The sequence below is a fragment of the Dreissena polymorpha genome, chromosome 9, assembly GCF_020536995.1.
Source record: "Dreissena polymorpha isolate Duluth1 chromosome 9, UMN_Dpol_1.0, whole genome shotgun sequence".
NCBI lineage: Eukaryota > Metazoa > Mollusca > Bivalvia > Myida > Dreissenidae > Dreissena > Dreissena polymorpha.
In genome coordinates, this window is record NC_068363.1 from 27,995,041 (window position 1) to 28,061,811 (window position 66,771).

Sequence of the window (66,771 nt, forward strand, 5' to 3'; positions counted from 1 at the left end):
CGTGGGGAAAACATGAAATAGGAAAAAGGAACGAACAATAACAGGTGCTGCTATTGTTTTACAGGCCTTTATTACCCACATTAAATAACCATACATAACAGTTTTAATGAAAAGCTGTCATGAGATAACATGGTTTGGTGGAGAGTTTGGTTAACATGGCCCCATTTTGTACTGCAGAATACATAATTATGATTGCTATTCTTTTACATTATGATTTCATTCTAATTGGAACAGATAAAGCTAGTAAAATTATAAATAATTTATCCTAGACATGAAGTAGATTTTGGTTGTTATCCTTCCTAAAAAACCTGACTGTAGGGCTCTGAACCTATATTTTTGTAGCTATTTCAGAGCAAGATTTATTTTAATTATATACTACTATTTTTAATAATAACTACATATTTCTACCCAATAACCAATTGTTTCACCTCCCCAACACATGTAATAATTACATTTATTGTATAAATTTCTGTCCAATAAGTACTTCAATGAAAATGCCAACTTACTGTTTTTAAAGGGAGACGAGATGGAGAAATGCAGTTTGCCACTGGATGGTTTCCTGCCGACGTCCTACATTTTTGCTGCTCTCCATCAGACGGTTGATGATTCAGTCACATTTTCAGGCACACTGACTAAGATCATGACAGAGGCCAGCCTCTCATTTTTTGACCCTGGTAAAAAAAATATGAAACAAATAAAAAATAAATGTTAATTATTTGATGGAATTGGTAATATGATTAATAAAACTGTCCAGAGTTGTTTTAATATTTTTTCCCTGTAATAATGCGATGAAAGATGTCCTTGCTTGTCTTTTTTCTCTTGTGTGTTAGAACTGATTTATCCTCCATTCAGAATATAATAGACACATTTTTTTTTAAATAACAGCATCTACACCAGCCAGGCATCAGCTGAAATACAAGTGTTCCTTCAAGTTTCCAGACAGAGTGCGAGTAAGTTATTGTCTTGTATTAACAAAACTTAATCAGCACAAAATCTTCAAAAAAAGAATTAAAGCTGTTTTCATCTGTCTTCTACATGAAGAAGAAGAAATGGTATAGTTTATTAAAAAAAACATGCCTTACTTTAACTGTTTAGAATACTGCAAACAGGGTTTATTAGTACTTAAATAAATAGTTAGAAATAAACTTGTTTTAAAATATGTTCAAATTTACATAAATTTTAAAAATCTGCAAATAGAATGATAAATTTTGTTAGGTTATGAGGAACCTTCACCCCCATGTTTCATCGGCCAGTGATGTTGAAATGTTGGACACATCTAACCGTCCATGGAGGCGCAAGTGTGAAGAGGTCATGGGGTTTACAGTAAGTTTATTCTGAACACTGGCATGATATGTATATTTTTCTAATCTTAATAGCACATTACTTCCTTTAGATGTTGCAGTTTGCTGGAATTGTACAAATATGATGTAAACATTACATTAGAAATATAAATTATGTAAATTTGAATTTTAAATGTAGCAATATTACAGCAAGATTTAAACATATAAAGTTTTAAAGTAGTGGTTTTAATATCATGGTAAGTTAACCACTCAGATGAATATTAACCAAGTGTGATCATAAAGACTATGTGGCTAAGCTAACCGGTGAGCTTTTTTCAGGGTTATGGTTCGCATTCGCAATTTGGAGGAGTCTTCAAAGAGGCACTGGCATGTGCATCTTTGTCCCGCAGATGTAACAGATTATTCTCATCGATTATTGTGAAACATCAGTAAGAACCTGCTTTTTATAAACCAGTGAAATGTTGCTGTTAATTTTAGTTCAACTTTAAAAAAAGTTTTGGTTTTTGTATTAAAGAAATGCAACATTTTTTTTCAAATTTCAATTATGTGTTTTATTTTTATTCTTACAATTCTTAGTATATTAAAAAAAAAAAAATGTCCATATGTTTGTACATAAATATTGATATCATTTACCTCCAATACTTAGCAGTGACCCCAGCTTTAGTCAACGTCATTTGTTATGTGTGTTATGCTGTGCTGTTCAGCCATTGGTCACCTTCGTAAATAAAGGACCAGGCACAGTTGATGACCTTTGTTTACTTTGATCTGAACATTTTTATAGGGACCTGCATGTCAGTGTCACAGCAAACATGTTTCGCGGTGTTGCTGGTGCTAGAGATGAGCAATTCATTTTTAACTGCCTTCGGAGAGTTGATGACTGTGAAATGAGCCTTGCTGACATGAATTCAGCATTGAAGAAAGACAAGGTATACAATATTTATATCAATAAATGAATAATACCATGCTGTTTATTTTAGGAAATATTTTTCATTCATTAAATACTAAATAATCCCATCCAAACATTGACTGAATCAGAATATAAGCATCAGTTATTAACAAGAGATGTGTTTGTCAGAAACACAATGCCCCTTATTGCTCCGCTCTGAAATAATATTTCAATATATTATTTGGTTTAGAAATTATCTCCTGTTTAAAGCTTAGTACTTCCCTTGGATTTAATTTATTTACTTTTGACCTTGAAGAATGACCTTGACCCTTAACCACTCAAAATGTGCAGCTTCATGAGATACACGTGCATGCCAAATATCAAGATGCTATCTTCAATATTGCAAAAGCTATCGCAAAACTTTAACCAAGGTTAAAGTATTGGGACAGAATGACAGACAGGCCAAAAACAGTATGCCCCTGATCTTTCGATCCGGGGGCATAAAAAAGCAATACATGTAAATCAATTGATTAAATCATTTTTAACAGCAGTCCACGAGAGGTGCGTCAGAAGACATAGGCTGTCTGAGGACTGAAATCAGCTCACTGAAACGGCAGCTGGTAAGAAAGATAACCAGTGCCAAATTAAAAACATTATTGTTATTTGATATTAACATTAACTTAACCCTTCAAATAAATAGTTTAGGCTATGGCAGACACCCTGTTATTATGAAGTTGGCATTCAATAGAACTAATTATGAAGTAATTATGTTAATCTAACATAAAGTAAAAAATGATTTAATTTTTGTTATATAAGAAAATAATTATTTTGATAGGCAACATCAGGATTGTTATAATGTTTTTCAGAGAGAGAAGGATGAGGCACTCAAAGAGGCCAGGGAGCAACTTTGGAGGCTGCAAGAGTTGCGTCAGGACCAGCAGCAGGTTAATTAAAAAAAGAATGGCCCAATCATGAATCATGAATAATATGACACTGCTAAGACACAAATTAACAATAGATTGCCAAGCAATATGGTCCCCTATGGTCGGTGAAACGCCACTATTGTCAGTATTTTTTAAATTATTTTTTTATATATTTGTTGCCATAGCAACTAACATGTTGACGAAGGAACAAAATGAAATGACGTGCATAATCTCCATATTGCCATCTATCCATTTTTCAGGTTTCATGAAACGGGTAGGGGACAATAAGTGCATAAATTACAATAAATGCATCTAGTAAATTTCATATAAGGAATGACAAATGTTGTTACTGCCACATAAATTATGTATGTCATTTTTACAGACTTTTAAAGTAACTGTTTTTCAACATAAATGCTAATTTAACTAAACACATGTTTCAGCCGGACGTTTACTCATTCATTGCAACACCCCTGCAAAGAAGATGCAATTACAGTAGGCCAGTGTATGCAGTAAGTAAAACATAGAAGAGAGACAGTATTAACCAATTGTTTTGTTCTCCATTCTGTTAAATATAATGATACATGTAAAATTAGCATTTTTTCACCCAAATCTATTTTATCTAATGTTTAATGACTGCGACTATGTGATGATTAATTGCATTAATGATTGAAAAATACATGTATATTGTACAATCAAGTAAAACTTATTTATTAATAACTGAAAATAAATATTTTGTTTCATTAAGTAATTTTGTCTTGAAATCACACGAAGGTCTTTCATGTATAACCAGTGTTTGTTGTATAGCTAATACAGGCTTATTCCAACCTAAAAAATTTATACAATTATGCAGTTTCCACTTATCCCTAAAAATCTCATTCCCTTATGAGAAAATGGGTGTGACATCCCAAAATTTTGTTTTCACATTTAATTTTTCTCCAGAATAGGGTCCTTTTCCCTGGCCCTAAATAAAAAATAAAACCTGCAAAAAGCTTGTGTATGGGAAAATTGAACAACAGTTTCCTGGTCTGCAGAAATACACAATTAATAACAATACCAATGACATCATACAGCCTATAATAAGTTGTTTCATATAATTTCAGCCATCGGAGAGTGAGGATGAAGAGACGACCACTACTGACAGACCACCAACAAAAAACTTCTTACCCTCGGAGAGCGAGGATGAAGAGTCGACAACCTCTGCAGGCGAGCAACCACCAACTGATTACATTTTAAAGCTGTCAGACAGCGAGGATGAGGAGACGACCAACACGGACGAGCAACCACCAACAAAGAAGAGCAACAATCAACCAAAGGAGCTGTCCAGCAACAACAAAACAGAAACACAAAGATCAAGAAGAAACAGACATCAGGTATGTATTTAAAAATCTGTTGTTGTAATAGATTTAATTTTTCTATTATCATAATGCAAATTTCCATTACGTCATATTAAGTATATGACATACACAAAAGCTATGTAATGAGGCTTTTCATCTCACATTTTGTCTGGAATGCACAATGACCTGGTGTTCACACTAAATGAACCCATATACTGAATCCGTGATGAAGGGACTTCATTTCATTGATCCTAGAGTGATCACAATTTGCATTGTGCTGTTTTGGCAATTGGTCACTTGCCTAAAATTAATGACTTTGATTTACCTTCTGGGGTTTCCATAGTTTCTTATTTTTTTATAATTTGATAGACTGATGACATCTTGTGTTAATATAACTTTAAATGCTTTTTGTCATGTTTTTTATATATGAAATTTATGATCAGCAAAATAATTTCAGGTCAAGAAATTGATTGTTGGGCAGGCTGTATCTGCCAAATATAGGGCAGTCAGGAATGGAGAGTTGTTCGAGGAATGGTTTGAGGGAACCATTGTATCAGTCATGCTATCAGGTAAAAAAGTTGTTTTAACATAATTTCCTTACATTGTTTCTATCCTTTTTGTCCATCATTGGGAATGGGACGACATTGGAATTTAATTTTTTTCATGTAACAGAGTTCTTTCATAGTAAGAATTCAAGCATGATTTCTGATGATTTATTAAAAGCTTCTTGGTAATAACACTACAATTTAATTTTCAAATAAATCAAAACAATTTATGGTGGGTTTTCTAAGAAAGTTTTCTATTAAAGCCTTCTTGTTAAAAAAACTTTGTAATAGGAATTTGGCATATTTTGAAAATATGAAGGAAAACAACACATTCTAAACTTAATCCAGATTCATCATTACATAATAATAAATTATTTTATCAAATTTTGCTGAGAATAGTCAATAATCATTTTTCATTTAAAATATAAAGAATTCAATATGGTACAATATGGTACAATATGGTACATACATAACAAAGGAAGTACCAAAAATTTATAAATAACACCAAGTATTATGTTCAAAATAATTACAAGTGATCATAGAAAATGACGTATTTTGGCAAGTACGAAATACTAATCTAAATCGAAGCCAATAAAATTAATGTTCTCTTTTTGTTTCAGGAGAGAAGGTGAAGGTCAAGTTTGAAGATGGCTGTGAGAGAGTGTTGGGGCCACAAGATATTAAATTATTATAAATGTTTAAATGTGGCAATGATGTTTTTATAGTTTGTTTTAAATTGTCATACAAATATAGGTTCTTGCATGAGTGGTCGTTTTGTATTGAATTTATTAAACAAGTCATCTAAATGGAGATAAAAACGCAGCTTGCCGAGATTTTATCTTTATTTAGATGATGAGTTTAATAAATTTAATACAAAATGACCACAATTCTAAGATTCTATTTATAACATGACCAACAAATTTTCTTTTTATGTTATGCTCTTTTCACCGTTTATTCACACTGTAAAAGAGTTTAAAACTGAAGAAATTCGCTGGAATAACGACGTCATTTCACAGTTATATAACTAATGTTATAACACCCGCGTAATTAACAAAATTGAGAATTACGTTATTACACTCCTGGAGCGTAGGTCATGTTATAATGGAACAACTTCAGTAAACTATTTAAAAGATCAAAACAAATCAAATAAAAATTAAGACAACATATTCCCTTTCTATAAACATTTTGTGAATTTTTTTAAATACTAACTTTGATATAAACACATCTGAGTACTTTTTTTAAGTATTTATAACAGTTTAAACTTTTATTTGTATTTCTTACATCATGGTAGGCATTTTCAGCACATTTGATAAAATTTGATTTGTTTCCATTGCTTTGTACACAGTGTAAAATATATAGCCATCATGATATTTGAAGTCAAAAGCTCACCAGAGCTTTGTGCCTTGTTTTTGCTGTTTGAAAATAAAAATTATCTAATCAGACCTTATTTTTTTTATAATCTTAGTTGCATAAATGAACATGGGGAAAATCAACACACTATTAAATCCTTGACATTACCGAATGGACAAATTCCAGGAGAATTTTTGTGAAGCAGTTTAAAATTAATAATTCATTTTACAGAAGCTTTACTTTTAGTTGAATTATAGGACTATAACTCATAAGAAAAATAAAGAATACCAGCCAGGGCTTACTTTGCCATTCGCCAAATTAGCCAATGGCTAAAAATTGACCTATTTGGCTAAAGAAAATTCTACTTGGCTACAACTTTTTCTTCATTAAAACTTAAAAAATAGCCCAAAATAGACGAATTTTGCCAAAACAAGGCGAATTTGGCTAAAGAAAGGGGAAGCCCTGCCAGCAGTAATGTTTCGGTTCTTTATGTACTACCCGTAAAAGGTACCTATCTGTATTGAAAAAGTAAAACAAGTAATGTATATGCATAATAAGTAGACTGTCACAAAGTACGAACATTATGCAATTACAGAGAAGTCTCCGTGATGATTTGCAATGAAGAAACGGGCTCTAGTGGCTGTTAATGTTTTTTGTTCTTTTGCTATTTGTTTAGGATTTAGTAATTACAAATATCTGTTTTCTAACTTAAGGATAGTTATTTGTATTCTTTTTTTTATTTTTATGAAGTTCTAATAAAAGCATATTAAGATGTTCTCAGAATTTCTTTTTTTTATTTTTTTCATAAAATAACTTGCAATTGAAAAATAACTGTGCTTTTTATCTATTGATGTTTGTTTTTATTATTAACAATATCTTATAATTAACAATATCTTATTATTGTTTTTATGTCATTAAATAATTAATTATGTGTTTTTGTTTTATTTAAGATTGTTTTTATTCATTAAAACAGTTTATATTTGTAAAAAGTGTATAAATAAATAATAATGGTATTGGAAACATTATTTGGAAATAATCTAATGTTTTTTATTTGATAAGTTAAAGTTATGCAAGATTTCGAAATTTTCATAAAATTACTATATTTATTTTTAAATGGGAAATATAATAATAAAATATTTGTCACATAATCAGTCAACAAAGTAACAACACCTAAAAACAACCTTTTTCACACCCATAAAGGTATCAATAAACAGATAATCTGGCAGGCATTTAGAGCTGATGAGGGTACTGATTATCTAGTGGTAGATAAGGCTATTACTGATTGGGGTTGCTTAGAGATAAGGCTGTAGTATGGGATGAGTTAACATACTGTATGATTGAAGTGGACTTGAATTGAGTACAATTTTTGTTAAAAGTACATTACATTTCAAAACATTTTTAAGAGGAGCATACTAGCGGTATTATAGTAGATTTAATAAATCATGAGGTATTCGTGTATAAGTAGCATTTTAAAAATTATAACATAAAATGGTGTGAATTACTGGATTTGAAATGAATACTGATAATTGCAGACTAAAATATGTTTCAATACACAACATTACAAAGCACAACTTCTATTACTAATCCTTCAATGAGAGAAAATCCAACAACTTAATGGATAATAAGAATAAAAATAATTATTTTTTAATGAAACACTTATGTTTATAGGCAGTTAAATAAAAATAATAATCAAAATATCAGGTGAACAAAAATGGAATTTTTTAATACAATACCAGGTCTTAAACTGCCCAGCCCAACATAAATATTTGTCAACGTGAGTAACTGAAGTCATTGTGTATCTGTTTTGACACTTTGATAAAGCCTTGTCAGGGGTGTGAATGCTTGATTGTAATACCCATTAATAGCATGCTTCCAACCAGATTAAATTTCCTTTCTTTAATTAAGGTTTTCTTATCAATTAAACCATAATATTTTATTAAATTAATTATCCCATCTAACATAAATAAATAAGTAAATGTCATAATGTGAAATTCTAAGAACTAAATGAAACTAATTAATCAACTTCAATATTTGACAAAGTACTTAAATAATAAAATAGTAGTTAACCTAATAATATTATTTAAATCAAATGCACAACTATTATAAATACAAAATACTTAATTTGTTTCAATTTTATATGTTGTTACACAGTTTATAGAAAAAAAACATTGGTTGGATTGCATTTGACAAAAAACACTATGTCATCTTTCATTTACATACTACATTTATTATCTTCACATCAAAATTGTGCTCCAAAGTCAAAATTATAACCCCAAACATCTGTTCACAACTCATGTTAAAATATGACAAAAGCAAATGACAATACAATCTCATATCAAAATATGGGCGTGAATTGTCTTGGGTGTGAATTGTCCAAGGAAATCAAAATTCTGGAGTAAATTGTCCAGGCCCTGGGGATGAATTGTCTTGGGGGTGAATTGTCTGACACCCTTTCCCCCACCCACCTAATTTTTAATGAAAAATTGAGAAATTTTACCCATTTCATGGCATGCAAAGTACAATCAAACAGAATGCAATTCTAGTTTTTGCTACATTACTCATTAATTTCAATCATGTGCTGTGTTTATTTACCTAGAAGTCTTTAGATTTTTCACAATTTACCTTCAAAGTTCTGTTCTGTTTCTGAAGCGTGAAATATTGACCTTCGCCAAAAGTGAAAACCTCCTTTTTGAAGATCAAAAATATCCTTGGTCATAATACACTAAATAGTTTCCCTATATCATTCAATGTAAAAGCGACAACTTTGAGCGAAAATAAATGCAACATTTTGCACATAGACCCCCATAACCATACCTTTTCTTAAAGGCCATTCTAAGCGGAAAGATATGTCATGTACAAAGCAAGGAAGAACTTGACACAAATCAAAATCGACTGTTTTTGCAACTTTTTTTTTCGGCCGTTTCTTAGTGGAATGTAACCTTTTCTAGTGCAATGGTTTACTATAGTCTTCAAGTGTATCATATATCAGGGATTCAGTAGTGAACACCTATTCATGCCCTACCATTATCTCCGCAAGATAACACCCGAATAATGGTAAAAAGTGTAAAACATGCCTTCCTGTCAACTATGATATTTTTTTAGAGAGTACATGAAGCGATCATTTAGTGTATTGTAACCTTGCAAGGGAGCTGTCGCTAGTTTCATTGTTTTTTTACAATATTTTGATACATTCTTTCTTAAACCTAACACAAGAAATACCTTTTATAAATATCTAATCGATTTTTAATGACCAAAGGTTACCCATACCCTAAAGATATGTAATTTTTCCCCCTTTCACTGGTATGTGCCCGGTACGACTAAAGTGCGTATATTACTCATATTCGCGAAAGGGGCGAATATCAACAGATATCGGCTGTTTTTAAATGGTTTTCTAACATTTTTGATATGGAAATTCTTTTATGAATATAATTCTTCCTGATGTTATTATTCTGTTAAGATCGAGTGAACATTTAAGTTGTTTTCGTGACATTTGTGAAATGTCTATGTAGTCTTTGTAGAGCTTTTTTTCAGCGTTCATGTTTCGTGTTTGTTAATTAGTTGTATTCTTATTTCTAATTTCTATTTAATTGTTATACATTTTATATAATCTTATATTTTTTACTTTTTTAATAAGCTATGAAAGATTTTGAAATGTTCATACGTTAGTATGTTAAAGTGATATTATAGGAATATTACAGTTTATAGGTGTCTATCACAACCGTTGTTTATTTTTGGTGTTTTCACTTCATATACACTTATATTTGTTAATGCAGCATCAACACACTAAAACAATATCCCGGAAAGAGAAAAATAATGCATTTAAATATCAACCGTAGTTTCGTTTTGACAACTGACGACACACAAGATTCGATTTACGATGTGAATCTAAATCTAGTTTTAGTGCAGATTAGTTCATACGACACAAATACACTATTTTGTTTTACGGATCATTTCGGCTTAGAGGACTGGGTGAGTCATGTTAAATATCGATTATAATATATACTTTTTATAAACAACTGGTAGCAAAATGAGTTGCAGATAATTGGTCAGTAACCATATTTAAACTAACTCTTTTGACCTGTTAGTTATGTTCAGCTCAATTCAACAGTGAAACATGCCCATAATATCACTTTAATTGTTAATTAGGAATTGTAATAATAAACCATATGCCACCTAATCAGTCAACAAAGTAACAATACCTGAAAACACCATATCCTATTTCCCACCCCTAAAATTACAATAAACAGCTAATCTGTCAGTCATTCAGAGCTGATGAGGGTACTGATTATCGAGGGGTAGATAAGGCTATTACTGATAGGGGTTGTCTAGAAATAAGGCTGTAGTATGGAATACTTAAATAAATATTTTAATTTGTCATGCTTTACAATTTAATATTTAATTAATTAATGTAGAACCGTAACTCATGTTCAAATTTTAATAATGTTGGGCAATTTTATTAAATTATTAATTAAATACACATTTGATTCTGTAAAATTGTATTATGACTGATTATTATTGTAAAATTAATAATCTTTTCGTACAAAAATGTTTAAATACATGTAGGTATGATAATCATAAATACACGGTTTATATGATACTAAGCTATACGTATTTGTACTCACGTTAACATTATTGTTAAACGTTTTTTACTTATAATTGTGTGCGCAATAAGTTTTCCATAGGTAACGGGATCTTCATTAATAGTTTTATGACAAATTATTAAATTCTTAATAATTCATAGTTCTATCAGTCTTAATGTCCTATTCATTAAATTACAATATTAGTGTACATATTGTAAAGCTTTGATGATGTGTGTAAATATTGAAATAAATATTAAAATAAAAGTATATAGATGTATGTCTACTTGTGTACATATTGTAAAGCTTTGATACTGTATGTAAATATTGAAATAAATATTAAAATAAAAGTATATAGATGAATGTCTACTTGTCTACTTGATAAGTGTTAATATTTTAATTAAAATTAAAATAATAGTTTAAAAAAATATATTTTCAAAAGTACTTTTACTGTCTGTTATAATGTGCCGATAATGTAATCTGGTGTAAACACTATTTGTTAAAAGAGTGCTATTTTTTGAAAATATTGCAATAAAAAGTATTGAACTAAACTCTGAAAGTATTTCTCACTTGTGTTTATGCATAAATAACTCATTTAGAACCCATTAACACATCAATAGTTTCACTACCGTGCGAGTTTACTTAGGTACGAGTTGACTTCCGTGCGAGTTGACAAAACAACGTGCGAGTTGACTTAGGTACGAGTTGACTGTAAACCTTGTATTGTGGAGTCGTCGTGGTTATTGTTGGTTGTGTGTAGCCTAAAAACAATGTTCATATTCGCGAACATGTAAGACTTTAGAGTTCGAAACATGATAATGGCTAGAGAATTTGTCTATTTATGTTTACAGTCTTAATTATATTTTACATTAAACTGTAATTTGTTGATAAACACATTGCAGAAAAAGCATCAATATTGCAAATATTCGATCATATTCGCTCGTTTCGTTCATATTCGCGAATATGAGTCATATACGCATGATAGACGGACCCAAAATTTCGAGCAAAAAACTTCAAAAACTGTTAAACGGGAATAAACAACACAATAATACAATTCCGAATGACAATAAGTATGTTTCCAATGTTATTGTCTTTCTGGATTGTATTTATCATCACAGAAATGGATAAAAGCAACGTTTGGATTATCAAAAGGTAAATTTAATATATTTTCGAGATAAGTCACTATATTATTAATACAGTCTTTCAAAATTATGGAACGTTTTAAATTCATCTTTCCAGAAATAGCAATATGTGGGTCTAATCTCTTTCAAAAAGACATTTTATTCAACGTAACGTACCGAATTAAGAAAATTCAATAATTATAAATTGATTTTGACACCTTAAAAAGAAAACATCAATTATTTAATAAAGTTTGGTGTCTTTTACTCTTTATACAATGGAATATATTGCAATGGGTATAAACTGTTTATTGAAGTCTGATCCCCCCCCCTCCCTTCTCTGGTCAAACTCCCATTGGAGTTCTTTATAAATTGGAGTTAGACGGGGATCCCCCGTCAAACTCCCATTGGAGTTTAATTTAAATGGGGGATTGACGGGGTCCCCCGTCAAACCTCCAACGGGTGTTTAATGGAAATGGGAGTTTCACGGGAGCTCCCGTAAAACTCCAACGGGGGAAGAAAATCTACAAACACTTTATTTTCTTACTAAAGTACATATTTCTTACAATTATAACTTAAACATGTGTATTTGTAAACATTGAAACAGAAAACAAAGCATAATATTTAAATTACATTTTTTGTAAAATATAGGTAAAATTCTCCCGTCTGGAAAAAACACCCGTTGGAGAATTGCAATTCTTAACGGGGGAGCCAAAACCCCGTTGGGATCCAACGGGGGATGGCAACTTTATCATCAAATAACTCTACTTTCCAAAAACATTTTAACTCTTTTTTTTCAATTATATGTATGTACTCAATGCCCCCTACATATATGCAAAATTTCATAACAATTGTTCAATAAATAAAAAAAATAAGTTTGCAAATAATCTGGATTTGCAAACTTAATCTGGATACTGTTCAATAATAAAAGAGAAATGTAGATGGGTAAGTGGTAGTGTACAATCGGAATAGAAAAAAGCTCACCTTGTTCAATTTTTCAGGGATACAAAAAAAAAAAAAATCCATCGAAGGATATTTGAGCTACAGTAGGACATTCAATGAAATCACGAAATTTTGACGAACAAAGTCCCATAACTCTGGAACGACAATTCAGAATTCCGTCAAAAACGAAAGGGGATCAGGGCTTATCAATATTAAGATTGTGTTAAAATTTGAAGAAAATCTGTCAAAGGATATTTGACGTAGCGTACGACATTAACAGACGGACGGACGGACGGCTACGGTAGGACATTCAATGAAATCACGAAATTTTGACAAACAAAGTCCCATAACTCTGGAACGACAATTCAGAATTCCGTCAAAAACGAAAGGGGATCAGGGTTTATCAATATTAAGATTGTGTTGAAATTTGAAAAAAAATCCATCGAAGGATATTTGAGCTACAGTAGGACATTCAATGAAATCACGAAATTTTGACGAACAAAGTCCCATAACTCTGGAACGACAATTCAGAATTCCGTCAAAAACGAAAGGGGATCAGGGTTTATCAATATTAAGATTGTGTTAAAATTTGAAGAAAATCTGTCAAAGGATATTTGACGTAGCGTACGACATTAACAGACGGACGGACGGACGGACAGACAGACGGACGGACGGACAGACGGACGGACGGACAGACGGACGGATGGACGGACAGACGCGGGGTATACCATAATACGTCCCGTCATAGACGGGCGTATAAAAACTCTGTAAACGACCACCTTGTCATTACGACCAACTTGCTATGTCAACTACCATTTTTCAGTCTCTTATTTTTCCTCTTATATTTCAATGGTGGTTACACTCAATGATCCGACCAAACTGTTAAAAGCTATTAAAATCACTTTAAACAGAATCAATCAACCTAATTGCTCTAAATTGCCACCTGCCAAACGACCAATAACTTTCACAACTTACTTGATTTGGGGTTGTGGTTCAATCACCCAATTTGACAAGGGTAATTGCATCCACTGCAAGGTGTTAGATTTTCAGCCATTGTTCTTCTTTTAAATCCTTCAGAACAGAACAGAACAAAACGTTCATTTCATTCTTGATTGATATTTATCTAATATGTTCGAGTATTTGATGGGTAAATTGGTTATTGTTTAGAACACACTTTAAAGATTAAAGACGGCGAATAATTTAACAGTTAGGATAGTTGAGTAAGATGCGTAAAAAAACAAGTGGGCTCTAACTTTGCTATAATCTTACATGCTTGGTCAGTGAAGTGAAACTGTCATCTTGGTCTGTACTTGGCAATAAAATGTGATCACCAAAGTCTGTTTTAGTGAAGCTTGCATCTTTAACCAGCTTATACTTGGGTAGACAGTTCTGAAAGAATAGAGAAACAAGTCTGGATTTGTCAAGAATATATACAGGTATTTAATTGTAAATAATTCAGTTTTTAGCAATAATTAGCAATAAGCGAAGTTGAGTTAAGTCTCATTATTGCGAACACAATCATTGCAAAATAAGCATTACTCAGATGATTAAAATATCAAATCATCTTATATGCCTTTTTATCAAACCCACAACGCATGAAATGCCTTTATTTAAGCCATACCCATCTGAGCTACTGGATTCAACAATATCAATAGTACAGGCTTGGCAAAATTGCCAGGAAGCCGGTCCTTACTGGCAGATTTCCATTTGGTCCGGCAGGTTTAACAAGAATGTCGTTCTGGCGACCAGCAAAATGTGAAATGAATGCAAAGAAATCATATTTTTTTCAAAGTTGAAAATTTGAAGAGCAAACCCCATACTACTTCATGAAAATGAAATCGCCCATTGTTTTGATGTTAGCAATAAGTTTGTTACGTACAATAAGCAAATCAAACTATTTACAAAACACCTACTTCAAACTCAGTCGCAAAATCGGAAACTGCGTTCTAACAATAAAGATCTAGATAGCTTTGACATATTTTTTTAGTAGATAAGGGCATTAAAATATGAATTTATTTATGAAGCATGGCTTTAAAAAGGTTGTTTATTAAATATAAACAATGTTCTTATGATATCTTTATAACATGCACTCGTCATAGGCATTCAAAAATGTTATCATTTTACATTGTACAAGTTAGTGTCCATTAACCGCAATTTTATTTTCGATATTTCTTCTTACTTTAGTTTACCTTGTTATAATGCCTACATGGATATCATTGGACAGTTAAATATAGTTTGACCAATTAGATGCCCTGTTATTATGCAAATTATGCAGCATGTACAATGTCGCGTCATGTGCATAGCAAGCGTTGGTGTATCGAGCGTTGTATAAACAAGCACACACTACATCAAGCGGTTTACACATGTTTAGTGGCAATATTTCATCAAATCTATTAAAAAAGTCACTTAGTGGGGAATCGTTTGAGTTGGGATTTTACTATGTTTGCGGGAAAGTTTTAAAACAATTATTCAAAAATGTCTTTATAAATGACATTTATAGCTAGAGTTTTTTTCTTGTAGAGTCATAGTGCACCAAATGACGTCTTTTGACGCTTTTTTCTTAGAGTTATAACACACCACAGAACGTCAATTGACTAGTGGATAGAATCGGTTCCCCAAAACCGAGTCGATTAATCGGAGGCCATAATCAGTGATTAATTGATTAATCAGCATTTTTAACAAAAAAAAAGTTTTTAATATTTTAACCATTTGTTTGTTGATATTAACATAATATTGCTATATTTTATCAAAAAGAACTTTATCATGATGATTCTTAATGTGTTTTGTGATTTAATAATGAATAAATGCAAAAACAATCTTGCTTCGTGTTTGAATAAGTGAAAAATCTTGTGTCTGCAATGTTACTGTGTTGAAAACGGCGTTAAACCCCAATAACAACAACAAATCTTGTACAGAGTGAATAATATAACAGATATTTAAAAAGTAATTTTATTTTAAAAGAACAACTTTTAAGATTATTTTAAGAAGAATATGAAAATATCTTCTTAAATATGGACCTTATGATAATAATTTATTGACTACTAAATTTATTAAATAACAAAAAAAATACAATCACAATGTTTTATAACATTATCAAAATTCAATTGAATAAAAATATAAATGACTAGTATTCACCATTATTAAGAAGTTTCTTGAGATAATGTAACAATAGAAATAACCACAACATAATGAGTGCAGATTTTTATAGGTAAGAAATGAATTAAGACATATATGAGGTTATAATATACACCCCTCCCGAACCACCCCTAGCAGCCCCGGGGCGCCTGACAAAAATCCTGTGGAAAGCACTGGTATATATGATCCAGGATTTCTTCTATATGAACTTGGAAAATTGAACAAATAAACCATGTAACATCAAATGTTTGCATGGTTATATGTTTTGAGTAAACATACCATGGTTTAATCGATCAGTTTGACACTAAAATTTTTCCAAACTTCAGATTTTTTTTAGAAAAGTGAACAAATTCTTCGCTGACTGATATCTTGAATGAATTGCCTATACACATCCGGATTACGATCGCTGATTGGTTTAAAAGGGGTTGTTTTATCCAATAAAACAGCTTGTTTCAGTTGAGGGGTAAACAGAAATGGTCTAGTCAAAAAATAAATGAATGATCGGTACAGTAAAAAATTCATCAACTTTTCGTCGACTCAAAATTGTCATCCTCATCGTCACGCCAGCAGCAATTCGTCGATGACACGTCAACGATCTGATTGTTTACCGTACCGATCAACTCACCACTACAATTGACACGTTAAATCTAAAAAAAAATCAACATCAGGAGGGAATATCCCTCCCAAAGCCACCACTATAAGCCCTGGGGCGCCTGAAAAAATTCCTGTGGAAAGCACTGCTGTTACATATTTTGAATCGATTAACACCAAAAAACTGTTATCTTATAAGGATAAAGCACTGGCAGTGGCTTGTTGAGCTAAAATAAAGGGTTTATGTTAATGTTAATAGTTGTGTAGTTTTTTTCGGTCCGGCTAAATTTTCTCTGGACAGGCACATTTTCTGAAATGCCTGTCCGGATGACCAGCAGATTTTTCCAATTTTGCCAAGCCTGTTATAAGCACAACATTTATTTTTCTGGCCTTATACTTACAATCAAGTGACTGCTTGAAGCCTGATCAAGAAGCAGATGATAGTTCTTCTCGAGGGCTGTGTAGAAAGGATTGTCATACAAGTCTTCATCATAACGTGACATTGTCATTTGGTTATGGCCGTATGTCCCATTCTGAAAGGTGTGGATAACAGGTAAACATTTTCCGGGGAAGTGTTTGCTGGGGTCTATAAAACTGGGAACTTAACAAAATCAACAGATGTTTCTGTTCTTCTTGTATGGCTTTTACATTTTCTTTTTGTTCTGGAACATCAACATGAATTGTTTTACAGCAAATACAGTCAGTCAACCAGTTTAGAATAACCCGGCAAAAAGTTAATTCTTTTGACCAAAATATTTTTTTTCTGGATATAGTGTCAATGTGAGAAGATGTAAAAATAAATGGTAAAATTAATTTTGTATGATAACAGGTTTGGCCAGACGGCATATGCAGTTTTTTCTCAAAAATAGCCAATTAAAGTTCAATACTGTTCATTCTCCGGAGAATTATTCAAAATCATTCAACTTACAAAATTTGTTTTTTAAAACATTCTCATGGCATTTGTTTTCAATTAGCAAAAATATTATTTGAAAATAATAAAGCCTTCTATATCCATATGCACATTTCAAAACATACCTCATTCAATCAGTTCCGGTTAACTTTTTGCTGCATTTATCACCCCTGTCAGCATAATACAAAAGCTTTTTTGCTAAAACTGTGTTAATTTAGTTTTAACCTTATGGATACATTAGACACTTATCATTTTGTTTTTATTGGGGCATTATGGAAAATTAAATACAAATTAATCAGAACTGCTGATTAACCGCAAGTGATTGACTAACTGTAATTATGCTGTTAACTTAAAATGACAACACTTATGCAGATGGTAAACATTTTGAAAAACATCAAAGAACTTACACTGTATCATCATAATAATCTTTATATTATCTCGATATTTTAATTTATTTTGATTTTTATCACATGATAATGTAACCTCCTGTCACGCGGGGTATTTGAATTAACTTTTACTCGTAACAAGCAAGTTACCGTTTATTTTATTATCAATATTCTTATAGTTTTTGTATAGGAAGTCAGTAGTAGAAGATGACGTCCTGAAAATATACAACACAACAGACATTTATTAAAACATGTGTGGTTCCCCTCAAGAGTATATAACAATACGCATACACACAAGAATCAAAGCACTCTAATTAATATTAAAACAAGTTAAAACAATAAATCATCTTGCACAGATATAAATTCCTACACATACAAAATGTACTGCATCATACAATGATACTAGTCTTATTTATAAGACGCGCAAAGAATTTAGAGATACTTTTTATATGGGCTAAATTCTTTGGAACGTCTTATCGGGGAAAAGTAAAAAATGTGCTGAAAACCAGAAAGTTTAAATTTTCATCGATTTGCGTAAAATTGCAAAATAACATTACCAACTCATTCAATTTTAGTTCAGAAGTCCATTTTTACCTAAAATATCGTCGAATTTAAGTTGGAAAGGCATAAATTCTGCAGTTAAACTTCTGCTTAAATCGCAAACCAATCACTGACCGGTAGCCATGTCATGAAACCGATTTGAATATGAACCAATCAGAAGAATGCATTACGGCGTAACGTGTACGCGTAATTTTATTTAACATGAGCTTTTAACACCGACTTTTACCTAACTAGATCTAGTATGCTAATATTTGTCGATTTAATAAGCATTATGTTCAAAACAGATATGGTCAGTGATTTTTTTGCCCAAAATTACCGCCGATATTCGGCTGCTTGCCAATTGCAAAATATGACGTTTTTTTCCCCAAAATCTGACCAAAATTTCCCAAAAAATAACAAAATTTTCCCAATTAAGCCAATAAGATTACAATGTCATTTAGCGTTCATTTCGTAGAACAAGTGCCGATCGAGCTTGTCGAGTCTTAGCCGAATGACAACTGACTTACGAATGTTCGCGAATGTGGCCGAATACGATTTTACGTTGCTATCCACAAATCTCTCTCTATATTGCGGTGGATACCGACGATAGTCGATGTATCCTGATTGTTAACGCCTGTTTTTACACACGTACAAGATGGCGGCAAGCAGACGAGAAGTTTGCGATGAGCAGCGAAAATGATAAATAACACTGAAATTAACAGGGGATATCACATGGTTATTAGGAGATAATTTAATGTGTTTGTCAATTAACGCAAAACACTATGTTTGAGATGAAGAACAACTAATATTTATTAGAACTGTTCACAGTGAATGTGCGTCACGGAAATCTGTGTTGGGATATTGGAGTTCACAAATTTAAGACGAAAACTGTTTGAATATGGAAAGAGACAAACATGATTTGATTTATATGTTAGTGAATCTGTGTATATTCAGTTTCATATGCATATTCTGCTTTATTATGTTTGTCACGCTGTATAGTTTGGTGAAATAGCATTGAAATGAGGATGTCAATTGTGCAAGATATTAAAAGGTAAACAATTGAAATGTATTATTTTAGCTCCATTTAATACAACATTAACACAGCAAAAACACAAAAGCGTGTTTGTTAAAATTTGTTAATGTTTTCACCATTTCATATTTTACTTTAAAAAAACATCCTGAATTAAATTCATACTCTTAAAGAGATTATGATTAAATCATAATGATACATGTATATTGAAGAATCTATAAATTATTGCAAGTTTAATATGCATGTGAAAGGATATTAACTAAACCTTGTAAGAAAACATGAAAGCAACACTTTATAATATAAAACTGCTGTCAAACATGAACTTGGCAATTTTTATTCTGTTCTTATAATCATATTTATAATGTTTCCCAATTTCATGGTTTATCGCGCTATTTTTCCCAATTTCATGGTTTATCGCGCTAATTTTCCCAATCCAAATGCCACAGGCTGTAACAAAAAAAAGCAAAAAAAAATACTGATGGTGCAGTTTCTATTCACTGTTCTAAGTTTCAGCAAGTTTTTATGCATGTCTTTTTCGCACCTCTGCTTTGTTGTTTTATTAATTTGTTTTATGCAACCTCAATGATATCAAGGATGAATATCACTTTGTTATTAAATGTCCTTATTATGCCGATATTAGGAATACATTAATTCCAAAGTATTACAGATCACAACCTAGTGTGTTCAAGTTTATCGAACTACTTAAATGTTCAAACAAAATAGTGTTAAGAAAACTTGCCATTTTTTGTTTAAAATGCTTTAAGTTAAGAGAAGATGTGCGATATGTGTAGTATAAATGATATATCTTCCACAAAGACAATAAGCTTAGAATAATGTTATATTTGTAACAATTATTAAATTTCGTGTTAACATTACATGATCACTTTGTATTAACCCCATCCATGTGACATTCTCACTAAAACATGTTGTATATCATTATTTTTTAAATTGATCTTTCCTCAAAAGGATGTATGTTTTGTATATAATTGTCACGCATGCTGTTATTGCATATGTATGTTTATGGCGATGAGCTGTATGCTTAAGCTAGAATAAAATATTCTGTTCTGCTCTGTTTTATTAACTTACATCCTACGTTACTTAGGAGGACGGTATACTGACGATCTGTATCAAAATTATTTGTGTACAGTATAAAAATAAAAGATGTAATTTATTTCAGAACTTTTTAATTGTCAATTTAGAAAAAAAATAATGCTAAATTAATCCAGAGAAGTTTAACATCGGTTTACTATGTAACACTCTGCACCACAACAGACGAACGCAAACTGTATTTTACGCTGTTTATTCTCCCACTTTAAACCAGATGCTTTACATCGAGGTCGTGTTATCGATTTATATCTACACAGCGAGCGAATCGAGAGATATTGAAAAATTGAATATTGGTTGGATTTAAATTGATCAGGCGTGCAAAATTCAAAGTGTCGTTACATAATTTCTACGGAACATTATCGAGAAATGAATGATCTACACAGGTATGTAAATATTATTGCAATCCGTTGATATTAAGTGTCTCAGGGTCTTCCCCAGGCCATTTAAGCGCCCCTTCCCGAGGCGCTTGAATTTCGAAATCAGAGTCCCCGGGGCGCTTGAAATTTTCCGATCAGTGTATTCTTCAGAAAAAGAAAGTGGAGATTTTCCAAAAAAATCAAGGTTTCCCTATCAGTGTATCAATATTCTCTGTTTTAAAAGAGCACTCGGTACCTACTTTCACAAGTAATCGCCATAAACACCACATGGCGTAATGGATAATCCACTGATAAGAGAATAGCATGACGCGCGTATCGATTATTCTAGCCACATAACACGGTCATTTAAATGCTGACAAGGATGTATCTGGTAACTTTCCAGTTGTCGAACTGTGAAGTTCACCGTCCAATCGGTTACGCGAATGCTTATGAGGGCAGGGTTAACTATCGACCATTATTTTTGATTGACGTCGGGCATGAAAAAAGAGTTTATCGCAGCTTGATATGCAAGTAGTTGTACCATTTGAGTAATATAAAACCGGTAATTAGTACAGTACAGAACATTAAAGACGGTTTCGGGCATCATCATCACACCTTTTTACTGTAAACAAGTGTTACCTATGACTCATAATTAATACGAGAAATTAATTGCAAGTGGTAAACAATTAATTATTATAGCGGTTACATTATGTGATAACAATTTATTTAATTCCAGTACATGTATATTTAAACATGTCCATTTATAGAACTGATTCACCTCGTTTTTCTGACATTTATTCGACACGTACTGCGCTTTAACAAATTTTCGTTGAATTAATTACGCACACTTGTAAATGTTTCGTCCGATAATTGATAGTTAGAAGACTGATGATGGCAACCGGCCGTGATCCTCGTGGACAACGTGAATTTCATGCATAATTCCGTCAAAACATTTATTCGACTCGTAAAGTGTGTAAACAAATTATCGTTGAATTTATAACGCAACGGTTAATATTTGTTGGAATCTCAAATGGGAATAATTAAATTTGTAATCCGAAACCCATTACCGTAAGTAGATGTTAACGCGTTTTTAATCCGAAACAAACTTCCGAATGTAAATGTTACCGCAACGTTAAATATTTTTGCTTCAAATTAGCAGTGCAAATTTATTTTGTGTCGAATCTTTTTCTCAATTAAAAAGAGCGCGAAAATTAGGCAGCATGTACAACGTCGCGTCTATTGCATACAAATGGCGTGTATTGAGCGTTTTAACAATAAATTTATTGCAAAACGGGTTTATTGCAAAACGGGTTGTTACATAGCTTGAAACAAATGCGCCGAAAACAGGTTAAAGGAATGCATTTATTGTTATTTACACCGTTTTGTGTGTTTTTCGCTATTACTTTTTGAATGCATTTATCAAAACGTGCATTTACACACCAAAAAGCATATTTCCGTTTGCAATTTTGATTGCAGCAGACGCAGATTTTTTCGCTGAGTCCAGGTCACGTGATAGTCATGTTACTTTGTATACACTGGAGTAGTATTTATGAGGTATAGTACCAGAAAGGCCGTTTACCAAAAAGGCCTCATAAGTGAACCAAACACGCCTCATGGTATACCAGAAAGGCCATACAATATTTTGTATTATCATTGAATAGTTATGTTGAATACAATTATCATATCTATTAAATAGTCATAACTTGTTTATTAGTCTATTTAAAAACCTACTTAAAAACCGTAAATTTTAAATAATCAAAGTCTGCAATAATATCGCAAATTATCGCATACAGTATGAAGTGTTCGTTAGTCACAATATTTTTCGTTGAGTAATACTAATAGATGTTTCTGTTGTTTTTTTAAAGCCGTTAATTTTGTAATCAAAGTCAGCATACTTATCGCCAATAAGCATAATCCGTTTACGAAAATTTTATTTTTCTCTGAACTCTCTGTTTGCGTCTAAAAGTGTAACCAATGAGTAATGGAGGTGTTTTAAACTTACGTGGCGGCCAAATATATATAAGATCCAGAATTATTGAGAAATATATAACCCATATATTTCATTATATTAGTAAGTATACCGGACTTTATTTGGCGTTTGAAATATAGTGTTTTTAAATCGTGTACATTATACAAATTTCTTCACGAGTGTTAATATGTTGTGTGTTGATATTGTGTGAGTGTTGTGGTATGAGCATTGTTATAATCGTATAACATAGTCAATGTCGTCAAAAAGTAGCATACACAATATATAGTGTACAACGTTATTCTTGATTACTATGTTAAACAATAAAATAAATAAATTAAATATACGTATATGGATAAGTGACTGCAAAAAGACAAATATTTAATATATTTAACATATATAATTAAGTACATAATATATCATTGTATATTATTAATTTCCTCTTAAACTATTTTTTGCAATTTTTAAAATATAAGAACTTGAAAGAATTTGCATGAACAAAGAAAACACTCTAATCAGACCGGGTATCCAAGTGTCAAGGGTCATTCACAGTTTGCGGCATCTGTTTTGATAAAGGATTAGTAGAACGCCCACATATGGTGTAAAATGACACTTATTGGCACCTATTGATAATTACTTACTTAAAATAGTTTCTGAACTTTTAACGATATAAAACTACATGTAGCTACATTAAATTCGGAAGACTTAAACCGAAAGAAATAAAAATGCTTTATTCTATGCGATATTATTAAAAATTATAACAGATTGTCTATATTATTACGCAATTCATTAGCATAAAAAACATATTAAGCAAAGTTTATAATGTCTTTTTTATTAGCCGACTTCATTAGAATGTCAAATTTATTTAACGTTGGCCACCTTTAAAAATATAGTTTTAAATATTAAATAATTTCATTCTAATTTCTCTATATAGAGGACAAACAAGTACAAAGTGTCACTCGTTTTCTATAGCGTGTCCGTTGCAAAACTTACATTTTCTATTTTCGCGTAGTATCTTACTATAACGACCGCGTTCGATCTCTAATTTATGTGACAAGTATGAGGCGAAACAATACACAACCTCCGAGTTCCCGGCCAAGGTCGGTCAAGTGTACGTTCGGTGTTGTGCTGGAGAAATGCACGTGTATATTGTTAAAATTGTTTTGTATTTTGTCAAGTTCACTGTATATTCTATGTATTTTTTTGTAAGTGTATTTTTATGTAATAAAGAAAATAAAAAAGTTCATACATGTTTTATGTCGTACTCCATTTTGATTAAATAGAAAATAGAATTCACATGTTAAACAATATTATAATGTAATTGAAATTAATTGAAATAATGTATATTTTGTAATAAAGAAAATAACAAAACTTCATACATGTTTTATGTCGTACGCCATTTGATTTAATAAAAAATAGAATTCACATGTTTAACAATAGTGTTATGTAATTATGTTGTTTTTGTCAGTGTGACTGTATAACGTCTGTAAATGTTTCCTTGTAACTGTATATTATGTTATATAATTTGTGTGATTGTGCTTGTACATTGACTGTATATATCGTAAATGTATATTTAAACATACACAACAGATAAAGAAAAAAATTAGCTTCATACCTGTTTTATGACTTATTCTACTTTGTGTATTTGTTTGTAAACAAAATTTGAAACCTATAGACCAGTTGAATGTTATTGTTTACATTCCGGATTTTCCGCGCATGCGCAATGACTGGTTGGCAAAAAGCACTGGTTACAGTAACGTAAAACATGTATATATGTCTTTTGTTAAGTCAATAAAACGATACAAAAAATAAAAATAGACATTAAAACTCTTAAATAATAGTGCAAAAATATAATATTTAGTACCAATAAATGTATTTTCATAAATATAATTTCCTCTGTATAAAAATACCAATTAGTTATTAACATCAGAGTAAAAAAAATTCGGAAGACTAAAAACTGGCAATCCCACAAAACAAAACAATAAATATTATTTCGTATTCTTTGTGACAGTAAGATTTTGATAAATTGTATTTCAAAGATAATAACACATACATTTATTTGATTATAATTATAAGTGGTGTAGATATTGTTATTGTTCATAAGCGAACAAAAGTGTAAGAGGGGCATTTAATCAATTATATAAAACGAAGCCCTTAAAGCGGAATATATTACAATTTTTAAACATTGTAGTAATTGTATTTTGCATTGAATGAATTATCGTTTCGTTTCAATCGAATGACAATATCATAAAGTTTAGCATACATATGAAAAACAAGAACTGCATATTATGCAAATTGAACTGTCTTTGCGTGCACCCTCTTTACTGGTGATACGGAGTGATAACAATCTAGCATTTTATGATAAATGGAGGGAATGGGGCTGAATTTCGGACCCGTAGCATAGGGCGGAAAAAGCCTGAAATTGCACAATATTTTCAATTTATAGTTATTAAACACTGTATTATTGTGATTAAACTGGCGAATATATGTATACAATAGTTCCTGTTAATCCATTTCGGACAAATATCTTCATTTTTTAATATGTTAAAATATTTAATTAAAGCAACTGTTTCGTATTTTGGCTTTACAATTTTGCTTAGACGATCGCTCAATATGTCAAGAGATGACATGGAGGTATCATAAATTGTGTTTAATGACCAGACACTTGTATGCCACATGTGGTTTATGCAGTGACCCAAGAATAGGTCCCTGGGATTTATGACACCATCTGTTCTTTGTAATTGTTTGGACAGTATCCGATCATAACGAGACAGGGGTTTTTTTTACTAAGAAAGTGACGCCGATATTCGGCGTCTTCCCCTACCAGAATGTTTCCCCTTAAAATACAATTTCTCCACCAAAAATATCATTTTTCACCAAAATATAATATTTTCTCTTAAAGAAATGTTTATTTTTCCTTGGGGCATTCGACAATTATCCAATTTGCACCATGTTCAACGAATTCGCTCTCTCTCTCTCCAGACGAACACACAACATCTGGGAATCCCAGTTATTCTAAATATAGCTCTTAAATAACGTCATGTAAACTGGGCAACTAATCGTAATAATCATGTGACTATTTTACTGGATACCGGTCTTGCGCGAGAAGGGTGTTTCGTCAATTAATTACCGGAAACCAGTCGAATTTTCATCCGGGCTATGTGTAAGCCGAGGTATAAACGTGAAAACAGAAAAAATGTCTCACAATTAGGGTTCTTACACAAACAAAATAAAACATTCGAACTCGGAAGATACTGAACGCATCGAGGCATTTTTTAAGAAAGAATCATCGAAAACCGTTATAACCCAGCAGGATTCCGAGGTAATCAACATCGAACATTGTGAAAGTGAAAGTAAACAATCGGCAGCTGCCGCTCCTATCCCTTCCAATACTGTAGCAAATCAAGATCGTCAACCCATTCATCATGAAATTGAAATCACAAAATTGACATCGTCCCCCGGCCCCAGTACACAAATATAGTTGAAAACATTTCCCATTATTAGATCTACACCTGCAACTTTATTAAGGACTTTGACTTTAATACCTGTTAAATGTGTTTAAGAACAAAAAGGACAGAGACAAGTCTCTTTTGATGAGTTATAGACATTGAAATGAACAGTTTTTATTTTTTCCTCTAATATCTCTCTTTCGCACTCTTTTTTCCCCTTTCACCCAGCGTCCAGCGTCTTCCCCTTTCTCTAAAAAAAACCCCTGCGAGATAATCGGTTTAAAACACCGGGTTAAAAACCCAGAAACAAAGAGTGTAAAAATTGGTGTGAATAATTAAATAAAAACAATTACATTTATCAAGAGAATTTATTTAATGTGTAACAAGGTAGGTTTTTAAAGGCATAAATGTTCATATCAGTTACTATATCTTGAGTACATAACGTCCATCAATTTGCTGTTTGTTTACATCCTTATTTGTGTTTGTACATTAAATTTGATTTATTCTGAAAGAATTTCAATATCTTAGATTTTTTTATCTATAAATTGGTTGCGAAGATGTGCCAAGTAGAGATTTTTATGGTAACCACATACCGAGCTCGTAAATTGTCTTCCACTCCCGAGTTCGTTTATAGTAAAAACTAAAAATAACGACAATATAATCGTGCCAAAAATGCATTTCCTTGCACGCTTATGTTTTATTCAGACAAAGTTAGTAAAATTATATTTGATATAGCACATGATTATCAATAAAAACGATGATTATTCAACCTTCTCTATATGCGCTTATATGAATTTCACCTCTTTTTGCCAACCAGTGGGTGGAGTCTAATATGCGCATGACGTCACTCGTCAACTGGTCTATAGTAACAATAATTGCTTTAAGGCCTTTTTGGTTCATTTCTTGGCCTTTTTGGTACGCTTTGGGGCCTTTTTGGTAAGGCCTTTTAGGTTTTCGGCCTTTCTGGACCTAAACCATTTATGAAGTGTCGGGTAATAGGTCATGTTTACATTGGCCGCCATTTTATTTTGTCTGCTAGAGGTGACAATAATCAGGGAATCATTGTTATGAATTCTTGAAGGTAGTTTGCTGGAAAACTCTATAAATAAATCATTCAATGATTGAACAATAGTCATTTGTTGAAACAAATTGTTTTTGTCATTCAAGTGTTTCAAGTTTTAGGTAATTTAACGTAATTTCTTAGATGTTCGATAACTGGTTCGTCCACCATACCGATAGCCCGATAGTTTGAGTACAGAAATAAAAGAATAGAAGACAGGATCGGGGATGATAAACACAAAAACAAAAGCAGTAATACCTCTTAATGTTATGACTTTCCTAGCATTTACTGATTCCTATTGAAATATATAAAACTAACTGGATTTCTGTTTCTTTCTCCAAATACGTTCTATGAAAATTTGACAAGCGAATGACTTCCGCTTTGGACAAACCAAAACATAATTAAACGCAACCTTAATGTGCAGGTTACACTATACTTAGTTTTACGCCTAGTAACAATAAGAGAACGTTCCTGTCACTCTAATCAAAGAGCGTCTGCAGAAGTCGGATGATATTCATTCATTATTTGCGAGATTTGTGCGACAAAATCAATATATTTTTCAACAATACACGTTTAGATAAAGATGAAACAGAAAAAAGATTTGAAATGTTCACTATTCAACTATTATATTAACAGGAATAAAACATTTTTAATTCGATATCAGTTAGGACTGCCACGTCACCATAGTAAATCATTTAATCTTCTTATCTTTAAAAAAACCTTCAGTAAGTCAGTGCAAATGTAATTGCATCTGGTCCGATCTTTAGGTCTCCAATGTCAAGGTCACGACCCGTGTATAACTGGGACCAATTTGGACACTCACAACCCCGCCCCACGTCCAGCCCTTGGGAATCCAGGAGCTGGAGAGTCCCTCGCTCAACACGCCACACTGACCCTGGAGGGAAATAATATACAAAAAGAATATGTTTTGGGTCTATTGCATGTGCGTAAAGTGTAACACCAGATTATCCTGAGACGATACTTTCTGCTTTACGCAATTCATTAAGCCCAGTTTTCCCAGAACGCGGCTCATATAGTCCAATATAACAACTAAAACTTACATTGTTAAACACATGCACATTTCATACCTACAGGTTATCTCATGAGGCGAAACACACTCTACAATAAAGCAAAATTATCAAATTGAAAGAAGCAGTGACCTCAACATAACAAGACGTACTGAGCACCAAGTTGTAGACACACACAATGAATAGATATCAGCAGACACACTACAGAAATATGCTGAACGAAGAACATAAAGTTGTATGAAAGATGAACTGTGTTTGTGAAAGACAATCTGCCATATATTGAAGTGTTTAGGAAAAAGTCGGGAAACTGTTAATTAACAGACAAATCCGAGGCTTGTTACTTTGCAAAATATCAATGGACCAGAACAACCAGCCTTGCTCTGAAAGCCATTTAAGGTAGACTCACATATCAATATCCAGATAAGTATCTGAAATCGTTTCGGAAACAATCCGGAAGTGCTATTTTAGAGAAATTATAAATTTGAAGGCCCGTAACTTAGTTACAAAAATGAATCGGGCCGAAACAATAACCTGATCTGTAAGTCATGTGTGTAGAATCGCACACCACAAATAAGGTTAGTATCTAAAAGCACTTAGGACAAAAAGTCCGGAAAAGGTTAATTTAAAAAACAAGCTTAGTCCAAGACACGCAACTTCATCAAAATCAATTGATTAATTTGAACTATTAGTTATGAAGGAAGACTCACATATCTAAAACAAGGCAAATACCTGAAAATCATGTAAATTTCTGTAAGCGTTTAGTCAAGTAACTCCGGAAACGGAATGTCGGACGTACAGACAGACGGACGTACGAAAAGTAAGACTGCTATATATTATCCTACCGGGGGCATAAACAACAGCTAATAAGAGGAGAGAACAAAATAACGTCAAGCAAAATATAACAGCGGACAAGTGGAACCCTATCACATTTATACGGTACACACTAACTTATACTTTAGGCTATTTTAAACAACACATGAAAGACATGGCACTATTGCCTAAAAAATCATCAATAAATGATCACAATGACCGTCTTCAGGCCGATTGCAAATTCCTTGAATGTGTATTGTTTATTTTGAGTTTTTTTAACTCTTTCAGTGCTGGAACCGAATTTTGAAGGCCTTTGCAAACAGTTTGCATCCAGATGAGACGCCATAGAACGTGGCGTCTCATCAGGATCCAAACTGTTTGCTATTCTGAGAGTATTCTTTGAAAAAAAATAGAAGAAAATGATAATTTTAGAAATTCAGCAGACGACATTTTAGCAGACGACAAATTTCCCAGCATGCAAAGGGTTACAAGGCAGAGATATGATTAACTAAATATCGTTTATCTGCATGAAGCAAGAAATTACAGCTTCATGAAAGCATCAGTTCTCTCAGAATGGTCGTCAATGTTAACATATTTCTTCTTGAAAAAAATAGACTTAAGCAGGAAATATACTACGATTGCTGCTATGTTTGACTAATGGAGAAACAACAATGTGCACTGAGTTTAAAGTGAGTTTAAAGTGAGATTTCGTAAAGCTGTATACGTCTCAATCCTGATCATGAAAATTGCACTTCGTTAAGCTAAATTTACATTTATATAAACATATGCTTTTCAAAATTTGCTAAAGATCACTTTTTATAGTATGTGTAATTTGAAGTTCAACCCTAGTTAGATTCAGCCAGCGTCACGCATCAATGATAAATTAATACATACAAATCAAATCAAAAACACACAATCTAATATCAAAACCTGCAAAATAACAATTTAAAATGAACGTATTTCAAAAGTGAAGATAATGTGAAAATAAAAAGTGATTCTTAGCAAATTGTGAGTCATTTTGTAGTCTTTTGACAAATAAAAGGAATATGATGATCATTAAAAACCTCGCCTCGCACGCTATCCAAAGTTATGTTATTCCGTTGCTTCAAAGTGTCGCATTATTTGCGATATTTTTGACAGCTTCGTGATTTGAAATGCATATTAACTTATTTAAACATTACATCAAAAGACTTTTCTTCTACCACCTGTCTTTGTTGTGTATGTGTTATTTGTGTAACAGTCTATACGATTATTATTTGTTTCGTATAAATCAAGTAACATGTATTTATACATATATGTACGAGGTCCCATAATAATGTTGAATGAATTAAATTAATTTCTACTACTACTATTGTTTGATTGCTTGCGAATTAGGATGGAAACTGACCAATTGGAGGCCATGTCTCAAAACGACAAGCAGCAAAAAGTGATGATCCTGGATAATCAAGCTGTGGAACAAATCCAAAAAGGTGTGTCTAATTGTTGATTTTATGGGTTTTTATGCCCCCGGTATGGTGGCATATAGCAGTTGAACTGTCCATCAGTGTGTCAGTATGTGTGTATGTGTGTCAGTCTGTCTATCCGTCCGGAAACTTTAATGGCCATAACTTTTTCAATATTGAAGAAAGCAACTTGATATTTGGCATGTATGTGCATCTCACGGAGCTGCACATTTTTAGTGGTAAAAGGTGAAGGTCAAGGTCATTCTTCAAGGTCAAATGTCTAATATATGGCGTCTGTCCGTCCGTCCAAAGACTTTAACATTGGCCATAACTTCTTCACTATTGAAGATAGCAACTTGATATTTGGCATGCATGTGCATCTCACGGAGCTGCACATTTTGAGTGGTGAAAGGTGAAGGTGCATGTCATCCTTCAAGGTCAAATGTCTAATATATGGCATCTGTCCGTCCGTCCAACAACTTTAACATTGGCCATAACTTTTTCACTATTGAAGATAGCAACTTGATATTTGGCATGCATGTGTATCTCATGGAGCTGAACATTTTGGGTGGTGAAAGGTGAAGGTCAATGTCATCCTTCAAGGTCAAATGTCAAATATATGGCGTCTGTCCATCCGAAAACTTTAACATTGGCCATAACTTTTTCAATATTGAAGATAGCAATAGCAACTTGATATTTGGCATGCATGTGTATCTCATGAAGCTGCACATTTTGAGTGGTGGAAGTTCAAGGTCAAGGTCATCCATCAAGGTCAAAGGTTTAACAAAAAACAAAAACAAAATAATAAATTTAAAGCGGCGTTCTCATGAAGCTGCACATTTAGAGTGGTGGAAGTTCAAGGTCAAGGTCATCCTTCAAGGTCAAAAAAAAATCAAAGCGGCTTTCTCATGAAGCTGCACATTTTGAGTGGTGGAAGTTCAAGGTCAAGGTCATCCTTCAAGGTCAAAGTTAATTTTTTTATTTTTTTTTCAAAGCGGCGCAATAGGGGGCATTGTGTTTCCGACGAACACATCTCTTGTTGATGTTTACTTCAGCTTTTACTGTCTTTTGTATGAGGATTGTGTTTGTTAAATACTATTTTACTTTTCAAACTACTTGTGCTTTCTTTAGAATAGCTTTAAACATGTGCGTTCAGGATGAAATTTTCAGGGAATTTTTATCCCCCGCCAGAGGCGGAGGGATATTGTTTTGGCGTTGTCCGTCCGGCCGTCCGTCCGCCCGTCCAGCTGTCCGTCCGTCCGGCACTTTTGTGTCCGGAGCCATATCTTGGAAGTGCTTTTGCGGATTTCGTTGAAACTTCGTATGAGTATATATATGCATAAGAAGAGGATGCACGCCAAATGGCATTGTACACCATCTGTTAAAAACAGAGTTATGGCCGTTTGTATCTTGAAAAAATGCTTTTTACAATAGGCACTTTTGTGTCCGGAGCCATATCTTGGAAGTGCTTTGGCGGATTTCATTGAAACTTGGTTTGAGTATATATATGAATAAGGGGATGATGCACGCAAAATGGCATTGTACACCATTTGTTAAAAACAGAGTTATCGCCCTTTGTATCTTGAAAAAATGCTTTTTACTATAGGCACTTTTGTGTCCGGAGCCATATCTTGGAAGTGCTTTGGCAGATTTCATTGAAACTTGGTATTAGTATATATATGCATAAGACGATAATGCACGCCAAATGGCATTGTATACAATCTGTTAAAAACAGAGTTATGGCCCTTTGTATCTTGAAAAAATGCTTTTTACTATAGGCACTTTTGTGTCCGGAGCCATATCTTGGAAGTGCTTTGGCGGATTTCATTGAAACGTGGTATGAGTATATATCCCGCGCCAGAGGCGGAGGGATATTGTTTTGGCGCTGTCCCTCCGGCTGTCCGTCTGTCTGTCACTTTTGTGTCCAGAGCCATATCTTGGAAGTGCTTTGGCGGATTTCATTGAAACTTCGTATGAGTATATATATGGATAAGAGGATAATGCACGCCAAATGGTATTGTACACCGCAGCGATTTTCCTCCTTCTTTATAAAGTACCGGTAAACGGTACTTTCCCAATCAAGCAAAAATTCCCAAATTTCCAATCTGAAAAAATCCCAATCGGCATCCGAATTTTTTCTCAAAACGACCGAAAGTTTCGTAACAAAACCCAACTTTCGGCGAGCGAACAAAGAAAATCGTATAGTTGTGTGTAACCACGCGCTCGATTAATTTCGGGTTTTATTATTCAGCGCGTGCAATCAATAGAGTCGTTACTGTTTCCGGTTGTTTTGTGTGACCTGCAGGTTATGGCGGCCATGTTAGAACTTCTGGAATAAGTTGCGAAACCTTAACAAACAATGTAAGTAGCTCTTTAATTATATAATGCATGATCATTGTTGTGTCTATCAAAGTTACGCTGGTATTTATATGAAATGCCAAATCTTAAATCGCTTATTTAAGTGCTATTCCCGAATTTCTATTTTTATATAATTATCGATTTGTGCGAATCCAACTATGTTGTAAATAGTGTCAGCTTACACTTTGAATCATTTTTAATTGACTGTTTAGGTGAATCTGTACATTAATATGTTATTAAATTTCAAATTATTTTAATAAGACGCTTGCTCTAGGTTAAATATCACAACGCACTAGATTCGGTCAAAATAATTGAGTTGTTTGGTGTCTCAATGACTCACAGTCACGTTTGAAGCTCGTGTGATAAAGCCACAGGCAGCAGTATCATAATTCCCCCCCCCCCGGGACCTTCCCCCCCCCCCTCGAGCTTACCCCAGGGGTTCCAGATTGTTAAATGTACACCTATTGTGTATGGTTTGACTTTTCAGCAATGAATATTGACAAAAATACACAGTATGAAACAATAACCCTCGTATATGTATTATATATACACAAGGTATGAAGCGAACTACATGCCTATTGCTGAAAGATTGTGGAACACTGGACGTGACCTTTTTCATCGAAAACACACATGTTCCCATGCAGTTGCTGACAAAATGCAACTGGATTCGTTAAAGACAGTAAAAGCAACGAGATTACACTTCTAACCAATCTCCTACTCAGCTAATAACTTTAATATTCCATTAAATTTGACTTTCTCGCTACATGTCTGTGTTTTGCTGTCATATTTTGTCGATCGAATGCTCGATTCTAAAACGCCATATCATTGGCCAACACAATGAGAACAACCAACCAGATAACGCGTTATAAAATTAAAATGGTGTACATGTGTTGATGATACACCGAGTGACATATAGCGAGAAAGTCAAATTAAATTGAATATTAAAGTTATTAGCCTAGAAGGAGATCGGTTTGTTGTGTAATCACGTTGCTTTTACTGTCTTTTAACGAATCCAGTTGTATTTTGTTGACAACTGCATGGGAACATGTGTGTTTTCGGTGAAAAAGGTCACGTCCAGTGTTCCACTAGCTAAAGAAACTTCAGCGTACAGTTTATATAGTATTGACAGACCTGTACGCTGAAGCTAACCCCGTATCGAAAGTCAACCAGAGTCGTAACATATTTATGTCACGCTATAAATCAAAGAAAGCTCATTTTCTTGGATACATTTCTACATATATTGGTGAATGAATATAAATTACTGCATCGAGGAATATTTTAAGGTTCAAATGTTTCAAATGCATCTTACAATAGATGAAAATAACTCTCATCAGTCTGAAATTCACAATTTTGACGCCATTGTCGCTTTGTCATGTGACGAGTTTTCATTTGGATACTTTCGGATCGACCTTGACATTTTATGCTGAAATTGTAAACATTACTTTTGTTTTCTGAAATCTATTATTTGTGATTAACAACTTACGTCTGCCAGGGCTTTTCATCTGGAAAGTGGGAAGAAGCCCTAGCCTTGCAAATTGGGAAATTTAAGCGCGATAAATGGCCATTTTGGGAAAAAAACTTTTAAAGCATTTCATCACAGGTAAATCATTTAATCAATTTTAAACAGTCACAATAATGGTTTGAACTTTATTTTTGTTATGAATTAATGACCTGAAAATGTTCTTTTCAAAGATTGGCCAGCTATATTTTCAAACAGATAAACTTTTCAACAGGTAACAGCAGTTTTTGAACAGTAAACTAAAATATCAACCATTATAATATTTACCATTATGTGACATTTTCAAACTGAAAATTCAGCGATGACACTGGTGACCTCCCTTGCGGCCCTCGTGCAAAAACCGACAATAAAACCCGTACTACGCAATATTCTGTTCTAGACTGGTACACAAATACAATTAAAATTCGGCTTAGCGGTAGTGGGGAAATACCTGAACTGAACTGGTAGCGAAAAAATCGATACCAGACAACAATTACGCAAAATAAACCTTCATCTTTGTTTATCGCTCGTGGAAGCTTTCAATGAAATTACAATCATCTACAAGACCAGTAAAACTATACCGAATAGTAACTTGGCTACAAAACACTATCCGCTGTGTTTATTTTTTTGATTTTCAGGGGAATTTCAATCGTTTTTTTTTTGGAAGTCTTTCAGCCAGAGTTGGGAAAAAATAAGGCTTTTTAGAATTGGGATGGAGCCGAATATCGGCCTCTGTTATATAAGGATGAAAAGCCCTGTCTGGTGGATTATAAGACTGATTTCATTGTGAATCAGGTAGTTTTATATAATACTTACTTTGACTTTGTATTGACACTACAATTTGTTTACAAAATAAGCCAGAATAATTAAAATACCGGGAAATGTCATTCTGAATTTGAAAACACTTGAGCACATGGTTTGTTACTAAAAATAGAAATAACGTCATATGACCGTGAAATCTCGGGGGATTTGCATTTCAAGAAAGTCTGTCACATTGCTGTTTTTCTCGATATGTAAGAGCAGAATACATGTAGATACATTTTAAATGTTTAAGATAGTATTTTGTGAAAGAATATATCAGTTAAATGTGGAAAATGTCAATCTTTCCAATCCAGTGGTTGATTTGGGCCAACAACTGCATTTAAAAGCTGTTTTGGACCGGTCTTTGTTAACTGTCAACTTTTCGGGAATTTCTGGTTGACTTTCCTAATGGGGTTGGTCCATAACTATAAAGTCGCGCCAGTCAAAAATCATGAAAAACGACATTTAAAGTTATGGTAGCCAGAACTAGTGTTCCACAATCTTTCAGCAATAGGCATGTAGTACGTTTCATACCTTGTGTATATATAAAACCTATAAGAGGGGTATTTTTTTAAACTGTTATTTTTGTCAATATTCGTTGTTGGAAAGTTAAACCATACACAATAGGTGTACATTTAACAATCTGGAACCCCTGGGGTAAGCTCGAGGGGGGGGAGGTCCCGGGGGGGATTTATGATACTGCTGCCTGTGGATAAAGCTGATATTTTAAAACGGGGTGGGGGGGGGGTGATTTTAAATTACGAGTGTATATGAACTGAGCACGCTTATTAAAATTATTTAAGATAGATAGATAGATACACTACGCGACCCGTGATTTTTGCCTTATTTGCGAAGTCAGGGCGGGCATTTTGCTTTTTGGGTGGAAAATCACCGCGATTTTACGTGACTCGTCACTCCGATGTCGCGCGAGAGCAAGATAATCTTCGCTCTAAATCCCCTTGATGTTGTGGTGATTCGCTGCGAATCGCCGTGATAGCAGTGGATATCGTTGACATCGATGATTCGCCAATTCATGCATATAAACCGAATCGTATCGATAACTGTATACATAGAGCTTTTCTAATGTTCACAATTATCAAATAATCAAACATAATTGCAACATCACTTCGGAAAAATAATCTTAAACATTTATGCCGGTAAATATGTTTGAGAATTTCATTAACACAACTATATGACTACGCTATTTTTCAGAAGTGTAAAGAGTATAGTGCATAATGTGGAACACAGCTTTCATTGGACGAGCGTATTAAAATTTAGATCGAATGCAATACGATCTTTCAAAAAACGTTTTATTGCGTCATACGCCTTCATGTAAAAAACGTTTTCCTCCTGGATATTGTGCTATTAATGCATAATATTATCAAAACATTTTTTCGACACGTAACAAATTAATATACAATTCAAAACAATTATACCATAAGAATTAATGTTCCGTTAAATTCCCAAATGAGAATAATAATTTATAATCCGAAACACTCTTCCGATGTTTTAATGTTAACACCAGGCATGGCGAAATTAGAAAAAATCTGCCGGTCATCCGGACAGGCATTTCAGAAAATGTGCCGGTCCGGAGAAAATTTAGCCGGACCGTAAAGCAACAACAACTTAACTAGAAAATTCAAAAATGGCAGCGATCACATCTTGATCTCTTTATTCAACCGGCCGTTAAATTGATTTTAATCGCTTAGAGGTTACACTGGCAGCTAATTGGTGTTAATCGGTTGTGTAATGTCAATCATGTTGTGAAAAATTCGCGTGTCAGTTTTTATTACATGTATTCCCTATTAGAACGGTTCGGTGCGATAATTTCAATAACGTATGTGCAAGCCGAATAATTATCAAATTAAAGTTATTCGAAACGATTTAAACATTCTTACTTTAATATGATTGCAGTTTGGAGCGGCTGTTAAAATATACTGCGCACAGTACAAAACACGTTACCTGACATTTAATGATTAAGGAATTTCATTTTTCAGAACGTTTACTAGTAATTAATTAAATAAAAAAGACGATTTATTTACATGCTAACGCAGTGTAATTGTTAACAGAGATTCATTTTCATTTTTGACCAGTATCAGAAAGTCCCCGGGAAGCACGTTTTTTTACATGGCACTGCATATGATGCAATAAAAACATTTCTTTGTACATGTATCGTATTGCATTCAATCTAAATTTAAATTCGCTCGTCCAATGAAAGCTCTGCCCCATAATGCACTGTACTCTTTACACTTATGAAAAATGGCGTATGCATATGGTTGTGTTGATCACGATACCATATTTTATTGTCCTTATCCTACTCGAAAAATATGTAAAAGCTATCAAGATCTTTTTTGTTAGAACGCAGTTGGCGATTTTGCAAACGAGTTTAAAGTAGGTGTTGTGTAACAAGTTGGATTTGCTAATTGTTCGTAACAAACCTACAGCAAACATCAAAACAACGAGCGATTTCATTTTCATGATGTAGTAAGCGATTTGCTCTTCGAATTTTCAACTTGAAAAAAAAAGATTTGTTTGCAATCATTTCACATTTTGCCGGTCACCAGGACCGACATTCTTATTAAACCTGCCGGACCAAATTGAAATCTGCCGGTCAGGACCGGCGGACCGGCAATTTCGCCAAGCCTGCATTAAGTAATAAAGTTGATATAAATAACAAAATATTTTAAAGAACACACACAATCAATTACAAGTTGTTTTAATCTCTTGTAAAGCAATGTCTCTGTCTTTCTAATAATGCCGCTTGCTCAGTGGTGTGTGTTGTAAATGCCAAATTGATAGTGGTTTTGGTCGCCATTTATGTGCATTTAATAAATACATCCATATGTTAAATTAAAACTAATTTGTAATCAAATTATGTGATCAAACCAACATTCTCACGTAGCTTTATTTACATCACATATTGAAATATAATGTATGTTTATGACAAATCTGCCAATCTTGTGTCGTTCATTAGCACGAACTTTTTGTTTAACTAAAAATTAACAATTAAACCCAAGCCAGCAATAGCGACAATATTAAAAGTAAATTAAAACGTAGCTTTTTTATATTCGATTCTTTTGTGATACTATAATAGCCTTTTCTTATGTCACAACATGAGTTTTATTGGTAATATACATGTTTAAACTAACGAATCTTGATTCCGAGGTAACACAAAAAGAGATTTTCAAGTAATCATAAATATGTACACTACTCCGAAGTATACGAAACAGCATGTTAGTCTCAGCTTGGTTTGAACGTGATCATTCTCAATTGACGAATCCGGTTTCCACAATGAAGAGTAAAGGATACTTCGCAGTACTCGAAATATCTACAATACTCTGAAGTATACACTCAAGCGAATGATGGTCGCCTTAACTGAATATATTTATTTTCCAATAATGCGCATGCTCAGTGTTGTGTGTAGTAAGTGTCAAATTGATAGTGGTTCTGATCGCGATTTGTGCGCATTTAAATAAATACCGCCATATGTTGAATTAAAACAAGTATGTAAGCAAATTATGTGATCAACCCTACATACTCACGTAGCTTTATTAACATCACATATTGAAATATAATATATGTTTATGACAAGTCTGCCAATCTTGTGTCGTTCATTAGCATGAACCTTTGGATTGACTAAAAAAAAATAAAAACTGAAAATGTGAACTGCGAAACAATGTTTAACCGATTAATTATATGGTCTCCAATTTTAATACCAGCGCTTCCGTTAGCTTTTAAAAGTTGGAAGTCCTGAATTCCAAGCCTAAAATTTTGGACGTCCCAGACATAAATTTCGAAGTCCCACTTTTATTTTAGAATTTTAATATACGTACATGTTCCTACTCTATCCATTACCCTATAATCCAGTAGTATTACGATTTCTATTTTCAAAACCAAAATACGGACAATATTGCCGTCCGCTACCATCCGCCATTATACGCAAGTTGAATTATGGGATGGAGGAATTCCCATTGAACATGCGTTAATCACGTGACGCGATTTGAGAGAAACTAGCGAAGATGTTTCGTCAATTGCATTCCATGTCAGTACCATCTGCTAACAAATTGGAAATTAATAAATAAAATACCGGAGAAAATCGGTACCAAATGAACATTTCCGAAATGCCGAATTCGTTCTCAAATGATCTCGCACGCGAACAAATTTTCGTAAATTGATTATTTGTCGGTTTATTTCCAAACTGTCTTTTCAGATTTTTGCTATCTCCAGAGCCGAGATTTCATCGCATTGGCGATCAGGGGATGGGTTAATTATGCAGACTGCTTATTTTCAAATGCGTATAATCAAAGTATTATCCGAAAAAATCAGGATTTCACTATTCACGGAAAGTTACGAAAATTCTAGCAACAAATAAACATTTCTCGTGTATTTCGTGTACAGATGAAAATCATGCACAAATTAGACTTCATGCACAACGTAACATCATTCTTCCGCGGGGAAAGCGTGGACTCAAATATTTGATTGCTGAATAAAAACTTCGTAACGCAGAGGTCGCTAATATTGCTAATATTATTGTATACAGCTTCACGTGGGGTCGGCGTGTATTCGGTTGCCTGAGCACTGATTGGCTGATGCGCTTACCAAGAAGACTTTGATTGAGAGCTGGTAAAAACCAATATTGGCCACTCGCTGAGAAATTCATTGAAAACAGTAGCTCTTGTGCGGAGTTAACGGTCTGAATAACCCCATTTACTTTTGACATTTGAACGTGTTGTGTATTAGAAAATAGCGTACATACATGCGGATTATCGGACGTCCAAGGGACTTCCACCATTTGCATAATGGACGTACGACTGCCAATTTCGGGCGTAATTTACGCCCGGACGTCCACTAACAGAAGCGCTGTTAATACTAACTAGAAATGGCGCGGCAGAGGCCGACGCGTATCCCCACGCCGAATGTTTGACCTAGGTGTGCCCCAGGGTTGGTAATGGGGCCATGCATAGCTGAGATTGACCATATTGTCATAAGAGAAGTTCAGTATCAATTTGAAGTGAATCGGTGTAGAAAAGAAGAAATTATAGTAAAAGGCAATTTTGGGTGGGTGTGGTCTATGTGGGCGGGGCCCCAGGGTTGGTAATGGGGCCATGCATAGTTGAGATTGACCGTATTGTCATAAGAGAGGTTCAGTATCAATTTGAAGTGAATCGGTGTAGAAATGAAGAAATTATAGTAAAAGGCAATTTTGGGTGGGTGTGGTCTATGTGGGCGGGGCGCCCCAGGGTTGGTAATGGGGCCATGCATAGTTGAGATTGACTGTATTGTCATAAGAGAAGTTCAATATCAATTTGAAGTGAATCGGTGTAGAAATGAAGAAATTATAGTAAAGGCAATTTTGGGTGGGTGTGGTCAAAGTGGGCGGAGCCCCAGGGTTGGTTATGGGGCCATGCATAGTTGAGATTGACCCTAATGTCATAAGAGAAGTTCAGTATCAATTTGAAGTGAATCGGTGTAGAAATGAAAAAATTATAGTAAATGGAATTTTTTGGTGGGTGTGGCCTATGTGGGCGGGCGCCCTAGGGTTGGGATTGGGGCCATGCATAGTTGAGATTGACCCTAATGTCATAACAAAAGTTCAGTATCAATTTGAAGTGAATCCGTGTAGAAATGAAAAAAATATAGTAAATGGAAATTTTTGGTGGGTGTGGCCTATGTGGGCGGGGCGCCCCAGGGTTAGGAATGGGGCCATGCATGGTTGAGATTGACCGTATTGTCATAAGAGTGGTCCAGTATCAATTTGAAGTGAATCGGTGTAGAAATAAAGAAGTAAATGTAAAATAACCTAAAAAAATGAGTGATAATTTCTGACGCGGCCCCACCCCAACCGCTATAACTTTTGACCCAGGGGTCAGATCAAAATTCCAAATAGTGCAGGGTCGCACATATGCTCATAGCTACCATGTGTGTAAGTTTCAAGGTTCTAGTGCTTTTAGTGTAGGAGGAGATAGTGGCCAGGACGGACAGACAGACGGACGGACGGACGGCGGAGATAACCACAATATCCCCACCTTTTTTTCAAAAAGCGTGGGGATAATTACAAATATTGCAAACATAATCTGAAAGGCAATTGCATCACCATTATCGACACTTTTATGTGCTTAATGTACGTTATGTACGTTTTAGTCACGAGGCATAAACATGAAGTAGGTTACTTCAGTACTTGTACAGCGCTCAACATTAATGGTTGTCCTATTGCCCCTGGCAAGTAAAAGTTGTGTCCGGGCAAGTTATTTTATAATCTAGTTGTCCTCCCGGGCAAGTGCAAAAAAGAACAAAGAGCATTTAATTTAGATTTTAATTATACTTTAAATGCTGTAATCATTTTGTTAAATGTGCAAAAATAAAAAAGGTTTAGTGGTGTATCATTTTGATCTTCATTAAAAAATATGAGGTTTACAGTTCATGTGATATTTCAAGATTGGGCAAGTGGCTTTACGTTCAGGGCAAGTAGGTTTTCTAAGTATTTGCCCGGCATGGCAAGTTGGTTTTTAGGTTTATGTTGAGCCCTGTTGTAGTATTTTGTTCTTGAAACTAGCTGTTAAAGAGGCAATTGCAGTTCGTGTGTATGTATTTTGGTGAACTTGGTGAGGTCCAAAAGCACCACTCTTATACCAAATTCAGCAAACACTGAACACGAGGAAGTTTATTATAATAAACCAGTTAGATTTATCATAAGAAATTGTACAATATGGGATGTATTCGATGCGCCTATTACCGTAATTGTGTCCAAATGGTTAGCATATATGCTACTGCTTTTCTCTACTAAGGTATTGCAATGGGATAATCTTGTATTGTCTATCTTTTAAAATTGAAAACATCTTCGTTTCGAATATAACGCCCTTTTCGGATAATATTTAAACAGCCGATACAACTCTATCGATGAGTCAGTGTTGAAGCGGGCATTTAACACATGGTTTTCACGTGCAAATACAATACAAAATATTATTGTTGATGATGCTTTCCCTTTTGGTGTGACTATGATATAAAATATTAAACTTCGCCCTCTTTTCACTTTTAAACGACACTACTCGCTTTGAAATGAACCGAACATCTAGGATTTGGTATAAAATGAAGTGAGAATAGCATTTTTTTAAACCTTGACTCTCGATCGTTTTGCAATATTGTCTATAGAGAAAACAAATTGATTGAGACAAAATGGAGTAAGACAACATGAAACTGTGGCGCACTTCGTGGTATTTTCATGCAATATAAAATAGTGGTTGTATTTTAAATTGGAAAACCACACTACATGTCTTGGGCATGAACTATACAATTGCAATTGTAATGTTCATGTCCAAATTCTAATGAAATCAAACAATTCAAATCAAGAATGAGATATAACAGAAATAGGAAAACCAAGTTTAGTGTGGAGTGTTAGAGGACTATTTAATATGCCCGACAACATGCATGCTTTTTTAAGAATCGACTCAATTTTACATTAGAATCAGACATTCGATTTTAGATTATGAATAGACGTATGATTTTAGCTATGCTATACAAATTAGTTGTGTAATACCCTAATTAGTTGAAGCATTTACATGACAATTCATAAGAAATAAAGTAGTTATTTCTTGTTATCAATTAGGTATTTTAACAAATTGCAAGCTAATAATGCATCTGATTCCCAAACCAGTTTCTCCAATAAATTGCATATAGACAAATACTCAGTCATCTTAAATCGTATCATGAACTGAGCTGACCTGCATAATGACCACACATTTTCACTCCCTTCAGATCCCGTTTCCATCTTATACTTACATGCATGCCAATCACCCAACGTTTACCAGGACAACCGAGTGCAACTTAAAAAAAAACGAGACATGTTTATATAATTTTCACTTTAATGAAATGAAATGTTGTGCAAAAAGTTAGTTATAATGTTTGCGCGATGATGATCTAAAATATTTACTACATGACACTATATTCTTAAATCTTTTTCTAAAAAAATGATGTAATAAGTTATTCTTAAAACATTGCATCGTAATGCGTTTAACGGGTTTATTACATATATCAATAAGTCAATATCTTACAAAGAAATGAGCTGTACAGTGATTATTTTTCAGTAAAAGATTCACTTAGCAATTATATCTAATAAACCCATTAAAAGTATTTTTTTGCTTGTAGTATTGTAAACCGACTCAGATTTGCTATAAAACGGATATACTCACTTGTAACGCGTTCAATGAATTTGAAAACAATCACTGTTATTTTCGGATAGCTTTTCATGTACGAGGGCTGTCCCAATAACATTACAAAAGTACATAGTTCTGTTTTTTGCGCGCATTATTGTTTTAAACTTTTAAATTAGAAACCATTTACAATTTTAAACTTTACAACCGAAATAAGACATGTGAAACTTTGTTTTATTTTGAATTAATATGTAATATCTAAACGCAGCTGAGTTGGACTGGCGCAATGTACAAGTAGCAAATGTAATTTAGTATAGTTTATATTATAAGTTGTTTTATATCCATGATAATTAATAATTTATAACGGTAAAATATAAAACAAACATCCGATAAAAATAGAGAGTATAGTTAATTTAGAAAACTGCTTTGTACTTTGTAAACGCTGACTTAAACTATTCAATATTTTCATACGGGAGCACTAGAATATCTAAACATTCAATGGTGATATCAGCAGAATGAGTTGGCAGATATGTGTCAGTGTCGTTGAAAATGAATTTCATGCGACAATGGATACAATAAACATATTTATATATTACCAAGCGGCAAGGGTACTTCAACGAATTAAAGTTATATTGACCATTAATAGTACGCGCTGACAAACAGACTTTCACATCTAAAAGAACATAAACTATTCATGACGTCATTGTGAACCTCAATGGCTATTAGCGATTGGACATTAATTTGGAAAATCGCTACTTCTTCGTATTTTAGTATATTGACGATATATGTTAAATGAACATACTTAAGTGCAGTTCAAATAAAGGATGTGGAAATTTTGTTTTATGTATAGCTATAGATCTTACTATGTAGCAAGTATCTACAATTCTAATTGACAGCTCTTGTTACACCACAAGCGGAAATTAAAGTCACTACTATTTTAAGTGCGATATGAACTGTTCAACAGTTTTTCCAGAATAATATTCACATTAAACCAGTTTTAACATATTACACAGACGTGAGTGCGTATTGTTGCTGTTGAGAACTCGTCGGTGGTGCGGGAGTGTGGACAAGCATGTGACTTTGTTTCAATCGCTTGATGATACTTATTAACACATTTACAAATTCTTTTAAAATAATGAAGTCATAAACAATAGTCTGAAATTAACATGATTAATGTGCTGTATATCGGTGTGTTACTATGTGGAAAATAGGTTCGCAATCTTTAATATGTTAACATTGATAGTGTGTCGTTTGCAGTTTAGGTATGTCATGTCTGAAACACAGTTTGAGAGTTCGGGTACGGTTTTGTTCTTTGCAGATATGCATGCATTACAACAGGTCAGTGTAGTTGAAAGGTGTATTGGTCGATTAATACCTGCACCAAATATGTCTAGTTTAAAATCATAGTCTAAGCGTCGTGCTTAATGGATGCTAGCTTTATCTTACTGCGTTAATAATGTCAACGTTAGCAATTTAAACAAGAAATATATTAATCAAGTAAGAACTTGACACACGCTTCAGTATGAAGGATCTTATTACTAGTCGAATAAATTATTGCGGATAAGCTTAATGTATCCCTATTTAAGTGAAAAGAGATTTTATCCTTCCTGCAGATGTATCCGGTGTTTTAATATTCGCATCTATTCAAACAAGGGAAACCATAAAACAACTCGTTAACAATAACGACCCTCTTAAATGATGAATGTGTTAGATTATATTTTTTCCCGAGTGGATTTTGTCAGTGTTTTCCTAAATTTTAAGCGCACTATTTTACCAGTTTTGCATAACGTATTATACGTTATGCAAAACTGGTAAAATAGTGCGCTTTCCTTTGACCCGAGCTCCCGGGTTTTGACGCTTGAAAATTACAGAAGACCCCTTTTTGACTCTTGAGAAAATTACGTCATGCGTCACATTTGACCCGGGGGAATATACCAACTTGCGTCAACGAGATCAAAAGTTGTTAAGACTAAGCGATAATTGGCTCGGGGCGGAGTATCTCATTTAGTACACGCTAATCGTTAACGCCCGTTTCCAATCATCGAAGCACAAGTCCACCCAGTAGGCGGAGTTAGGTTAATTAAGAAATCTAGTATTGACCAATTAAAACACTGCTGGTTCGATGACGCGTGCATTAACTTTCCCAGGGTTCGCACAGGGCTTGAAAAGTGCTTGAAAACGAGTCCAAGGCTTGAAAAGCCCTTGAACAAAGGTTGGCCTTGAAAAAGTGCTTGAAAAGTGCTTATTTCATGTAAAAAAGCCTTGAAAATGTTTTTTCTTATGCTCAAAATTACTTTTATCATCGCTTTAATTATTTTACTTAAATCGTTCTTAAGGGAAATATTATGAAAATTTATCATAAATTCCTTCGCGCAAAAAAAGTTGAATACGAAATATAAGTTTTGTACACTATTTAGTACGAAACGTTATGTGTACACGTCACAGATTATGTGTACTACGTCAGAGGTTCTCCATTGTGATCAATTTTTGCGAGTAAAATCGCAGGGATGGGGAAGTGTCCTTTCAAACCAGGGTGGTTAACTGAATAAGAGGAGAGAGCTGGAAGAACTGGAAAAGGAAATCAATTCTGTTAAAGACAAAATGTTATAGTAACTGACTGCTGTTTAAATGTAATGAACTAGTCTGCTTGATGTGAGCATGGAAAAAGACAATGTGTTTGTATGTAATAACTTTTAAAAGTAAATACAGTACAGCCAATGCGGAACAACCGTATTTCGCGATCCGCGGCGGCAAGGCGAAATGAGTCGATGCCGCGTCAGTATGCGGCGGCAAGTCGCATTTCGCTGCGAAACTTCGCATCTGTCCGCCGAGGCATGCCGCGATCCGCGACATGATGCCGAGTCGATGCGCATCATGAAATAAAAAATCTTTTTAAAATTTTTAGTTACATGTAGTAAACAAATTTTGAAAGAACAATTATAATAATAATTAAAATCATAATAAATTTATTGTGCGCGGAGTGTATTAGCATAAACATGTAAGCATAGTTAATGTGTCTGGCCAATTAAGGTTGTTTCCCGCCCGTAGTGTATGTATTTCACACATAAACAATGTCACATAATTATGTTTTCGCACATACAAGTGATCAAGGCTCCAGCATATGGTGGATTTATAAATTAATTGCATGTTGATTTTGCTATTATATTTAAGCTGAGAAAATTAGCTGTTTGAAGCCACATCAATAACGGTGAGGACGTATTTGTTGTTTTGTTAATTATCAGCTTATTATAACTATTGTTTGAATATGTGTATGTAAACACGTTTTATTTTGTTCATATTATACAGTTAATATCGCTACTAATTACCCGATAATTCTGTATATTCCAGTTTTAAAGCAAATGCTGGTAAATATTTACGATACACAAACATTCTCGATATTTCCTTAAGTATCAAATACATTTTGTCATGTGTTACTATTTATAGAGATGATGAAATAACGTCTAATCGGGGCTTTTTTTTTCAACTGAACACGCGATTTACGCGTGACGTGATGTTCATGTATTTATACAACACAAAATACACCCAAACTTTCCAAACGACGTTCTACATGTCTGCATAATTTTCGCGCGCTTTTTATGAAACAAATGGTATTTTAGCACTGTTTATTTGACGCTAGAATTTGCTAAAGTTCGCGTTAGCATTAAAATTCGGAAGTGTGTTACGGATTACAAATTTAATAATGATAATCGAACGAAACATTAACAGTTGCGTGTAATTTATTATACGCTTCCCATACATGTATGTACATGTAGGTGGATAACTTTTCACTCGATCCGTCGCGTACGTATGCGGCGGATTAACTCCGCGAAAGTACGCGAGGTTAATACAGACTCTGCGTCGTTGCGCGGATCGATGCCGATTGCCACGGCGATACGCCGCGTGAACACACGATTCGGCGGCCGCGTACTAATAATCTGGCCGTGGTTGTCGCGGATTATGTTTGTGCCGCGTTGGCTGTACTGTACATATGTGAGACTCATTGAGTTATGGATGGATAACCTGTATTTCTATGTAATAACTAGAAATAACATGTATGAGATATTGTGGAATAAGTGTAATGTGTTTGAGCAAATAAAAAAAAAGATATTTACTATGTTAATCTGGTTTGAAAATGCAGTTTTTAAAGGAAACTAACGTACGGTTCTCGGCCTTGAAAATGAAAATTTGGCCTTGAAAAGTGCTTGAATTTAGGTTTGAGATTTCTGTTTGAACCATGTTTCCATTATTTATCATAGCGTTTGTTATCAGCTGTTTGCGGAAAAGACGTGTATTAAACCCACCTAGTTGCAATAATCCAACTCCCAGCTATTGACCCTCTGAGCTGTACGTATGTACTCATAAAAGCTCAGAGCATTTAAGAAGAACTATAAACCCACCAAAACAGAATGGACTCATCCGCGTCAGTTTTAATAATATTCAATATAAAATAATAACATCCATATCCACAGAACACCGTAAAGCATATTTTGAGATATTTCCAGAGTATGGCAGAATGTATTTCCAAAGCTGAATGCACCCATCACTGTTTCACTTCATGATTGCTCAGTTCAAAGACGCGCGAAAGTTATGCTGGCATATGTACTGTCTACAACGTCAAATTACACGCTTTGCATCAAAGTTGCTAAAAATAACTATAGAACCGATACAACTGGCCTTGTGGCAAAGTGACAATTTTTGCATGAGCTAATTGATTACAAAATACATGTAGGCGTAATAATTGACCGTTTGAGAAGGCATAGAAAACGGCGTGTTTGTCGCACGTCTTCAGTGAAGATGGCACATGAAATAATTAAAGGGCGTCGGAATTTTTGATGGGATTAAATACGGAGGCACCTTTATCGGCGAGTAGAAATAATTTCCTTTTATAGTTTACCGATTTATATAGGCTATTGTGTTTAGGTACCACCCGTATGTTGTTGTTTTTTTTGTGATAGCCAGCAGAAATGTTTTTTTTTCACATTTTGTATTTCATTCTTAATTTAATAGCCACGCGAAACGGTCAAACAAAGTTATTGGATAAAGTGTAATTGTGCAAAGTGTAATTGTGCTTGTGCATTCGGAAAATGTCGCAGAGAAACCTTTTCGACTTCGGAATCGGTAGTAACTCTGAAAATGTGTGTAAGACGCCAACGACAAAGCGTACTTTAGATCTAAATGACAGTGCTCCTAACATCCCCAAACGTGCGAAAGAAGAACATATGACATATTACTCTGCTGTATACATGAAGTTAATGTTGTATTCGAATACATGTTTTGTATTTATTAATCATTGAAATATTGTGTTTAAATGCATAGTGTTGTAGTGACAGTAAAATGTAAGAAATAAATGTTAACATACATGTATCTTTTTATTTGTTGCTTTTTATATATTATATCTCAGTAATTTGCTTAAATTGCAAAAAATTATTGACTCTCCTGCGTTATTATTAGGACTCTCAGAAGTTTGATTTTGACTCTTGAAAATATGGTCCCAAGAGTCCTTGACTCTTGAGATTTGAGGTCTAAGGAAAGCCCTGTATAATACTGTATAATAATTTGATGTAAATGCTGTCAATGGTTACCCCGAATATTGTTGTTTGCAAAATTGTTATGTAGACCAAAATCTATTTCAGAATACTATATAACGAGTACATCAGTTATGAATATGTTCTACATGTATGAAGGCATTGCAGTGTTTCTGATCATTACTGGAACGTTTCGAAGATTGCATTCAATTTTAATCAGAGATTCTCCAATATATCAAACATAATATTAAAACATATAATTAATTCTTCAATTTGATAAATATGCCCACATATGCGCAAAAGTTAAACACTATGTAACAAATTGACTCGCAATCTTGTACTAGGAATGTCTTAAAAATACAGTCCTTGTCGAGTTATGTTGCACGTGAGAAACGGACTATACAAATAATTAACAAAGTACAATAACTCTAATAGTAATAATAGAGTTGATAGCCATGTACTATGCACTGACTTGCATTGTCTACTTTCAATGTCTTGCACACCCTCCTTTGTGTGAGTCTCTAAGTTTTATTTGAATACTTTCAATACTGAGGGAGATATGATCCGCGCACAGAATTTTAATTTTAAATTCAGGACAATACTCATGTAAATCCTGACGTGAAAGTAACTGTAGGGTAACCGTCTGTGTTCAGCAAAAAAAACTGATTTTCGTTTTTGCTTTAACGGGTTTCAACGATGTTTTGCGATTTGCATTCATTTTTATCTGATGAAAAACGCTGTTTAATTGTAATATGTTATTCGTCGTTAGCGTTTTCCTTAGCGATCTATCTTGACGCATGCTCGTTAAGTCAAAACGCTGAAAAGCGATGCAAAGACGGGGCATATACAACCTAATTAAATTGCAAACACGTGCTTTTGCAATGGTTTATAATGGCGCTGCACCTCAAAACAAATAAGGTTCAAAGCACTTGCGTACAATTATAAATGTTTCAATCTGCAAAACTTCCTTCTAAGAATTAACCATTTACATATGTACTAGGCTTTCCACTTCCGCTTTCCAGTTTTTGTGTTTCTCATATTTTGTTTTCGTAATTGTTAATTATTTTCTTCCGGAATCATATATGTCCACTTTTTATTTGTGAGCTATGCAGACGCAATTTTGCAAATCAGTATGCTTTAGCTACTTTTTAACCAGGTTTTCCGAAGGAAAAAACTGGTTATTAGATTGGCGAATGCGGGCGGGCTGGCTGGCTGGCGGAATAAGCTTGTCCGGGCCATAACTATGTCGTTCATTGTCAGATTTTAAAATCATTTGGCACATTTGTTCACCATCATTGGACGGTGTGTCGCGCGAAATAATTACGTCGATATCTCCAAGGTCAAGGTCACACTTTGAGTTCAAAGGTCAAAAATGGCCATAAATGAGCTTGTCCGAGCCATAACTATGTCGTTCATCGTCAGATTTTAAAATCATTTGGCACATTTATTCACCATCATTGGACGGTGTGTCGCGCGAAATAATTACGTCGATATCTCCAAGGTCAAGGTCACACTTTGAGTTCAAAGGTCAAAAATGGCCATAAATGAGCTTGTCCTGGCCATAACTATGTCATTCATTGTGAGATTTTAAAATCATTAGGCACATGTGTTCACCATCATGGGAAGGTGTGTCCCACGAAAGAATCACGTCAATATCTCCAATGTCAAGGTCGCCACGACTAAAAATAGATTTTAAAAAAAAAAACTTACAAAGGGGGTTAATTTTTTTTGGTCATTTCAAAAGTTCAGTTTGAATTTTCTCCCTTTATCAGATTTTTTTTTCTCAATGAAAACCTGGTTTTGTGACAATTTTGTCCCTTGTTATTATTTAAACCTATGACTTCCTGTGTGGATAACTCCAGTAAAATTTAGCAGACGATAAATGTAAGCAGACGACAGCATGTAATTATGTAAACAATAGGTTTAAGAGCATATGGGACACATTGGCATGTCTAGTGTTTAAATCAGCTTGTACGGTGACATTGGTAAGTTTATCATTGAAAATTGTACATATTGGCTGCTTTCAGGGAAAACGGGGCTTAATGCTGCAATAAAAGTCTGTCATGTGGGCAAAATTGTTTCTCAATAATTTAAAAAAATAGATAAAGTATTAGATGCACATATCACAACATGTACATGATTATAGGCTTGTTATTCTTTAGCAAGACAACCACAATTCTGAAGATGGTTGCCAGTGCAGCGACCAATTGTGAAAAAAGACATATTGTTGTTATTTTATCTAAGTTATCTCAATAAAATAAATATGAAAATAAACAGTCACACACATCTCGACTTATGCTTTAGGACACACTCTTTTAAATTTGAATAGGTTGTGTTCATTACAAACTTGCGATATAAAAAGCTATAACATAAGTTTGAAAACTGAGTTGCTTCTAAGATTATGCAATAGCGAACACATTCAGTGCATTCAGCGCTTTCATTGTTATTGTCGGAAACTCAATATACATTTGTATATAAATTTTGCTTTTTTGTTTGTATTCAATTAAGCATTACCTAGTTACCACTTCCGAGGGACCATAATGTTATGTCATTACCTTTAAAATAAGAGAGCTTTGTCTTAAATATACTATAATTAATAAATACCACTACTTATACCATTACAGTACCACTACCATCAACAACACTACTACTACTATTATCACAGTTACTTATACAATTGCTACTAAAACTACAAAACCAAAAACATAAACAAGAAACAAAATAAAAAACAGCAACCACTACTATTAATACTGCTATTACTACTACAATTACTAAAACAACAACAACTACAACAGTTTCGACAAAAACAACAATAGCAACTAGTACTACTACTACTACTAAAACTACTTCTACAGCTTCTACTGCTACTATTACTACTACTACTACTACTATTACTACAACTACTACTACTACTACTACTACTGCTACTACTACTACTTCTATAACAACAACTACAACTACTACTAGAACAACAACTACTACTACTACTACTAGTAGTGCTTCTACTACTACTACTATACTACTACTACTACTACTACTACTACTACTACTACTACTACTACTACTATTACTACTACTACTACTACTACTACTACTACTATTTCTGCTACTTCTACTATTACTACTACTACTACTACTCCTACTACTACTACTACTACTACTACAACTACTGCTACTTCTACTAACACTTCTACTGCTTCTACTAAAACTTCTACTACTCTATTACTGCTACTACTAATACTACTTCTACAACTATTATTATTATTACATGTACTACTACTACTACGACTTTTCTACAACTACTACTATAACCTACTACTACCACTTCTACTACTTCTACAACAACTACCACTACTACAACTATTACAACAAAAATACTACTACAACTACTACTACAATTCCTACCACACCCACTACAACCACAACAACTACTACTACTTCTACTACTACTACTTCTATTACTATTACAAGAACAACTACTACTACTTCTACTGTTACTACTTGAACTACTACTACTACTTCTACTTCTACCACTACAAAACTACTACTACTACTGCTACTACTAATACTACTATTACTACTGCTACTACTTCTACTACTGCTACTACTACTACTCCTACTTCTACTACTACTACTACTAGTTCTGCAACAATATACCGGTATATATCACAATACGCAATCCGCATATTGTATTGCGATACGATTTTCATCATTGGGGTACGAAAATTAAAAAAAAATCAACTACATTTCGTCCAGAAAAGCCATCTTAAATAATCAAGGTAAACAAAACAAAGCGGTATTTAGTGAAAAAAAATTGTTACGTAAAAATTGCATTCTAAAAAGTGTATGATATGGAGTGGCGTTGTTACATGCGAGCATTCGTGTGATGCTTTTGGACGAATTATTGTTGAATTAATTACGCACAATTGTAAATGTTTCGTTTGATTCTGAAATGAGCATTATTAAATTTGTAATCAGAATTTCGGAAACACGCTTCCGAAATGTAATGCTAATGCGACAATAAAAAAGTGCTTTATCCTTTGTCTCAATAAAAAGCGCGCGAAAATTATGCAGACATGTACATGTAGAACTTCGCATGGAAAGTGTGGGTGTATTTTGTTTTGTATATAAACGGGAACATCACTTCAGGCGATTTACTCGTGTTCAGTGGAAAAAAAACCCCGCTCGATTGGACGTTATTTCATCACATCTTTAAATAGTAACAAATGCCAAAATGTATTTGATACTTAAGAAAATGGGCAAATGTTTGTGTTTCAAATTATTCCTGAGCACTTTTATAATAAATATTTACCAGAATTTGCTATAAAATTGGAATATACGGGATTATCAGGTAATTGGCGAGTTATAATTCTGGTACAAGTAAGCAATATATTGCGATATATTGCAATACGGGTTTTTGAACTGAAAATATATTGCAATACGCTTTTTGGCGTATTGTTGCAGCACTAACTACTACTGCTGCTGCTACTACTACTACTACTACTACTACTACTACTACTACTACTACTACTACTACTACTACTGTTACTTCAACTACTACTACTACCACTATTACTACCATTACTATTTCTACTATTACTGCTACTTTTATTACTACTACTAATTCTGCTAAAACAACAACAACAACTTATACATCTATTACTACTGTTACTACTACTACTACTATTCCTACTACATGTACTTCTACAACTACTACTTTATTATAATTACTACTACTTCTACTTCTGCTACTACTTAAACTAGTACTACTATTACTTCTAATGCTAATATTACTACTAATCCTATTATTTACTACTACTACTACTTGTACTACTACTTCTACTACTGCTACTACTTCTTTTACTTCTTCTACTACGTCTACTACTACTTCTACTACTACTACCAGGGTTTTTTCTGCCTATTTTGGGAAAAGGAGTCTGACCAAATTGGGAATTTTTTATCAACAAAATTGGTCATTTTGGGAATTTTTGCTTCGATGAAACGGCTCATTTGGGAAAAAATTGTGAATTAATCATCATGATTATCATGCTTAAATAATTCAGTGGTTTAACAAATAAATTTGTTTTTATTTGGTTATTTTGTCTTCTTCATGTAAACAGACGCAATATTGGGCATGTTCAACGTTTATTCAATTGCTGCAGTTTTGTTTTTCAGTTACAGTTACACTCTGTGATAAGAATTGAACAGTCAAAACCTTATAGCAAATATTTTTGACCAAAACAAACACTGGTTAGTCACACAAGTTACAAGACACTTCATTCTTAAAAAAAAAAAAAAAAAAATTTTTTTTTTTTTTTTTTTTGGAAATTAGGATTTTTTTTATAATTTCGGTTTGGGATCAGGTCCGTTTGCTTTGGGAGTGCCTCCGTTGTCCGGAGGCGCAGACAGTGCTGAAAAAACCCCTGACTACTACTACTACTTTCTACTAAAATTTCTACTACTACTACCACTATTACTTCTACTACTACTGCTACTACTACTACAGTACAGACCGTGTACTTTGACAAACGCTACTCGTTGCAGTGTTCATTTTACGGTGTTCGCTTACCAAATGACCCCCGCGATGGGTGTTCAAATAAAATATTTGCGGGGGCCGTTTTCCATAAGGTGGACTACGCGAATCACCGCGGACCCATAATATCTACCGCAGTGTTCATCGTGTTAGCTAGAAATAAATTATTGAACATTAACATAGGTCGGTACCAATTTGCAGAAAGAATCTACCGTGCGTTTGAATGTTATAGGTGTCGTTTGGTGTCTAAAAAATTAACAACGATTACGAACAATCACAATCGATTACCGCATACATGCAAAAATTCCCGTCTCTGTCCATTACCCGATAATCCCGAGATTTCCGATTTCATGCAAATTCTGGTCAATGTTGACGATAAAAGTGTGATAGAAATGCAAAAATCACAACCGTTCGCCATACCTCTAAACTATCAAATGAATTTCTGCATATGTTTCTATTTAAAGATTGGATGAAATAAGCGCCCAATCAGAACAGGTGTATTTTAACATTCGTAAATCACCTGACGCCAAGTGTACGCGTTCTGTAGAGTTCATGTTCTGTTACAAATTGTAGCCACAAATAAATACATGTATATATGCCCATGATATTTTCATTTTCTTTGTTCTAAACCATAAAAAAGCGCGCGAAAATTGGCGTGGGTGTATTTATTTTTGACACAAAATCTTCGTAGCGCAGACAACATTGGGATCTTTTAATTTCAATTCAAAGTTTCGTAGTGAATTTCTTCTCAAGTACCAGGGTAGCTCGCGAATGATTTGGAATTGACATTTCATCTGAATAAAATAAAAATCAAACACGCTGTAACACGCTATATTTAGATTTCATGCAACATGCACAAGTCATTTTCTGGAAATCGGGAAAAATGAAACCCAATTTTGTGAAAACAAAAAGGGCAATTGCATTGATTAATACCATAAAAGTTAATGGTATTGATCATCTCAACACTTAGTTTTAGTTTCCGACTTAACGTACTGCCCGAGTTTAAGTACACATAAAAAATGTGCACATAATATCTACATGTACATGAAGTATATGATTTTATTTTGTACATGTACATTTAAAACGTGTGAATGACCCTCGCAGAAAGGTGTTTACGGTGGCTGCGCAGCATCGCGGTGATCACGGGTGTTCCTGTTAACGATAGCGTGCAATCGCCGCAATTTCGGGTGTTCGCCAAACACCGCGGTCAGTAGCGTGTCCGCCCCCCGCGAAATGTCACCCATCGGGAAAATTGAACACCGCGGACACGTGTTTTTGTCAAAGTACACATTGCCTGTACTGTACTACTACAATACTACTTCTCTTACTACTACTGCTACTACAACAACAACTACCACTACTATTACTTCTATAACAAGTATTACTACTTCTACTGCTACTTCTACCACTACTTCTCCTGCTACTACTACTACTTCTACTACTTCTTATAATACTACTAGTAATTTTACTGCAACTACTACTACTACTACTTATTCTACTACTACTACTACTATTATTATTCTTACTACTACAACTACTAGTACTACAAATATAACTTATAGTACTACTACAACTACTACTACTACTACTTCTACTATAACTACTGCTACTGTTACTACTACTACATGTATTATTACTACTGCTACTTCTATTACTACTACTTCTATTACTATTAGTTGTATACTACCATATTTGCTACTGCTTTGTTTTGAACTACTACCACTTTTATGTACTAAACACAATATATTGTAAGTTCAAATTGCTCCAATCATTATTACATAGCCCTGTGAGCGTGAAAATCAACGACCAGTGATTGTTAATCAAAAACGGGCGGTAACGACCAATACAAAAGTGCATTAAAACATTATCGATTATTCTGCTATCTTTGCATAACTTCTTTCTTTTGTAAGAACAGGCAGTCATATATAGTGTGTTGAGTTTCGCTCTGTAGTCGGAATATATATTTGATAACAAAACCCTGATATATGTTTCCACTTACCTCTCAATAGAGCTGCTTTTATCAATAACGTCATTAGTATCACGACAGAAGATTATGTTCAGAAAAAATCTCAAATGATGAAACTATTGTGATTGTGTGACACTTCTAATCGAAAGCGGGGACGCTGTAGGATTTGCATAGTATACATTCATAAACATGATCAATTGCAAAGGTAGTTTACAATAGCTTATTGTAAGATTGGATTGCAATTTGTGTTTGTGTAATTCAATTTATATTCAGCCCATGATCAAATAACCGAATTATCCGTAAAATCTGTGGTATTTGCCGTATAACTGCTGATCAAAGAAGTTGTTTCATCAGATTTAAATACGACCAAATTTAAATAGATATACAGGGGGTGTGATTTTTCCGCGGATTTCCGCGGATCAGGTTGTCCCGGATGTCACTTCTGAGATTTGCGTAAATTTGTTTTAAAAAATGTGGGGGAGAGGGGCTACCACCGATTCCGCGGACGTATTTCATAAGCGGCCCGAAATATTCGCGGCCCGCGAAATCTCTCCGCATTTTACACTGGTAGATTCTGCCTAAGCATTTTTAAAACGAGCCATATAATTGGCTGTCGTATCCCAATCTTCCAATTAAAATCGTGTTCTTAAAATGCGCTCTGTGATTTGTTTGCAAATGGCGCCGTTGTGAAGAGAAAATTAAGATTATTGAAATAACAAATAGCAATCGAATAAACGACTGACATCACCTAGTCTGATAGGAATAATGAAATGTGTTTGTTAAAAAAAGACCACGTTTTAGATACAAGCAACACATATTTTGTTAAGAAATGTGCCCACTGAATTTGTGTCACGGAAACCAGTGTTTGCAAATTGGAATTTAGTCTACTCGAGAAGTAAAACAATTTAGAAGAGTATCGTTCGAACATGGAAATAGACAAACATGATTTGATTTTTATATGTCTGTGGGTCTGTGTATAATCAGATTCATATGCATATTCTGCTTTATTATGTTTGTCACGCTGTTCAGTTAACTGAAATAGCTTTGAACTGAGTGAAGATGTGAAATGCAAGATATTGAAAGGTAAACAAATTAAATATATTAAGTTAACTCAGTTAATACATCATTAACACCAGAAGAACACTCAAGTGTGTTTGTTTATATTTAGTCTATTAAATGTAATTCAATACATTGAAAAACTGCTGCTATTGATCACACTAAATACTTACTTAACAGTTTACTTTGCATCCTCAGTATGTTAAATGTGAAGTTTAACAGGTTTTTATAAAGAAATATTGTTATGAAGTTCAAAAAGTTGTTTATTTTAATGTCTGTTTTTATGTTTGTCATTTCGTTATGCGCGCCATTCGCGTAGTCAAAATCAGTCAACAGAATTTTCCTCCCCTCTGACTTTGCCACAATCACACCCCTGATATATGTTAAGCCTATGTTATGGAACAAAATAGTTCTAAACAACACCGGTACATTGTAATGTAAAATGCACATGCTTGATTGAGTTTAATCGAACTCGTTGCAAACGTACATTTTATGTCAACAGAATTAACATTAACATTTATGTTTGTGAAACAATCTATAGTTACACTTACTGAAATTGCATAAGTTATGGGACTTTTTTTTTAATTTTTAGGGGCATATCTATAATATAGACTTATTTAAATACAGTTTCTCCCTTGTTCACGCTTAGGTTTGTGTATTTATATATATATATATTGAGCATGTTCACCTCCTTAAAAATGTTATAACTAGTCAACAGTATTGTTGATTGCGTGCTTCGCATTATGAGCTCACGTATATTATTATATTTTATTGTGTAACAAAAACAAATATAAATAAACTATTTAGTGATGCACGTTTGCATTTCGTTAAGTAAATAACCGAACTTGTATTAAGTATTGTGATGAATCGTTTATTTAATATGTTATTGTATCATATCGTTTTGTACGTGTTAAACTTTCTTCTGTCCCAGATCATTTCTGTGTAAACCCTTCTTAAGTAAGCGCGCGGTACATGTAACTTCAGCATTTAAGAGCGTAGACGTACGCATTAAATCTAGAATATCAACAAATAGATAATCTATATTTAAAGTACTGATAGTCGTATAGTAATTGTATTTCTGTGTTGATTTGTTGTATTATAAATGGAATTAGTTACAGTCGCATATTTCTTACAAATTAAAATCCGATCCTTTACGGAAACAGTAAATAACAATCAGCTCATGTTACTTATTATTGAAATCAGACTAGGGTCTTAATCTATGGACTGATATGCCCGTATTCAGCCAAGGTGAACAATAATGGCAATAAGCTATTTGATTGGATGATAGTATGTATTAAGTTTTCGTGGTTGTTGTTTCCAGCAATTAGGATTCAGGGAACACCTGACTGGCACCTGGCCAAGGCGTCATCCTGGACTACACCGGGCGCCTTCAAGCTTTCTGTTCCTCATGTTTATTTATTCGGGATTGTTACATCAATTTCCTCTGATAACCCCACCACCTCTAGTGTTGGAAATTATTGTTTATTAACTAAACTTTAGTTATTTATCTAGTTAAGAAAATTAAGAATGATATGCCTTACGTTTCAGTTGGTTTGATTCTTTGAACAGACGATATAAGTTTTGTAAAATATACTTATTTAATTATAGGACAAATAAAGCAACCAAGATAACATGATCAGAGGATGCTCACAGACAAGAACATTTATGACGTGCCGTAATACCATCTACTCCTCGGTTGTCCACAAACTAACTCTCTACTGAATGGTTCATTTAGTCTCCTGGGGATGGCTGCCGACACCAACATCTTCACCGATAAGCAGACCAATAACTGGTTCAAAGCGTGCATTGCCCTCAATTTGACAAAGGATGGATTGACTGACTTTGTTTTGACGGAATTATTAAACGTTCAAACAATAGTTGGTAGAAGTTGTGGACAATGCTTTATTCAAAACCTTATACCGTGTCCAACTCATTATGTGTGTAAAAAGAGGAAAGGAAATAACTGTTCTTTCCACAATTCACAACAACGAAAGTCATGTCAAACATGTGATAATGTGAAACAAGATATCACATTGTTACACAGATTTGAACGTCCTAGTTGGGCAAACACTAAAGCTGAATTATGGGCGACGGATCCGTGGGAAATCGGTTAATGCTACCTCCCACCGGACGGATATAGCAGCGTATCATCTGTGCAAGAATCTGACTTTAATGGTGTGGTTAGCATTGTGTTGAACTGCAAGCATTTCGAGACATGCCTCTCCGCCGCATGTCTATCACCGCCTCCACCTGATAAGAAATGCCCGCTAGAAAAGGTATTCTTAAAATATACCAGTCTAATGGGCTGAATATGTGATTATTTTTTTCAAAGTTTAGTTTGTTAACTGAATCAGTATAATACTATGTTTTGTGACGCGATGTATGTCATGCAATTATTTCTCATTGTATCAAATATGCAAGTCTTATTTAAAATTAAAAATATAGTCTTTTCATATTTAAGCATTTTTTAAATCATGTGTAATAACTTTGACGCTGACAGGCCATGTGTGTGTAGGTTTACCTCAATGCTGCTTCTCTTGGTCTTTAACGTCACAGCGATCCTTTCTTTAGGTTCGACAAATAGGCCGAGATGTACGCCACACTGGTGACTGCAAAGTTACAGATGCTGATCTGCAGTACTTCTATCTGACACTGACCACCCTACTTGCTGATCCAGTCCGCTTATTGCATGATACCTCAGCGACAGAAGCGCGCAGGAAACTCAGTGATGTAAATTTATTGTGTTTGTGTTGTTTGTTGTTATATAAAGACGTATATTTAATATATAAAGAATGCTTGCAAGGAATATGTGTACTACAAGGTGTTTGATTGTGTCATTAGAAAATTACGCTTGAACTCTTTTTAATGGAAATATGAACATCAGTGCTTTTGTCCGTTGTCCGTCGTGCGTTGTCTTGTTGTGCGACGTCAACATTTGCCTTGTTCACTCTCTAAAGGCCACATTTATTGTCCAATCTTCATGAAATTTAGTCAGAAGATTGGTTTCAATAATATCTTGGATTAATTCGAAAATGGTTACGTTCGCTTGAAAAACATGGCTTCCAAGGAGCGGGGCATTTTTCCTAATATGGCTATATATGGCTATAGTAAAATCTTGTTATCGCTCTAGTGGCCACATTTATTGTCTGATATTCATGAAACTTGGTCAGAAGATTCATCCCAGTAATATCCTGGACGAGTTCGAATATGATGCCGGTTGGTTGAAAAGCATGGCCGCCAGGGGGCGGGGCATTTTTCCTTAAATGGCTATATTAAAATCTTGTTAACACTCTAGAGGCCACAAATATTTTTCGATCGTCATGAAACTTGCTCAGAATATTTGTCCCACTGATATCTTTGATGATTTCAAAAATGGTAACCTTTGCCAGGGTTTTTTTTTGGCCCGATTTTATAGCCGAAATTCGGCTATGTTCCCAATCCCAAAAAGTATACTTTTTTCCCAAAATGTGGCAAAAAATTCCCAATTGCCAAAAAAAAAAAAAAAAAAAAAATTTTTTTTTTTTTTTTTTTTTTTTTTTTTTTAGAAAGAAGTCTTATGTGTATTTTATCTCAATTTTAATTCAATTACATCTAACAAAGTATTATATACAAAGTATTATATGATGTTTTTCTTTTAATTTGAATGATTATAAAGAGTTAAATCAAATTTAGTATTTCCCAAATCAGTGGACTTTTCTTGTGGAAAAAAAGGCTAATGAATTTATTTTCCCAATTTCATGAAAATGCCGATAAAATTCCCAATTCCAAAGCCATGGGCTTTCTTCCCAAAAAGTGGAAAAAAAAAACCCTGTTTGCTTGAAAAACATGGCTGCCAAGGGGCGGGTCATTTTTCCTTATATGGCTATAGTAAAATATTGTTAACACTGTAGAGGCCACATTTATTGTCCAATCTTAATGAAACTTGGTCAGAAATTGGTCTCTATAATATCTTGGATGAGTTCGAAAATGGTGCCGGTTAGTCGAGAAACATGGCCGCCAGGGGGCGGGGCATTTTTCCTTATATGGCTATAGTAAAACCTTCTTAACACTCTAGAGGCCACATTTATTTCCAATCTTTATGAAATATGGTCAGAAGATTTGTCTTAATGATATTTTGGACTAACTCGAAAATGGTTACGTTTGCTTGAATAACATGGCCGCCAAGGGGCGGGGCATTTTTCCTTATATGGCTATATGAGGCTAGAGTAAAATCTTGTTAACACTTTAGTGGCCACATTTATAGTACGATCTTCATGAAACTCGGTCAGAAGATTCATCCAAATAATATCTTGGATGAGTTCAAAAATGATGCCGGTTGGTTGAAAAACATGGCCACTACAGAGGCGGGCTATTTTCCTTATATGGCTATAGTAAAACCTTGTTAACACTCTAGAGGTCACATTTATTTTCCGATCATCATGAAACTTGGTCAGAAGATTTGTCCCAATGGTATCTTGGACGAGTTTGAAAATGGTTTTGGTTGCTTAAAAAACATGGCCACCGGGGACGGGGCATTTTTCCTCATATGGCTATAGTAAAATCTTGTTAACACTTTAGAGGCCACATTTACTGTTCGATCTTCATGAAACTTGGTCAGAAGATTCATCCCGATAATATCTTGGATGAGTTCAAAAATGATTCCGGTTGGTTGAAAAAACATGGCTTCAAGATGGTGGGGCATTTTTCTTATATGGCTATAGTAAAACCTTGTCAACACTCTAGAGGCCACATTTATTTTCCGATCTTCGTGAAACTTGGTCAGAAGATTTGTCCCAATAATATCTTGTTATCTCAGTTGAGCGAGTGTGGGCCTATCAGGCCCTCTTGTTAAGACATATTTATCCCCACGCTGTTTGAAAAGCGTGGGGATATTGTTGTTATCTCCGCCGTCCGTCAGTCCGTCCGTCTGTCTGTCCGTCCTGGCCACTATCTCCTCCTTCACTATAAGCACTAGAACCTTGAAACTTACACACATGGTAGCTATGAGCATATATGCGACCCTGCACTTTTTGGAATTTTGATCTGATCCCTGGGTAAAATGTTATGGGTGTTGGGGCGGGGTCGGGTCAGAGATTTTCACTCATTTTTTATGTTATTTACATTAACTTCTTCATTTCTGCACCGATTTACTTCAAATCGATACTAAACCTCTCTTATGACAATACGGTTAATCTCAACTACGCATGGCCCCATTACCAACCCTGGGGCATCCCGCCTTCATAGACCACACCCACCCAAAATTGTCTTTTACTATAATTTCTTCATTTCTACACCGATTCACTTCAAATTGATACTGAAATTCTCTAATGACAATACGGTCAATCTCAACTATGATTGACAATACGGTCAATCTCCAGTATGCATGGCCCCATTGCAAACACTGAGGCGCCCCACACATATAGGCCTCTCCCACCCAAAATTGCCTTTTACTATAACTTCTTCATTTCTACACCGATTCACTTCTAATAGATACTGAACTTCTCTTATGACAATACGGTCAATCTCAACTGTGCATGACCCCATTACCAATCCTGTGGCGCCCCGCTCAAATAGGCCACACCCACCCAAAATTGCCTTTTATTATAATTTCTTCATTTGTACACTGATTCACTTCTAATTTATACAGAACTATAGGGGATACGCATCGGCCTCTGGCGCGCCATTTCTAGTTATAGTTTATAAACCTGTATTTCATTGTTATTAATTTATTCCTCATTGTAGATATTTATAGCAGGGTCTAGCTAGGCTCAAATGTAGGGTGAAGTTACTTCTTCCTAAAGCCAAAATAGGGAGAATTGGTAATCACTTGGAGAAATTGTACATTTGCGTCATAGATCTTAGTTTTACATATATTTTGGGGCAACTTAAAGGATGAGTGGTTTCTGTTCAGCGTTCAATCAACTCTTCACTTATTTATACAATAAGACATATTTAGTGTAAACAACCTACATTTTTTTCTTATTTCTCATTGATTGTTGATAATGATTGGTACATGTAATTATAAAAAAAATTTCCTGAACAGGTGTATGAAATAAGCTTCAATTGTAACAAACCAGTAATGTTCAGAATTATTTTACTTCCTTGTTAATTTTAAGCAATTCAACATTAAATCAAATGCATATTTTGTTACCAAATATTTGTTTTAAATTAAAAATTAATTTAAAATCTCATTTTACAGCAGATATTCCAAATCTGACCTGTAAATGAGCCCCATATTTATTGCCAGTGCTAGGTTACCTCTGCCCATCAATGGGCCATTTAAGTTTTGCTTAAGCATAGTTATTGTAGCCAGCACAAGGCAATTAATCAAGGCATCATCTATGGACAATTTTAAGAAGTCTAAAAGCTCCAGACTGTTCTTTTGAATGTTCAACTTTGCATGACCTGTAAATGGGGCAACTTATGTCTGAGAATCCTCCTGTGTCCAATTCTCCACATCAAATTGATTTTAATCAATCAATATCTAGCACAAAGTAAATCATTTAAAGGGGAAGAGGTTACTTTGCCTTCATGAAATTAATGTGCGAAATTAATATTCCATGGGCGAACAAATCGCCCACTCGCGAGATCCCTGTTATAAGCATGGTTTAATAATAACGGAAATGATGTATTCTAACAATTATTCATTATATATAAATTAATATGCAACAGGGAGCATTCCAGCTACGACTGCGCAATGGAAAGTGCCCTTTTGACAAAAGACTACGCCCTCAAAAGTGCCCTTGTAACAAAATAGCCACCGTGCTCTTATAAAATCCTAGCTGGAGCACTGTAAACACTGCTTTGATGAAATTCATCTAGTTCAGTCAACGATTTTGATTTAAAATCATTGAATATCACTAGAACCAGTTAATCTTACTTTCATCAAATATCAATATAATCAAGCACATTAAAAACTTTGAAATATTCCATCTTTTGGGAAAAATATATTGAAAATCACATTATTGAAAGGAGATATTGAAATCATATAATAACACGACAGTAAATATTAAGAAGAATGAATTAAGGCTTTATTTAAACGGACGCCTATATGCATTTAACAATTGTCAATATGGCAATTTTATGCCCCTTGTCCAAGAAGAAGAGGTATATTGTTTTGCTGGATGTCGGTCGGTCTGTCTGTCTGTACAGAAGTCTGAATGTCAGTAGACCAGTTCGTTTTCCGATCCATAACTCAATAAATTGACCGATTGGCTTGGCACTATATATGTGCATAGACATTGGATAGTAGATGACCCCTATTGAAATTGGGGTCACAAGGTCAATGGTCAAGGTCACTATCACACTTAGTGTGCCAATCGTTTTCGATCAATAACTGGTGGACGAATATACCGATTGGCTTGATACTTCACATGTGCGTTGGCTATAGTTAGATAACCCCTATTGAAATCAGGGTCACTAGGTCAAGGTTAATGTAACTATCACATTAAGTGTGAAAATAATCTGGTTAATAACTCCTCAACGAATTAACCGATTGGCTTGATTCTTTACATGTGCATTGGCCTTGACAGTAAATAACCCTTATTTAATTTGCGCCACTAGGTCAAAGGTCTAGGTCACTTTCACACCTAGTGTGAAAATCGTTTCTGATCAATAACTCGTCAAGGAAAAGACTGATTGGCTTGATACTTTACATGTGCATTGACATGGGACAGTAGATGAACCATATTCAAATTTCGATCACTATGTTAAAGGTCAAGGTCACTATCACACTAAGTGTGAAAATCGTTTCCAATCAATAACTTGTCTACCAATTTTTCGATTGGCTTGATACTTCACATGTGCGTTGGCCTTTGATAGTAGACAAACTCTATTGAAATTGGGGCATATAAGGTCATGGTCACTATCACACTAAGTGTGACAATCGTTTTCGATCAATAACTGATCAACGAATGGACCGATTGGCTTGATACTTCACATGTGCATTGGCCATGGACAGTAGATGACCCTTATTGAATTGGGGTCACTGGGTCATAGGTCAACGTCACTATCACACTTGGTGTGAAAATAGTTTTCCAATAATTAACTCGTCAACGAATTGACCAATTGGCTTGATACGTCACATGTGCATTGACCTTGGATAGTAGATGACCCCTATTGAATTTGGATCACTTTGTCAAAGGTCGAGGTCACTATTGCACTAGGTGTGAAAATTGTTACCGATCAATAATCATCAACGAGTTGACCCAATTGTGGTGAAAATAGTTTCTGATGAGTAACTTGTCAACGACTTGACCAATGGGCTTGATACTTCACATGTCACTTGATGTGCATTGGCCTTGGGCAGTAGATGACCTCTATTGAAATAGAGGTCACTTTGTCAAGGTAAAGGTCGATTATCACACTAAGTGGTTTCCGATCAATAACTCATCAACCAATTGACCCATCGGCTTGATACTTCACATGTGCATTGGCCTTGGCAGTAGATGATTCCTATGGAAATTCAGGTCACTAGGTCAAATGTCAAGGTCACTATCACACTAAGTGTGAAAATAGTTTCCAATCAATAATTCATCAACCAATCAACCAATTTGCTTGATACTTCACATATCATTGGTCCTGTTTAATAGATGACTGCTATTGAAATTTGAGTCACCAGGTCAAAGGTCAAGGTCACTATCACACTAAATGTGAAAATCGTTTCCGATCAATACCTTGTCAGCAATTGACCGATTGGCTTGATACTTCACAGGTGCATTGGCCTGGACAGTAGATGACCCCATTGAAATTGGAGTCGCTAGGTCAAAGGTCAATGTCACTAACACTGTGTGAAAATCGTTTCCGATCAATAACTCATTGACTGATCGGCTTGATACTTCACATGTGCTTGGCATTGAACAGTAAATGACACCTCTTGAAATTTGGGTCAGTAGGTCAAAGGTCAAGGTCACTTTCTCACTAAATGTGAAAATTGTTTCCGATCAATAACTCGTCAACAAATTGACCGATTTTGGCTTGATACTTTACATGTGCATTTGCCTTGGACAGTAGATGATCCCTAGTGAAATTGGGGTCACTAGGTCTAAGACAGAATCACTATCACTCTAAATGTGAAACTCTTTTCCTATCAATAACTTGCCAACTAATTCACCGATTGACTT

At 34.1% G+C, this 66,771-nt stretch overlaps 1 protein-coding gene and 1 long non-coding RNA gene across 2 annotated transcripts in view; both read left to right on the forward strand.

The window, feature by feature from the left end:
- Window positions 1-5,987, forward strand: part of LOC127845930 (uncharacterized) — a 6,334-nt gene extending 347 nt beyond the window's left edge. Inside the window, exons 2-12 of the mRNA XM_052377109.1 lie at window positions 518-674; window positions 886-950; window positions 1,216-1,323; window positions 1,620-1,729; window positions 2,083-2,227; window positions 2,736-2,807; window positions 3,054-3,131; window positions 3,551-3,619; window positions 4,211-4,480; window positions 4,902-5,013; window positions 5,610-5,987. Coding sequence (XP_052233069.1) covers window positions 518-674; window positions 886-950; window positions 1,216-1,323; window positions 1,620-1,729; window positions 2,083-2,227; window positions 2,736-2,807; window positions 3,054-3,131; window positions 3,551-3,619; window positions 4,211-4,480; window positions 4,902-5,013; window positions 5,610-5,683 — 1,260 coding nt within the window. The 3' untranslated portion in view covers window positions 5,684-5,987. The remainder of the gene's footprint in view (window positions 1-517; window positions 675-885; window positions 951-1,215; window positions 1,324-1,619; window positions 1,730-2,082; window positions 2,228-2,735; window positions 2,808-3,053; window positions 3,132-3,550; window positions 3,620-4,210; window positions 4,481-4,901; window positions 5,014-5,609) is intronic.
- A 27,054-nt stretch (window positions 5,988-33,041) lies between these two features.
- LOC127843897 (uncharacterized) lies at window positions 33,042-60,607 on the forward strand. Its single transcript, XR_008032421.1, has 3 exons — window positions 33,042-33,147; window positions 59,279-59,946; window positions 60,242-60,607. It is a non-coding gene; the product is annotated as an uncharacterized LOC127843897 (long non-coding RNA).
- The last annotated feature ends 6,164 nt before the right edge of the window (window positions 60,608-66,771 follow it).